The following is a 72089-nucleotide window of genomic DNA, read 5'->3' on the forward strand; positions in this document are numbered from 1 at the left end:
GCGTAACTCTAATGCTTTGTTTCTGTAACTCTTAGCTCTTTCTGTATAACTTTTATTGTTCAATCTGAAAATTCTATAACAAATAGCTTACATTAAACCCTGTCTAAGTGATTTACATTTGATCAACTTCTATAACTTTTATTGTTCATTCTGAAACTTCTATTTCAACCCTATCTAAATGATTTACATTTGATCAATTTAATGAAGCTTATATTACATGTCTTAAACACACATAACCACTTGAGTACTGTTTCATCTTTTGTAACTTCAACTATGAAATGTATAACTTTACCAACTAAAGTTATACATATCCTTAATGGAGTTACACATTCTTGACTTGCAGTTATATGTTTGCTCACTGAAGTTTAGCAGTCATTTCAATAGCAATTACATATACATTTAGTAAAAGTTATATTCTGATTGATTAAGACCTGCTGTCTGAAACACGGTGAACCACTGGTATACTATGCTCGTCATGCAAGGATTAATAGGATGCAAATGCTGTCCATGCTACCTGAGACGCCAATGGATGATTCAGTGATTGAGTGTTGGTCCATGTTGCTTAACCGTTTGGAGGCAGAGGAGAGCGAGTTTTCAAGGATATCTTTTTTCGGTATCCGGCATATGATATGAGTGTAATCAGTCCTTTACCTTGGCTTAATAACTATGCATGTGTATCTTCAATAGGTATGATATGTATAACTTTAATAGTGGAATATAAAACTAAAGTTATACATATCCTTTATGGAGTTACACATTCATTGATTAGAAGTTACACATTCTCAGCATGAAGTTAGTCATCCTTCAATATAACTTCACTGCTTTTCTGTGCAACTCCATTTCACAACCACTGTAACTTCTAGGACTTGATGTGCACCTGCGTAGTTCACTTACACCAATTACTGTGTAACTTCAACTTACCTTATTTGTTCAGTTAAGTCGAGATTTAACCACTCATACATGTACTTCTATATGAACAGGAAATAATCTTGGACACTGTACGACATTATGCTTGTGCATGTATCAACTTTAATTCACGTACGATTGATCTTCTTGACCATAAGTACTACCCTAATGCGGAGAGGTCGGACATATGCAAAGCGTGTCATATAATTGTAAGTGGAGGTGAAATGTTATTACGTTCAACTTAACAGTTTTGTTTGTGCTTTACAATTTCTCTGATAACTTTTTTTTTTTGTGTCCAGGCGAGCCACATGACCGACTATTTGGAATCTAGAGACGAGGACAGAGAGAAATTCATACCTGAGTTCCAATTTTGTCAGGTTCAGTTTGTTTGGTAGAAGCAATCGATCAACGACACTGATTCCGGCTTGTTCAAAATGATGCACATGTTAATGTACGAGGGTGATACTTTTCGTCATGTGGATCTTGAGAGGAAGGTGAACCATCGGTATTTGGTAATCCAGCTGGCAGCGACCCTTGTCTTAGCTGACATGAACGTACCGTCATAGGAAAAGGAATTTTGAACAGGGTCACCAATTTTTTAGCTGATAAAGATGAGATCCTGAAGCAAGTATAAGCCAGACGAAAACTTAAGAGGATATTGGCCAAAAAACATGTCAAAAAATAGAACGTGTTTCTGTTCATTTTGTAGTATCTCTTTTCATTTTGTAGTAAACATATGGCATATTTTGTAATTCTAGCCTGTTGTCAAAAAACTTCTTAACAACCTAGGCATCTTTTTGTGAATAGATTGTTATTATTTCTTCTTAGTCTGTTTTAACTAAAATAAAAGTTATACAAAATCGCGTAAAAGTTACACATAATTTTAGTTGAAGTTATACAGAATGGCCAAAGAGTAACAGTATATGAAATATTTGGAAAAATTATGACTGAAGTTAGGTGAAGTTATACAAAAAAGGATACGAGTTATACATAACATAAGTTGAAGTTACACAGAAATGTCTAAGAGTTACACATAATTAGTAGTTTTACAATCAATTAATGGAGTTATACATGCTGTTAGCTGAAGTTATAAAAAAAGGGATAAGAGTTATGCATAATACGATAAGGTGTAATAGTCATATAATAGGCATAGGAGTTTTGCAAGATATCCTAATCATACAAATAGGCATTCTAACATTAACTTGAAGTTGCACATAATATGACTGAAGTCATACAATCTGTAAGTTGAAGTTACCAAATTAATACATCTCAATTAACTAATTCCAGTTAGTTCAACTTCCATCAAAAATAGACAAAAGCTAGCCACTTAATACCCCCTCCATCTCACCAGATTCTTTACCTTTTAAGGAAAAAGAGTGTAAATAATTTGTTGAGACGGAGGTATTTCTCTATTGCCAACTACTACACTTCTTCTTCTTCTTCTTCTTCTTCTTCTTCTTCTTCTTCTTCTTCTTCTTCTTCTTCTTCTTCTTCTTCTTCTTCTTCTTCTTCTTTAGATGCTGGTAATGATGGTGGATGCTCTGAAAATGGGTTAGGGCAGTTTCGTTTATCGTGGTGTGCCATTTGTTTGCAGTTATTACACATGCGCTTTGGTTTACTAGCTAAGGCAATGGCTTTAGTCTTAGCTGACACCATTCTTTTACCGTTGCCCTTATTTTTGGATTGTTTTAGTGGAAGTATTGTTAACCCCTCACTGGCGGGGCAACCAAGAATTTGCTCTAATTCCCGTTGCTTTGTCAAAGCTTTCTTGCACAGTAAAAGTTTCTCCTTGAATTCTCTAATTAAGGAGCTTAGGCTCACCACTTCAGTCACCCTCATACCACGAAGTAAACCAATGGTCACATGAATTTCTGACCACAACTTCACCATCTCAATTTCTTTTCCATCAATGCTACTATTTGCATCCGTTAGTTCACCAGCACAGGCTGATAATCTGAATTGAAGTGCATCATTTGTCCATCTTGCAGCAACGTAATCCTCTGGTATTGTCTTCTTGCCGTTTGCCGAAAAAATCCATACTATATGTCGGCATATAATTCCCTTCCTTTCAAACATTTTACAGCTGCACCGTGCCGCAAGTGTCCCTGAAATAAAATTAAATTTACAAGTTTCTGACAACTAAATAACTTCTTTTTCCACACAGTATAACTCTAGAACTATATCATACAACTTCAGTCATCTACTACATATTTCATTAGATGACAAATGTATAACTTCTTTGTTCAGACAGTGTAACTCAAGAACGATATCAAGTAACTTCGGTCATCTACTACATAGATAAAGATTAAGCCAAATGTATAACTTCTTTGTTCCAACAATGCAACCCTAGAACTATATCTTGCAACTTCAGTCATCCACTACTACATTTATAAAGTTTCAGACAAATGTATAACTTCTTTGTTCAGACAGTGTAACTCTAGCAATATATCGTGTAACTTTAGTTATCTGCTGCATACTTCATAACTTCTATCAAAAGCTTTATTATTACCTGGGTTGTACTCTACGTCGAAACTCCTCTCTCTGCATGAATCCTTAACGTCAGTCACCTCAAGTCCCTCTACTTCAGCATAACCCCCGGTCCTACATGTATCGACCGAGTAAATGAACTCGTGTTAAAATTCGTTGAAAACCTCACGGGTATACACTTTTGACACGTATTCCTCTATGGCTATATGCGTTGCAACTTTTGGTGTTGAGTGTCGGTTACCATTGTCTAGCCTCTTCTGCGTATGCCGTTGATGGTCCATAGCGATGTCAAAACGCATCCAAAACTCAACTAACGTACCAGACTTCTGCTCAAACTTCTTAAAAAAACTATTAATGCTCTTTGATCTCTGGGTCGTCCTCATTACACCGCACATGCTCAAGTCCCTGCAATGCGCCATCACCGACTGGCTCCTTTTATCGTATGCTTCTGTAAACCACTAATCGTTCACAAGACCATGCGCTTCCATTATTTCCATCCACCTAACGTCAAAGTTAACTGCTTCTAGGGTGTCGTCCTATATAATGTCGTTCATTTTCTGAAGAAAGTATTTATAATCCTCTCTTGTCACCCCGAACTTTGCTGCCATTCAAAAAACCTGCTGAAAACAGACAAGGCTGTCGCAACCTATCAAAAATAACCAACTAGGTCTCTAACTAATATAGTCAAGGAAGTCGGGATCATATCCACAGGGAGGCTAATTGCGATCTATTTGCTAATTCAAGTCTGTCTAAGTAACCGGGTTTGTTTGATATTGTTCTAAACTAAAGCAATAAAATAAAAGGTTTAAAGAAAGAAACTGAGTCGAGAAAAATATAAGAGAAAGGAGCTAGGACATCGGTTTAACATGGATTATTACAGGTCATAGGTCAGTCTCAATCCATGTCTCCCCTAATTCCTAGCTAAAGGAGATTTAGTTACTCATATTGAAACTTGCGATAACAATTGAATAAGACGATAGAGGGAAGGAATACATAACTAAATTAATTGAGAAATTAAATAACATAAAATAAAACTAACAATAATAAGAAGAGAAAATATAACAATTAAACAAGATGAACGAAAAGGAGAAAAGAGAATTAAAATTACCGATTGGAAATTGAGTATGAGCAATAGAGAAGGAGAAGAAATTCTAGATCTAAAGTTTTAGAGAAGAGAGTACGTAATAATGTTTCTAACTGTCTGCTTGCATAAAGTAAAGTGTGAAAAGTGTAAACCTAATAGAAAAATACAAGAGCTTTTATACTAAAGCCCAAAACATTAAACAAACTAAACACAAAACTCGACTATCCGTGTACTCGACAATGGGGCTTGGTCGATCGACAGTGTGTATAAGGTCGATCAACAATGGGGACTTGGTCGATCGACAAGAGCAAAACTCTCCAACAGTGTTCCTCCTGTGTCGAATGAACAATGTCTATCGACATATAGAGCAAGTGGTCGATCGACATTAAAGGCTTGTCGATCGACATTGAGCAAATCCTTCAATATAGAGTGAATCTGTGTCTAATGAAGGTGTTTATCGACATAGTGCAACAAGTCTATTGACAATGTGTTGGGTGGTCGATCGACACTCAGCTGAATGTCGATAGACAGCATATAAGTTTCAATAGACAACATGTATGTTGTCAATAGACAAAGAGTAAAAACTTTAATATTTGATGGAGTCTGCGTCTATTGGCAATGTATAACGACATATAACCCCCGTCTATCGATAATAGCAGCAAGTCAAAAGAATGTATAAAACTTCATTCCTTGCTCTCCTAAGCTCGTCTAAACTCTTCCAAGCTTCTCTCTTGTTCCTTTACCGAACGAATTTGGATTCTAAATGCATAAGTGAGTCTTAAACCTACAAGAGACATGAAACACACCCAAAGTAGCAAATACGGGAGGAAATGGAATGAAATAATCAAATAAGTATATAGAAATGCATGCCAAATATGTGAATGAACGCATACAAAAGGCACGCACCAAACCTCCCCAAACCAAACCTTTGCTTGTCCCCCAGCAAGCAACAAATAAGATGAGAAGGAAGACTAATGAAGTGGCATATAACTCAAAGCTAGCTATACAAAAGACTCATTAAATCAATTTAATGCAAAGTAACACCTTTGCTAAGGAATGAACTCCGAAGCTATAAAGCACAAAAATTCAAACGCAAACGAGTTAATTTAATGACCAAAACTACCAAACCGTCGACCTTGCAAGACCATCTATGTCAGACTCTCACAAGTCACTCATCTCTCATTCAAGTACAAGGTGAGTACAATTTTTGTAAGAGAGAAGGAAAATAGTCACTCACATAACTACGACCTACAAAAGCATGCATGCAATGTAACATGATAGATATCTCTAATAACTGTACACATACACTCCAACCAAACGAGGTCCAAAACACATGTCGAGGACTTATGTATGAATGTGAGGTGAGGTAAATGGGTAAGAAGGGGCAAAATGATTTGAATATTTGGAGGTAAAAGCCAAGCTAGCACCGAACACAACCAAAAGTAAGGATATTCCACTTCTAATCCAACATCTAAAATTAGGCACAATGCCAAATGTAGCATAAACTCACTCACAATATCAACAATACTCCTCAAATAATGAATATAATCAACATAGGAGTAAAAAGAAGGTCACTCTTTTTTTTTTCCTTTTTCAACTTCATTTCTTTTCTTTTTTTCATTTTCTTTTTTTTTTCTTTGTCATATCTTTTTTTCCATCACTTTTTTACATTCCCTTTTTTTCACCTTCCTTCCAACATCTATCACAATAGCAATAAAATCGACCACAATAAAACTTCCAAACTTACAAACAAGGCTAGCTTGACAAGGGTAGGCTATATAGGAATGTAGTTGAATAAACGGGTCAAAATAAGGCAAATTTGGCTAATGTGAAGCTAATAGGGGTAAAGTATAAAGGAAGGGTCGCCTCTCCTCATGTGTCACCGCCACAAACTCGAGTGTATGTAGGCAATAAGAGACAAATTTCATGCTTATGATTGATATTACATGCTATGTAAGGAGTACTACTCACATCCTAAATGAAACTGGTCATGAATGTCATCGGTTTATAAGCTCTAAACCTTAGAATGTATAAGTAGTTTGGCAACATAATAGATCAAGTCTATTTGTTTGGTAGAATTTATCAAAAACTCGTAAATTATGCAAATGAACTTCTCAAAAATAAGGTGTCAAAAATGCAAGGCTTGAATGAGTTAGCAAGAGTATAAAAGCAATGTCATCATCATTATATAACCACTCCGACTCGGCCTAAGACTTTAGCTAAATGCAAACATAAATACAAACATGTTTTTGTATTTTTTGAATTTTTTTGGTTTTTTTTTTTTATATAAATGCATGCAAAAATGAAAGAAATATGCATATGGATACCAAACAGACATATGTATACCCTCCCCAAACCAAATCACACAATGCCCTCATTGTGTTCGGCAAACAATCAGCAGCATCAACAAATAGGGGAAAGGATATACGAACAAGATGAATACAAGTGAATAAAAATTAGGAAAAGAGAACTCACAATTGTTGCAAAATTGATCTCCCCAAACCAGCATCAATCATAGGGAGGTTGTGGCCAGCTACCACCAATCAACACCTGTAAAGTTCGGGTCTTCAGCATCAAACTCTATCACGCATATAAGGACCTGCGTGAAAATTTTAATGAAAATTAAGTCTCTTCCCAAAATTATATTCATTAAAACCACACTAACATGATAATTAAAAACTGAAATAAAGCACACTTGTACAAAACTTTTACAATCCGGGTTGCCTCCCGGTCAGCGCTAATTTATATGGTCCCGCTCAACCTCTGTTACCTCATTTACCAAAACAACTGAGTAGCCGAACATGGCTGCTGACTGAATGAGGTACCCTCAGCATTCTTGATTTTGGCCTTAGGCCACCACTTTACCCTTTCTGCAGAAATAGAAGGGCATACCGTCGCGCATGCTAACTCACAACACTTAGCCCTCGGGTGCTCCTGCGTTGCACGCGGCATAGAATCTCTTTGCATTCCGCCATAATCCAACTGTAAAATTTGGATCCAATACACCAAGCCCACCTCCTGAATCGTCATAGGAGCTCAACCTGTCATATCCTGCAGAAAGAGAAACAACAGAATGGTCTGTGGGGTAATATCCGTATAAAACCCTCTCTTTATAGGATTATAACGCAAATTTTATACATGATTTATAGTCATAAACGAAAAACAATAATGAAACGATAAAGATTAGGATTAACCTTCGGTCCTAGTGCAAATTGGCAATGAGAGATCAAAGTAGATCTCCTCCTAAACGATGCACCCAAGATTGTCCGAGAAATGCCCTTGTGCTAGAATGAATCCCCTAATTGCCTTGCAATATTGAGAGGATTGTTTTGTGAGTTTGTGTTGGATGAGAGATCCGAATTTCGAGAGGCACTTTTCCCAAAACCCTAATTTTTGTTTTGCAAATGAATGATTAGGTTAAACAAGAGGAGGAGCTCTCCTTTTGTTCTCCTAATCTCGGTTTGGCCGAGTGGATCAAAGAGGAAATGGGCTTCCATTTTCTCCTTATGTTTAACTCGTGGTCCGAGGCTAAAATGTATACGACGCGGTGTTTATTATAAACTGTCATCGGTTATCGGATATTAAAACATCAACTAATAACACGGATTAGTTGAATTATTAATACATGTCCGACAAAGACAATATTGTATAATTATATTCAATATACATTTAATTAAATATAAAACGTTTATATTCAATTTTACGAATTAACCGCTTAATTCGTCTTAGCCATTATTATTTAATCCGTATTAAATAAAATATCTCAACATCATATTTTGACTAAATATTAGTCAAATAACTCGACTAACTTGGTTAGTCAAATTTGGCATCTACATATTTGTATTTTCATACCGTCACATCTCTCAAACGTATCCTATAGGTGTGACTTTTAGGGACCAGTTGATCACCGCCATCGGTATGACAATAACGTCAAACTTATCTAGCAAGCCAACCGTTATTGATAAACGTGGACCAACCGATTATAATACAAAAGTATACCCTTTGATCCTTTTAGAGATTTATAAGTCCTTGCACTAACTGTTAAGGACACCAGCCCCAACAAGCTCCCACTTGTCCGTACAAGTGTATGTGCAATGACGTTATCCGCACTAACTGGAGGACACAACTCCAACAAACTCCCACTTGTCCGTACAAGTGTATGTGCGATAACCGATTCTCATATTCATTTAAAATTTCTCCCACTCAATGTAAAACAATTTGCAGATCCGGATCCGCAAAGGTCGTATTTTACAATCGATCTGTATCTAGAGTGGTTTCCCGACTAGAGAGTAACTTAACCGATAAAACGAATCCGTATCCGAGCATGGCCATGCATTTCGATTCTGACTCCTCGAGTGGCCCCGAGAAATATCGAGTACATGATAAAGGCTGAATATTTCCTTCAACTCGAACTCCTTCCGATCTAAGCACAGCATGAAATGACCTAGAAACAATCTACTTGGCCCCCTGTTACGGATGACCGTGAGAGAGAAACCAAAGTCACCCAAAATCTGCCTTAGTCTCAAGAGACAGTCGATAGTCAAAAGAATCGACTCTTAGGATCACCATGGAAGTCCTATCCACGACCGGGCACCGAATGTTATAAAACATTTAGGACTCCATGTCGATGTCACAATTGTGTCCTACCAAATATCCGTATAAATCGCCTCTGTGATTGGTCAGTCAACCGGTTGACTTATGGCTCGTTGAACCCACCATCAACCAACGTCACAAAATAATTGCCAGAGTTATCAGCTCATGTGGGCAATTAAGGACTGAAAAATATAATGTTCGTTCAGTTCACTTTGTGGTGTTCAAAATTTGTCGTACAAATCCACATGAAAAACAATATATATATAAGAATATCAAAACGATGATGTCGTATAGAGTATAAAAGGGAATGAATCTAATCCATAAAAGAGTACTACAACTTAGGAACACGTTTAATTCCCATGGAATTAACATGCCCTTCATGCTTATCTTGTCGTAATGCTTTAGTGAGAGGATCTGCTATGTTATTATCTGTAGCAATCTTTTCTATCACTACTTCCTTTTGCTCCACGTAATCTCGGATTAGATGAGCTTTCCGTTGTACATGTCTAGACTTGTTGCTAGACTTTGGCTCCTTAGCTTGGAAGATGGCACCACTATTGTCGCAATAGATGGTGATCGGGTCATTCGAACTGGGCACTACAGATAGCCCATGTAAGAATTGACGCATCCATATTGCTTCCTTTGTAGCTTCAGACGCGGCATAGTACTCGGACTCGTCGTAGAATCTCTTTGTAACATTTGTTTCGAACTCTTCCGGTGACTGCAGCGCCATTAAGAGTAAAAACGAATCCGGTCGAGATTTGAGTCATCTCGATCCGTTTGGAAGCTAGCATCTGCGAAACCGGTTGCGCATAGCTTTTGTTCGCCTCCATAAGTCAATGCCCAATCTTTAGTCCTCCGTAGGTACTTAAGAATGTTCTTGACAGCCAGCCAATGTGGTTCACCTGGATCTTTGTTGGAATCGAATTGTCATACTCAATGCATATGCCACGTCCGGACGTGTGCATATCATGGCATACATGATAGATCCTATTGCCGAGGCATAAGGTATCCGTGCCATGCGCTCTTTCTCTTCCGGTGTCTCTCGGTGCACGAGACTTGCTCAAATGCACCCCCTGGAGACATAGGAAGGAACCCCTTCTTGGAGTTAGTCATCTTTGAATCTCTCTAGGACTTTGTCTATGTAAGACTCTGATCGAGAGATAGCATCCGTCGTGATCTATCTCGATAGATACGGATGCCTAGAATTCTTTGTGCCTCTCCCAGATCTTTCATCTGGAAATGGTTTTTCAACCATACTTTCACCGAAGTTAAGAGAGGTATGTCATTCCCAATCAGGAGTATGTCATCGACATACAATATTAGGAAAACAATATTGCTCCCACTCGACTTGATATAAAGACATGGTTCCTCGACCGATCGAATAAATCCATTTTCTTTAATCACTTGGTCGAAGCGATGATTCCAACTCCGAGATGCTTGCTTAAGTCCATAAATGGAACGCTTAAGCTTGCACACTTTCTTAGGATGTTGTGGATCGATGAAACCTTCGGGTTGTACCATGTACAACTCTTCCTCCAAAAAACCGTTTAAGAAGGCGGTTTTCACATCCATTTGCCAAATTTCATAGTCATGAAAAGCGGCGATCGCTAAGATAATCCGAATGGAACGCAGCATGACTACGGGTGCAAAAATTTCATCGTAGTGCAAACCTGGCACTTGGGTGAAACCTTTAGCAACTAGTCGTGCTTTGTAGATATCTTGTTGACCTTCCACAGAATGCTTTATCTTGTAAAGCCATTTGCATTGAAGGGGACGAACCTTAGCAGGTAAGTCAACAAGATCCCATACGTTGTTCTCATACATAGAGTCCATCTCAGATTGCATGGCCTCAAGCCATAACTTTGAGTCAGAACTAGTCATGGCACCTTTATAGGTTGCGGGTTCACTACTTGTTAAGAGTAGAACGTCATCTATGTCATGTTCCTCGACCATACCAATGTATCTGTCTGGAGGAATAGAGGCTCTTCCCGACCTCCTAAGTTCCTCAGGAATGTTAACCGTAGCCGGGATTGAAGGAATACATTCCTCCAATGGTTGCTCGGTATTTGGTTCTGGAATCTCCGACAGGTCGAAGGTTCTATCACTCTTTGCATTCTTGAGAAATTCCTTCTCTAAGAATGTCGCACTAGCCGCAACAAAAACACGTTGTTCGGTTGGCGAATAGAAGTAATGACCAAGTGTTCCTTTAGGATAACCTATAAAGTATGTCTTGACCGATCGCGGGCCGAGCTTATCTTCGTGTCTCCACTTGACATAAGCCTCGCAGCCCCAAACCCGTATAAAGGACAAGTTAGGGACCGTTCCCTTCCATAGTTCATATGGAGTCTTGTTAACATGACTTTAGACGGACTTCGGTTAAGTATTAGAGCGGTGAGAAGAGCATAACCCCATAATGAGTCGGGCAACACGGTGTGACTCATCATGGATCGAACCATATCAAGTAGTGTTCGATTTCTCCGTTCGGACACACCATTCAATTGAGGTGTTCCAGGTGGAGTTAAGCGTAGGGCAATCCCCGAGTCTTTAAGGTGTTGATCAAACTCGTGAGAAAGATACTCGCCACCACGATCTGAACGCAGTGTTTTAATCTTTCTACCCAATAGGTTCTGTACCCTATTTTGGTATTCCTTGAATTTCTCAAAGGATTCACTTTTGTGCTTCATTAAGTAGACATAGCCATATCTACTTAAATCATCCGTGAAAGTGATGAAATACCTATAGCCTTCTCGTGCGGTGATTGACATAGGACCACATACATCCGTGTGTATGAGCCCTAATAGGTCAGCAGCGCGCATTCCAACACCTTTGAAGGAAATCCGAGTCATCTTACTGATGAGACATGATTCACACGTGCCAAATGATTGGAAATCAAAGGCCGAGATAGCTCCATTTTTAATGAGCTGTTTTACGCGTTTCTCATTAATGTGTCCCATACGGCAGTGCCATAGATACGTTTGATCTTTGTCACCAACCTTTAACTTTTTATTCATTACGTGTAATATTTCGGTCGTCTGATCTAAAACATAAATTCCATTCATGGAGACTGCCTTGCCATAAATCATATCGTGTAATGAGAAAATGCAAGTATTATTCTCTATTACAAATGAAAAACCAAGTTTGTCAAGTGCAGAAACAGAAATAATATTTTTGGAAAGACTGGGTACATAATAGCAGTCATATAATGACAACTCAAATCCGCTAGGAAGCTGGATCACATATGTCCCCTTTGAGACGGCAACCACTCTTGCTCCATTCCCAACACGCAGGTCAACCTCACCCTTTACGAGAGGCTCGAGATTTCGGAGGCCCTGCACATGATTACGAGATGAGAACCACAACCAGTATCTAGTACCCAAGTTCCGTAACTTGCATGGTTAATCTCAATCATATGAATAAAAGTAGAAGAAGAAGACATACCAACGAGGTTTAACGCGACCGCTTTTATGTCCTCATGATAAACAGGACATGTCCGCCTCCAATGCCAGATCTTGTGGCGGTGATGGCATTCCATGTTTTCGGTTTTGCTCTTTGTCGCGCCTGATGAGGTGCTCGACTCACCAGGCCCACTCTTACCTGGACCCGACTTCTTGAACTTCGGTTTACCTACTGCTAGGTTTGCCTGAGCTTTGCCCTTACCTTTCCCCTTGTTTTTCACAACGAGAACATCCTGTTTCAAGCTCCCACTGAACTTCATGTCCTTCTCGGTCTGTACGAGAAGGGAGTGCAGTTCATGGGGACTTTTCTTCAAATCATTCATATAGTAATTCGCTCTAAATTGCGAATAACCATCGTGGAGTGAGTGAAGCATGCGGTCGATCACAATGTTCTCGCTGATCTTACAATCAAAGGTCTCCAGCTTCTCGACATTCTCAATCATGCTGAGAATGTGTGGGCTAACTGGTTGGCCCTTCTGGAGTCTCGCATCAAAGAAGCGAGTGGTATGCTCATAGGTCACGATTCTCGGTGCTTTCGAGAATTCCTTGGTGAGCGTGGTGAAAATCTTGTTCGCACCATGGGCTATGAAGCGTTTCTGCAAATTGGGTTCCATTGCAAAAATGAGTACGTTTTTAATCGCACCCGCTTCCATACAGAAATCATTAAACTTGGTGATTTCAGCAGCTCTAGCCGTGGGACCTGGGTTTGCAGGGATGGGCTCTAATAGATATTTGAGCTTCCGTCGGCAGCGGCGGCATTCCGTAATGCCGCCTCCCGGTCGCGAAGTTTGATCCATCATTCTTGATCGAGTAGACCGATTCATCGATTCATGAAGATCCGAAGCCGGGACTCACGGTCCAATGTGGCACTTGGCATTGGGTTATCGGTAGAACTGACCATTTGATATTAGCGAGTTTAAAAGTTCGTGATCTACTTTGAAAAAGAAAGAAAAACAAAAACGAAATAAGCAACTCATCGAGGTGATTTAAGTCTATTTAAAAAATTCATTTTAACGTGTAGACTCTCGCACTTGCATAATTGATCTCCCTCAAGAATGATACAAGTGATCCCAAGACTCAATTTCTGTAAATTGATAAGCCAACTGTTTAGCTAATTCTTCCGTAAGAACTCTTGGTCGATAGATTTCCGTAAATCCTATCTATAGTCCACCATAGTCACAGGATCGTACGAGTGACCATAGTGTTGAGATAAAATAGGTCAATCGGTTCCAACTTACCCGACGTAGAAGGGGTCATATTATGCCTACCGACGAAGAAGGGACTCATTGGAGTTTGACCTATAAAGACCGTTCTCAATTTTTGTTTATACGAGGAAGATCCCATCAACTAAATTATAATTCATATTAAGTGAACGAATAACTAGCGTCTGCGTGATTGAATTAATTTGGGTGATGGCTTAAAAAAACGTGTGACATGAGAATGTCAAAGAAAACTAACTCGTGACCTCTATATGTGTCAGTTTTCATGCAATGATTAGGTGGTTTGGTTTTTTAGGCGGAAAATGATGCATACTATCGTTACGATAAAATAAATAAATGAATGCAATACGTAAATAAAAATTCCTAGTGTGACCTATCCTAGTAAAATAAAACATAAAACAACTTTGGAATCCACCGTTGGACCCGAGAAGCTTGTCTTGATGTTCCATCTTGATCCATGTAGCGGGAGTGAGCATCCGGTCTCCATCTTTGGTCTTCTCAAAGATTACAATTTAAAATTTACAAATATAAACCTATTTACATTCTAAATAAAAACTGTAATTAAAAGAAATAAAAATGGAGATACGAGATCTCAAAATACAACCAAGACCGTGTTCCATCATTACGGTAACACGTTCTACTAAGGCCACACTAAGTTACAACCGTTTGCAAAAATAAATAAATACGTAATTAAAAGCATTTAAATTAAACAAGAACGATAAATAAAATGCATCAACTAAATTAAATTTGTTCGTGACATAATTCCGTAACTATGTTAAATTTATCCAAACCACCAAAGATAATTAAAATTATATGACAAAACCGCTTTAGTCAAGTTAATTTTAATTCGTGATAATCCGTTACTTTAAATCGTTTTAAAGTAATTTGATTGTTCGTGGGTGAACCGTTTCACTTTCAAGCGAGAGCATAAATCCGTTTTATGCATAAATGGCCGAAAAAAAACAAAAAAAATTTTTTTTTTCTTTCTGTACTGCTGTACGTGAACAGTACCAGAAACTTTAAATTTTTTTTTTTTTTTTTTTTTTTTTTATTAAAGGCTGAAAAGCCGAGAGCCTAAAAAGGCCAAAAAAAAAAAAACAATCGGCTAAAACGAGAGCAACAAGAGTTCAAAACAAAACGGTTTGATAAAACACAATTGCAATTTTAATCTAATCCGTATAGAAATCAAATTACAATTGTTACATCTTCAACATATTGCAATAATTATCGGTTAAAATTACAACATGTGAAGAACGATTGAAAACAAGAGATCGAATGATCTAACAAAAATTGTGTGGCACGCATAACGATGCAAAAACAGAAAAACAGGCCGTGACTTGAGGCCACACGGTTTTCAAGAATTTTCGAGACAAAAAATTTGTGCCACACTAAATATTATGCAATCATTTTGATAGATCTTTAACATATTGCGATGAATATCGATTACAAAACAATATGCAAAGATCAAAATGAAAACAAAACAAAACCAACCATCACCGTGTATACAAGACACGGATCCCAAGGCACAAAAACAACAAAAAAAACGCAGCAACAAAAATAAATTGCCGAGCCAAAAAAAAATTGTGCCGTGATGATGTAAAGCAAAAATTACCGATTCAAAATCCGTTTGATGAAAATCACATAGAAAAATTTACGTAACCTGGCTCTGATACCACTTGTGGGGTAATATCCGTATAAAACCCTCTCTTTATAGGATTATAACGCAAATTTTATACATGATTTATAGTCATAAACGAAAAACAATAATGAAACGATAAAGATTAGGATTAACCTTCGGTCCTAGTGCAAATTGGCAATGAGAGATCAAAGTAGATCTCCTCCTAAACGATGCACCCAAGATTGTCCGAGAAATGCCCTTGTGCTAGAATGAATCCCCTAATTGCCTTGCAATATTGAGAGGATTGTTTTGTGAGTTTGTGTTGGATGAGAGATCCGAATTTCGAGAGGCACTTTTCCCAAAACCCTAATTTTTGTTTTGCAAATGAATGATTAGGTTAAACAAGAGGAGGAGCTCTCCTTTTGTTCTCCTAATCTCGGTTTGGCCGAGTGGATCAAAGAGGAAATGGGCTTCCATTTTCTCCTTATGTTTAACTCGTGGTCCGAGGCTAAAATGTATACGACGCGGTGTTTATTATAAACTGTCATCGGTTATCGGATATTAAAACATCAACTAATAACACGGATTAGTTGAATTATTAATACATGTCCGACAAAGACAATATTGTATAATTATATTCAATATACATTTAATTAAATATAAAACGCTTATATTCAATTTTACGAATTAACCGCTTAATTCGTCTTAGCCATTATTATTTAATCCGTATTAAATAAAATATCTCAACATCATATTTTGACTAAATATTAGTCAAATAACTCAGACTAACTGGTTAGTCAAATTTGGCATCTACATGACTGTATTTTCATACCGTCACATCTCTCAAACGTATCCTATAGGTGTGACTTTTAGGGACCAGTTGATCACCGCCATCTGTATGACAATAACGTCAAACTTATCTAGCAAGCCAACCGTTATTGATAAACGTGGACCAACTGATTATGATACAAAAGTATACCCTTTGATCCTTTTAGAGATTTATAAGTCCTTGCACTAACTGTTAAGGACACCAGCCCCAACATGGTCCTCCATCTCGCTCCCAATATGAGGCGGAGGTGTCACAGTAATAGCAAAACATGACTCAACTATAGGAATATCTGCTACCCTATCAGAATCTACAGGGGAAACAGCATGGCAAGGTACAACTTGCATAGGTGCCCTACGAACACTAGATTGGGTGTATGTTAATTTCTCACCCCACACCATAAATGTCAATGTCTTTGCTCCTACGTCAATAATTGCACCAGCAGTGTGCAAAAATGGTCTCCCTAAAATAATAGGGGTATGGGTATCCTCAAGAATGTCCAACACAATAAAATCAATGGGTATAAAGATTTCCCAACCTGCACAGGAACATCTTCCAGGATCCCCAAAGGACGTGACAAGGAACGGTCTGCTATCTGGACAGTCATATTGATGCATTTAAACTCAGTCAAACCTATCTTTTTAGCTAAAGACAAAGGTAAGACACAAACACTGGCACCCAAATCACATAAAGCATTATTTATAGTATGGGTGCCTATGGAGCAGGGGATAGAAAAAGTACCTGGGTCAGCTAACTTAGGTGGAGATTTGTTTTGTAGGAGTGCACTACACTCCTCAGTAAAAGCAATAGTCTCCACCTCATCAAAACTTCTCTTACGAGTCAAAATTTCTTTCATAAATTTAGCATAAGAAGGTACCTGACACTACTACATTTAGATTCTATAGCAACACTTTGCTATTGTTGCATAATGTCATATAAATGTTGCAATAGAGTTTATGCAACACTTAATCAAGTGCTACATCAGGTCTTGTTGCATTAGGTCATTGCAACGCTTAATGCAACACTTTTTAATCTGAAGCAACACTTTTGAAAAGTGTTGCATTGGTCATGTTTATGCAACGCTTTTTCAATTGCAAAGGCAACATTTTTTATCTTCTAATGCAACATTTCTTATGTAAAAAAAGCAACACTTCCTCAACTAATGCAATACTTTTCATGTTGATAAGCAACACTTATATCAAATTAATGCAACATTTTTATTTTGGAAACACAACACTCGTTACGTCCTAAAACAACACTTATAATAAACAAATGCAACACTAATTTATTCAAAAACAACACTTAATAAAGTGCAACGACATAAGGACTTGTAAGGCACACAATAATTGTAATTCTCTCTAATTGTGCATTCAATTGATTCAGTCTCAAAAATATATGTCAATTACATTTCAAAAAAGGATCAAAAGTAGAACTTCGATCGCAAATGTTCAATTATTTAACTAAAACAAATATAACAAATGTTTAAATAGATCAAATAATAATTCTTAACGACTATTTGAAAGCTACTAATTATAAGTCTTCATTCTTGTATTGTGAGCATATATATGTTGCCAGCCGGACAAAAAATCAACCCGTCATCATTGTTAATACCTCAAATGCAACCTGTAACATAAAAAACAGAACATTAAAATAGAACATTATTAGATTTGAGGATTCAAAGGCTCAATAGGCATAGATGATACGTCACACTTAATTATCACGAAATAATAAATAATGCATTAAAGAACAACTAATTAACAAGGATGTGCAGAAAATAGAGTACGTGATTCTACACAAGGTGTAGCCTATGTGAAACGTTTGAGTTTGATCTGCAAAGGTAGGCCTGTCCAGCCATAATAATCACACCAGACTCATAGACCCTCTGTTCTCGATAGCCAGGCCATTTTTCTACCTTCACAGGATAAGCATACTAACCTGCCTTACTCTAACAATTCTGCATCATAAGTTCCAATCATAGCAGCCCTATTGACTACTCTATCTACCTACAGAATTTACTCTAACTACCTACTCTGCCTCATGCTACTAATAAGGTTTATCAATGGTCTGAATGGTTCAGAGGTACACAAGCATGCACCAGCATAGGTTTGATTGCAACTAAATCAATAAACCAACAACTCAAACTCAAAGATAAAAAAAAATTGCAATTGAAATAATAAACAAAATTAGGGTACAAACCTAATAAGAAAAGTCGCGAACGATGGTTGCTTCGTTCCCAATATGCCTTCGCTTTTTCTGGGTGAATCAAACTTGAGATTGAATGATTAAGAGACAGTGGATTGAATGCATGAAAGAGAAACGAAGAAGATACACGAACAGCTATAATATGAACAGATTAACGACAAAACCATGCATAACAGTTGCAACAACATGAAGCCAACACTAAAGTTCACATTAACCATTCAAAGACGTGACATGTTATAAGATTAAAGAAGAGTATACCTGAGCAACAGGGTTTTCTTTGAGTAGCATAAAAGCTTAGAGTGCTCCTTTTGAAACAGAAGACTCGTGAGTGATGCAAGCTTTGATTTCATGGACTGAAGAAAGTGATCCCACACTTTCAGAAGATTTTAATGAAGAGAGGTATACCCTGCGTACACCAAATCACAACTTGGTGAATATCTAATTAACTGCACAAAGTAACGTGTAGCTAAAGTTGACGACACCTCAGTTCAATTCCAGAAACAAAATCTATCAACATTCAGAATATTTATGAACGTATCAGTTTAAATAAACATAATTCTCAGATTTCCCAAGATCACCAGCCAACTCTATTGGCACTACCATCTGAATAGCATCAAGGTCAAGTACTTTGACACTTTCACTTTAGCTACTACAGCCTGTCCAACTCCCAAACCATATGACTCAACATGATACTCCAGCAGTACATTTTAGTACGAAAACATGAAACTTTTTTCACAAAAATAGCTATGTCCAACATTGATACCGTCGTGTAAGACACTTGTAGCTAAGTCAAAATGGTGCAAACAATCACACAAGGTCGACGTTATAAATTTCAGATACTACTCGGAAATTAGAGTCTTAAGACACATCGCCTTCAACAGCCACCATTACAACAACAATTAGGAAAAAAGATTCTCTTTCATATGTAATCCTGTCCCAAAGTGAATTTGGATTGGCTAGCTCATAAAGTAGATTGATTGAATCAAGTTTTGGTATATATTCACGGAATCCAGAAGGCCTTTCAACCCCGATGATTCAATTAACAAGTAAATTTAAATGAATAACAAAGTGACAAACTCAATTAATTAGCTAAAAAATAAGTACAATAAGTTCAAGACTAAAGCATGAAGTTCAAGTAATCCGATCAAAGCATAAAGTTCAAAACATCAGACCACAAAAACCAAAGTTGCCCATTAAAAATAAAACATCTCTCAATTCACCATGACAATTAGGCAATTTGCTAATGTTAACACTCAAGAAGACCTAAAATTTACAACTAGACCACAAAACTTACATTATGATCAATTCATCAAAAGAATAATAATCTCCACTAAACTATATAGGAGCACAATATATACCAAATCACATAGCAAGTTGCCTAAGAAATCCCAAAAGTTTTGCCTTTATTACTACCATGTGATAGTATAACTATTTAACATACAAGATTAGTCGATAAATGACAGTATGTTCAACCTAAACCCTACAAAACAAAGAAAAACCAAGATAAATTGATTAGAAATCAGAAGGAAGTGGAATTACCCTTGTTGCACGGAAATCGTAACAAATCGCACCAATTAGCTCACAGATCTCTATTCCAATTTCCTCTCTGCTCAAAGATTTGCTAATAAAATCGTCAGAGATCGCACAATGAAGATAAAAGAATAGATAACCTAAATGACTAATATCTAAGCCCGTTAATAGCACATTGGAACTCAAAAGAGTAAACCTAAATGTTCTATTTGAATACGCCTTTACAACAATTTGAAAAAGTATAACAAATGCTACCCGGTATAGTACCATCCAACTGCATCAAATAAAGTAGAAAGGGCTTACATAATTCTTTTATTGCTTTTCTCGAATTCGGACCGAGCACTCGGTCGTTGTCCAACTCCAAGTCTTGGATAAACGATTCATAAATGCTCCAATAAATTCTTCGTCATCAGCACAAGTATCACGCAACAATTCCTTCACAAAATAAGCAGTGATCACAACAGAGAGCTAGATTTTAACATTAATGATGACAATGACGATGATTGCCATTGTTTTAACTTGTTCTTAATCGGAATACAGCTGAAGATGACAATGATTTGCCATGTTTGAGGTGCCAAAATTGTCCAAAACCAAAACCATTGTACAACCTACAAGACAAGTGTGGTTCAAAAACATAAGCTCAACCTTGAAATCTAATGCTTTTTAGGCATCATAAACAAAACTTAAGAGTGGGGAGTAGTGTTATAAGGAGAATGTAAAGGAATGAAGATGAATGGAAATTTAAGTTCATTCACTCCATTTTGCACAACCAACCACATGGCCAATTCCATAACCAGCCAGAAGTCTTTGGAGCATAGCATAGATGAAACCGTACTTTTTACATATATAACTTGGCTATAAGTTCCCGGAAAAAAAAAAGAAATTGCAATGGAACTAAACATCACAAAACAGGAACCAAAACCAAGAAACAAAACAAAAATCATAACACAATGTTGAGCGACAAGTTGTTTAGTCCTTAATCCAACAGTTGCCAAAGCAAGCAACCACCTTTAGTCAACGTGGAGAAGCATAACAGTCTTGTCTCCTGTCTCAACCTCCTAATTTGACACCGAATAATTACAGTTTTTGCATAACTTCTGCCTTCAAGCAATCTGTCACAAATTTACTCCTATTGAGTATAACAATCTAACATACAAGATTAGCCATAAATGACCATACATTCAACATAAATCCTAAAAAACAAACAAAATCGACCTAAATTAATTAGAAATGAGAATAAAGAGGAATTACCTTCGTTTCTCAGAAGTCGTAAGAAATCGCAACAATTGGCCCATAATCTCCATTCCAATTTCCTTCCCTAATCGAAGATTTTGTTAATAAAATCGTCAGAAATCGCAAAATTGAAGAGAAAAGAAGAGAAAGATGTTGATTGAGTACCTGGCGGCACCAAAGGTGGTTAATTATCATAAAACCCCAGAAAAATGAGAGGAATTTGGGGGAAGTCGGAGATAGGAAAGTAAGAGGGTTGGAAGGTAGATCGAAGATGAAGGGCGATAAGCATAAAAAAGGAAGATCGAAAATGAAGGAACACATTTGTATGAGCTGAGAATGGAGATGATATGCAAAATTCAATTTAGGGAAATGGGTATACACATACAGGTGATACAGACATAGAGGACCGATTTATTATTAAATTATTATACAAACATTAGGCATCGGTCTTAAAATTAGCCGTAGCCTTTTCTTTTTTTAGGCCTCGGTCTTCTAATGGAACCGTAGCCTTTTGCTTGGTCCCACATTTACGGCTTCGGTTGTTTTTCAATAACCGTAGCCTTTTACAATAGGCTATGGTTATTTTTAGCGACCGTAGCCTATTCTAGGCGCCTAATGTCATTTTTCTACTAGTGAAAGGAGAAGCAAAGAGACGGTGGAAGTGTCGAATGAGAAAGGACGAAGAATATCGAAGAGTTTTTGTTACTGTATCAAATAAATGAATTGAATGACGCGTGATGGAAGGAATTGAAAGATTGAATAATAATATTGATTATTGATGGGAGATTCCAAAAAATAAAAAGTGGCGCACAAACAAAATTTTCAGTAAAATGTTTTGAGCGGCTGAACAAAAAAATGAAATTTTTATAAAGGGTTTATAACTTATGTGATATAAGTGTTGCACAAGTGTTGCGACAAAATGCAACATTTGTATAAAAACGTTGCACTTCGAGTAATACATTGCAACACTTATATTAAAGTGTTGCCCTATGTAAGTAAAAGCAACATTTATAAATTAAGCGTTGCTTAATTAACTGAAAATTGCAACACAAACCGTAAGTGTTGCACACAAAATGTTGCATTAGGTCTATTTTTGTAGTAGTGTGAGTAATGAGTTATGTGAATGGAACGGATACCTGGAGATTCTTGACTAGCTTGGTGAACTTCCCAAATTGTTGCTTAATCTTGGTATTCAGCTGTCGGTTCGGAAATGGGAGCTTGATCACAATTGGTGGCTCAACAGCTTTCTTCTCTTTATCAGCATTTGACTTCTTAGCAGCACTAGAAGTCGAATCATCAGAAATAGGCAATGTATTAACAATCTTGTCATTGACATTCGATTCTTCAATAACCAAGTTAGCATCATCTCTAGGCATCTCCGGTCCATCATAAGTAAAACCACTCCTTAGGTTGATAACATTAACCGTTTTATGTGGTTTATCTGGCTGAGAAAGCAAGGCACCCGGCTGCCTACTTGAATTTTGGCTTGATAATTTAGCAACTTGATTGTCCAAAATTTTATTGTGAGCCAACAATTGAGTAATTAGAGCCTCCTGATTCTGTGAAGCCGCCATTTGCTATTGTAACATGTCTTTAATTTCCGACATATCATTGTTTGAAGCTTGAGAAGGAGGTTGCATCTGTTGAAACTGCTGTTGAGGCGGCCAATTAAAGTTCCCTTGTGGTTGATTACCACGATTCTGAGGAATGACATACGCATTGGTCGGCGGCGGGGTAAGATTTTGCACATTGTAGAAATTTGAGTACAGGCTACCTTGCTTGAAAGACTGATAGGCATGAACTTGTTCTATAGTACTCATACATCCAGCTCCAACATGACCATTAGTACCACATCTCTCACAAGGGACCTCTTGTTGAACCAAAGCATGGACTGTCTGCTGTTTACCCAAAGATTGGATAGTCTTTAGCTTTGCAATTTGTGCAGTCAATGCCTCTAACTGAACTGCAACAACGCCATCTAAACTACCCCCTCTTGTACTACCTCTGGGGTTACCATACTCAGCAGTGTGAGTAGCTATCTCATCGATCAATTTCCAAGCATTGACATCAGTAGTGTTGCTTTAAAACCTCCCATTGGCAGAATAATCAAGTAAGGCTATATGATAGTCATACAACCCATTATAAAACCGATTGCATAAAACCAGATCTGGAAGCCATGATGGGGAACAGACCGAATTAGTCTCTTGAAGCGAACCCACGCCTCACTCAGGTCTTTAGTGGGGCCTTGTTCGAAACTTGAAATTTGGCTTCTAAGAGCATTGGTCTTTTGTGGTGGAAAATACCTCTTGTAGAATGCAAGAGGTAGTGTATTCCAATCAGTAATACCATGTGCCTCCATGTCCAAATCGCGTAACCACTCCGCAGCACCATCTCGTAGAGAGAAGGGGAAGAGAACCTGTTTTACTTGGTCTTGGGTTACCCCAGCAGTCAAAGGGATGGAGCAGCAGTATGTAACGAACTTCTCCATATGTTTGGCAGGATCTTCAGTAGCTGCTCCTCCAAATATGTTTCCCTCTACTAGGTTAATATAGGACGGACGGATATCGAAGGTGCCATTATCGGTGGTGGGTAGCTTGAATCCCTTAGGAATGGATGCAAGGGTGGGCTCTGAATGGCTTGCTAATGTAGCCATGATCATATTACAGAAGTAGATGTGTCTTCCTCTAAAGAGTGATTTTCTGCAATAAAAGCGGCGTAGGCTGAATCAAGCGTACTCAAGTCTTCTGCTTGATATACCTCCTTCCAAAAGTTTCATCTAGCATGAAGAGTCCTCTCTGGTTCTGGATCAAACGGTATGAGTTCAGACCTAAAAGACTTGGGCATAAACAAACTAGCACTGAAAGGTGAGAAACGGCCTCTAGGAACACATGTTCCTTGAGACAAGAGACAAACTAAAATAAAACAAACAGAAAAATGCGTCGCCTCTCCGGCAACGATGCCAAAATTTGACAAGGCTGTCGCAACCTTTCAAAAATAACCAACTAGGTCTCTAACTAATATACTCAGGGAAGTCGGGATCGTATCCATAGAGATGCTAATTGCGATCTATTTGCTAATTCAAGTCTGTCTAAGTAACGGGGTTTGTTTGATTTTTGTTCTAAACTAAAGCAATAAAATAAAAGGTTTAAAGAAAGAAATTGAGTCGAGAAAAATATAAGAGAAAGCAGCTAGGACATCGGTTCAACATGGATTATTACGGGTCATAGGTAGGGTCATAGGTTAGTCTCAATCTATGTCTCCCCTAAATCCTAGCAAAAGGAGATTTAGTTACTCTTATTGAAACTTGCGATAACAATTGAATAAGACGATAGAGGGAAGGAATACATAATTAAATTAATTGAGAAATTAAATAACATAAAATAAGACTAATAATAATAAGAAGAGAAAATATAAAAATTAAACAAGATGAACGAAAAGGAGAAAAGGGAATTAAAATTACCGATTGGAAATTGAGTATGAGCAATAGAGAAGGAGAAGAAATTCTAGATCTAAAGTTTTAGAGAAGAGAGTACGTAATAATGTTTCTAACTGTCTCCTTGCATAAAGTAAAGTGTGAAAAGTGTAAACCTAATAGAAAAATACAAGAGCTTTTATACTAAAGCCCAAAACATTAAACCAACTAAACACAAAACTTGACTATCCGTGTACTATGTCGATCGACAATGGGGCTTGGTCGATCGACAGTGTGTATAAGGTCGATCAACAATGGGAACTTGGTCGATCGACAAGAGCAAAACTCACCAACAGTGTTCCTCTTGTGTCGAATGAACAATGTCTATCGACATATAGAGCAAGTGGTCGATCGGCATTAAATGCTTGTCGATCGACATTGAGCAAAGCCTTGAATATAGCGTGAATCTGTGTCTAATGAAGGTGTCTATCGACATAGTGTAGCAAGTCTATCGACAATGTGTAGGGTGGTCGATCGACACTCAGCTGAATGTCGATAGACATCATATAAGTTTCAATAGACAACATGTATGTTGTCAATAGACAAAGAGTAAAAACTTCAATCTTTGATGGAGTCTGTGCCTATTGGCAATGTCTAACGACATATAACCCCCCGTCTAAAGATAATAGCAACAAGTCAAAAGAATGTATAAAATTCCATTCCTTGCTCTTCTAAGCTCATCTAAACTCTTCCAAGCTTCTCTCTTGTTCCTTTACCGAATGGATTTGGCTTCTAAATGCATAAGTGAGTCGCAAACCTACAAGAGACATGAAACACACCCATAGTAGTAAATACGGGAGGAAATGGAATGAAATAATCAAATAAGCATATATAAATGCGTGCCAAGTATGTGAATGAATGCATACAAAAGGTACGCATCAAAAACCCACTGGAATGATTCATGATCTTCCTGGGCAATCAATGCCCCACAAAATGTTAAGGACCGCTTATGGTGATCTACACCGGTGAATGGTGTGAAAATCATATCATAATTGTTGGTCGAGTATGTTGGGTCGTACGATACTGCATCTCCAAATAACGAGTAGTTCCTTCCAGCAGTTTTGTCAGTCCGGATTGCCCTACGAAGGCTATTATCCTCATCAACTTCATAATCAAAATAAAACCCCTACCTATTTTCTGCCATATTCTTGAACCGATCTATGAACAATTGCACGTCCCGTTAATGGATGAAGCATTTCACATCTCTGTGGAAGTTCTTAAAATCAGTTAACGTAGCACCAATGTTCTCGAACCCATTTACGTGTTCCTTACATATGTTGTACGTCCTTGTTGCTCCTATCCTCAACTGCAATGAAAAATATATCCTGATTAGTGCTGACTATTAATCAAAACTTCAATGATCACTCGACAAAAAGTTCTTACCTATCTCTTAGACCTTTTTGTATAACTTCAAAAAACAGTATGCATAACTCCATTAATGGATTGTGAAACTTCTAATTATTTATAACTCTTAAATCTTGATGTATAACTTCACCTGAGATTATGTATAACTCTTAGAACTTTCTGAATAACTCTTAGACCCTTTTGTATAACTTCTACTAATATTATGTATAACTCTTAGACCTTTCTGTCTAACTCAAGACATCAGTATGTATAACTCTAGTAATGGATTGTGAAACTTCTAATTATTTATAACTCTTACTGTAACACCCCCATACTCCAAGTGCCTTACCAGGACCACTCAGGTATGAAGACATCACCATCTCGGTCGCCCGAGGTATGATAATCAAATAGACAAAACAGAAACAACGTTTATTATAAATAGTTTAATGAATAAATACAATCCTCAAACCAAACCAAAGTACGATACATTATTCCAAACTATCTGTTATCAACTGAAATGTAAATAAATGCTAAACTACAGCGGAAGACTCTATCGTCATGTCGTGGCCATCCCAGCTATCCCAGTACTCATCTCTATACATGTTCAATATCTGCTCACCATCCCCGAATGGATCACCGCAGGTTTACAAAACAACACCGGGGTCAGTACTAATCACACAATTAATATAGACAACAACAATAAGGCAAACAGACAGCTGAACTGTCACACACACACACAACACCACCAACTCCCATCATCTCAATACTGACTGTCCACTGGACCAGCCCTGCCAGTGGGGGACCGCAGCCGTTCCCACCTAAGCCCCGCTCATCGTACGAGCGATAACCCTGTCCCCTTAATGTGCACATCCCCTTCCGTGGCGGGTTCCACGAAGGGCGAAACTAGGGCGTGAAGTCACTCCCGCAAGTGACCCCACTCAGCCGAGAACGCATCTCGAGAGCCATAGACAACCAATCACAATCACAATCACAATCACAATCACAATCATCATATCAAACAACTAACTACAGACATCACCAATATCCCATTATGGGACTAATACCGAGTAGGAAATCCTACCTGGAAAGCACAACACGCAGACGGTATCTACAATTTGTATCAAAACGGCTCCTCTACGAATTCTCCTCCTATCATACAGCACATAAAGACTACACATCACAAACTACACACCAAAACCCCCAATTCCTAAATTAGGGTTTCACCAATCTTAACAAAACATTATAGAAATTATATTAAAAGCTTACCCTCGACGCAAGGAATCCAACGACACGAACTACGATACGAACCGACCGTCGTCGAACTCGGAATTGTCAAGAACGCGATTAGGAAGAAGAACTAGTTGCTTTCTCTCTTAAACAGGTTTTAGGTTTTGTAAAAAGTGATTTAAAACAATGACGAATATGTTTAAATACCTTAATTGCGTAATTAACAAAACCCGAGAAAACTCCCCCGTAAAACGGACACTCGATCGAGTACCCAAGGTACTCGATCGAGTACCCCTTACTCGATCGAGTACCCCAGCTACTCGATCGAGTACCCAACAGTCGAAACTATTTTACTTCGCAACTAGCCCATACTCGACGGAGTAAGGGCTACTCGATAGAGTACCCCCAAGACATATAAATACGGAGTATTACAGTCTTCCCTCCTTAAAAGGAACTTCGTCCCCGAAGTTCAAACCACTACTAAACAAAGGTACTCCCATAAGCCTCCCGACTCGAAGGTCAAACAAAACACAACGTAAAGCATGATACTAACCCAACTTATCCCGACAAACATACCGACACAACATATAAAAGGTGTATAAAACTCTTAAAAACTCTCGCGATCATCTCCTACCCCCCTAAAAGAAACAAGGTTACGTCCCCGTAACCATACATACCTGATCAAAAAGGAAAGGGTAACGCTCTTTCATGATATCCTCTGCCTCCCATGTAGCTTCCTCAGTCTCGTGGTTAGACCAAAGGATCTTAAGCAAAACTGTCTCACCACTCCTAGTCTTTCTAACCTTTCGGTCTAGGATCTGCTTAGGCACCTCAAGGTATGATAAAGACTCATCAAGCTCTAAGTTCTCTGCCTCCAACACATGTGACGGGTCACTCACATACTTCCGCAGCTGCGATACATGAAACACATTATGCACTCTCTCCAACGCAGCTGGTAAAGCCAAACGATAAGCAACTTCCCCAACTCGCTCTAAGATCTCATAAGGCCCTATAAACTTCTGACTTAGCTTGCCTTTCTTCCCAAATCTCATAACCCCACGCATCGGAGACACTTTCAGAAGAACCTTGTCCCCAACTTGAAACTCTATGTCCCGACGATGTAGATCTCGCATAACTTTTCTCGTCGATCCGGGTTGCTCTCATCCGTTCCCCGATCATCTTAACTGTTCCACCATCTCATGCACCATCTCTGGTCCTAAAACCACGCCTCGGCACTATCGTCCCAACAGATTGGACTCCGCATCTCCTCCCATACAAAGCCTCAAACGGTACCATACCAATACTGGTGTGATAGCTGTTGTTGTAAGAAAACTCTATCAAGTCCAACCTCTCGCTCCCAGCCTACCACCAAAATCCATCACACAAGCTCGCAACATATCCTCAAGAGTCTTGATTGTTCTCTCGCCGCCCATCTGTCGCAGGATGAAATGTCGTACTCATCTTCAAAGTCGTTCCCAACGATTCCCGCAACTCCTTCCAAAACCTCGATATAAATCTCGCATCACCATCGGACACTATGTCCTTAGGGACTCCATGCAACTTCAGCACGTTCTTTCGATAGGCCATAGCCAATTGTGCCTTAGTCCATGTATCTTTCATTGGAACAAAGTGAGCTGACTTGGTCAGACGATCCACTATCACCCAAATCATGTTGTTACCTTGTTGACTCTTAGGCGGACCACAATGAAATCCATGGAAATGGATTCCCACTTCCACTCAGGCACCTCTAAAGACCGAATCTTACCTTGTGGTCGTCATTGTTCCCCTTTAACTCTCTGGCATGTCAAACAACGGGACACAAACTCATCTGTCTCTTTCTTCATCCCAGGCCACCAAAACGTTTTCTTCAAATCTTTGTATAGCTTGTCTCCACCTGGATGAATTGAATATGGTGTGCAATGCGCCTCTGTCATGATTGTCTTTTTCAACTCCTCATCATTCGGAACACACCACCTACCATCAAACCTCAAGCTACCATCTGTATGAATGGAAAACCGGGACACTTCCCTTTCTCTACTCGACTCTCCACTCCACTATCTTAGGATCCAAAGCCTCGCTTATCCCGAATGTCATCATAAAACTCCATATGTCTTGTCATATCACCCATAGCATCTCCTTTCGCATCATATGAATCCCAAAGCTCGCTACCACATCCTCACCTCATCAAAGATAGAGTCGTACACAAGGAATGTACACTCTTTCTACTCAAAGCATCAGCAACAACATTGGCCTTCCTTTCATGGTAGATGATTTCCATGTCGTAATCGCCAATCAGCTCCATCCACCTCCTCTGTCTCATGTTCAACTCCTTCGCGTGAAGATGTATTTGAGACTCTTGTGATCGAAAATACTTTAAAGATTGCTCCATAAAGGTAATGTCTCCAAATCTTGAGAGCAAACACCACCGCACCCAACTCCAGATCATGAGTAGGGTAGTTCTCCTCATAAGGCACCGGTGCCTAGAAGCATAGGCGATCACTTTACCATTCTCGCATCAACACACATCCCAACCCATTCTTCGAGGCATCCGTATAAACCTCGAAATTCTCGCTCCCCTTCAGCAATGCTAGGACAGAGCGTGGTCAAACGCTCCTTTAAGGTTTGGAACGCCGTCTCACAACTCTCATCCCAACGAAACCTGTTCTCTTTCCTCATCAACGCCGTCATCGGTCTAGCTATCTTGGAGAAATCTTTCACGAACCGTCTGTAGTATCCAGCTAAACCCAAGAAACTTCTAACCTCAAAGAACATTCTTCGGTGCTTCCCACTTTGTCACAGCCTCAATCTTTGCCGGATCCACAACTACCCCATCTTTAGAGATTACATGCCCCAGAAAAGCAACTTTCTCTAACCGGAACTCACACTTGGACAAACCTTAGCATACAACTCGTGATCCCTCAAAGTCTCGCAACACGATCCTCGATGCTCCTCATGCTCCTCCTTAGTCTTAGAGTAGACCAAGATATCATCGATAAACACCACTACAAATGGTCCAAGAATCGCTCAAGATCCTATTCTCAAATCCATAAACACTCCCGGCGCATTAGACAACCCAAACGGCATCACCACATACTCATAATGGCCATACCTTGACGTGAAAGTTGTCTTTGGTATGTCCACCTCTCTAATCTTCACCGATGATACCCGACATCCAAATCAATCTTAGAAAAGACGTTGCACCGCTCAACCGATCAAACAGGTCATCTATCCTTGGCAAAGGATACTTGTTCTTTATCGTCACACGGTTCAGCTCCCTGTAATCTATGCATAGCCTCAAGCTCCCATCTTTCTTCTTCACGAACAGAACTGGTGCTCCCCAAGGCGATACACTTGGTCTAATGTATCCCTTCTCTATCAAATCATCCAACTGCTTCCTAAGCTCCTCCATCTCCTTAGGACCCATACGGTACGGTGCCTTAGAGATTGGCCTCGTCCCCGGTTTCAACTCAACGGTGAAATCTATCTCCCTCTTCGGTGGCAACCCCGGAATCTCCTCCGGAAAACATCTCGCAAACTCTCCCACCACTTTGGTATCTCATCAATCTTTGGACTTTCTATCCGGTCATCTCTCACATGGCATAAGATCAAAGGACATCCCTTCCTCGATACGACTTCAAAGTAACAAATTTTGCAATCAACTTAACTTTGGGTTTGACTAGAAACCCACGATAAGACACACTTACACCCTTTGGACCCCTTAAGGACACCTTCTTTTGATGACAGTCTATCTTAGCTTTATACTTTCCTAACCAATCCATCCCAACTATCATCTCAAAACCATTAAAAGGAAACTCTAGCAAGTCTACAGGGAAATCGACTTGCCCAACTATCAAAGATACATCTCTAAACAACCTTCCACACGATACAGACTCACCCGAAGGTATGAAAACTCGCTCACTAACAGACTCATATACTCTCAAACCCAACTGTTTTACATGACTCAAGACACAAACGACCGAGAAGCCCCAATCAAACAAAACAAACGTAGGAATACCATTAACAAGGAATGTACCGGTGATAACATGCGCATCTTCCTCATTTGCCTTCTTGTCCATCATGAACAACTTGCCATGGTCTTCTCGCCCACCTCCCTGGACAAGATCTTGGCGATGCGGTCGGTTTAGCACCCGACCCTTGATTGTTGTTGTTGTTGTTCATCGGTGTCTTCTGATAAGAATTACCGCCGTTGCGGTTGCCTCCACTCGGTAGCTCGACCTCCCGGTTTGGCCATGATCCACCTGGTCATTGCTCGCAAAGCTCGCGTGCGGGTCTCTGAACAGATCCTGGTGCACTCGTGCACTCATGTCTCTTGTGGCCTACACCACCACAACCAAAGCAGGTCACTCCCCAACTATTACTCACACTCCCTCGGCCTCGCCCAAAGGAAGTCCCAGCACTAAACCCAGACCCAGAAGAAAATCCCTTAGATTGATTGTGGTTGCCTTTCTTGAAATTAGATTGGCCACCACCCTCGCTCTCAGACTTCCTCTTCTCTCCACCTGACCTCTCCTGAGCCATCTCCACTAGTCTCTCGGCTCTCCCGACCCTCTCATACGCTTTCTTTACATCGGTAAGGACTCCACGGGTAACTTATCCATAATTTTCGTGGTTAGCCCTCTCTCAAACCTCAAAGCGATTCTCCTCACACAAACCCATATCCTCGGCATATCTAGATTTCTCATTGAACGCCTATAGTACTCAGCCCACAGACATCTCGGCGAGTCATCTTAAACTTGTCGAACTCCTCTCTCAACTTACTCCTCACATGTTTTGGTACGAACTCCTTCCTCATGACCCTACGAAACTCCTCCCAAGGTATAGCGGGTAACCCTTGGTTGGTATATATCTCCTTGGCACTCACTTTCACTGAATCCCACCACTTGCCACCGCCTCCCTCGGATAGAATGCGGTCGATCCACTCTCATCTCATCGGACGGTGAACTAAATCTAGTATGTTCTCCATCTCCCTCAGCCAACTATCAAGAAGGTTAGGCTCCTCAACTCCCTTGTACTCCTTCGGGTTAAACCTCGCAATATAGAGGCTGACTTTAGCATGGTCAACCTCCTTCTCCTTATCCTTATTCTTGTCCTCATTCACTTTCTTTAAGGTCTCAGTAAGAGCATCTTGGTGTTCTAACATCTTTACGATGTCATCCATGGTCATAAGCTCTGCTCTCGCGTACAAAGCATTTCTCTTTGGCGGCATCTTGAAACTATACATATATAAGAAAGGGTAGATATGAACATACGTACTAAACTTCAAAACACGAAAACACGCTGCCCAGAACCTACTCGATCGAGTATCCAAACCCACTCGATCGAGTGACGGGCTACTCGATCGAGTGCCCCCATGTACTCGATCGAGTGCCCAAACTCCAGAACCAAACAGACTTTCTGATCTCTAACCCACTCGATCGAGTATCTAGGCTACTCGATCGAGTGTTTTACTCGATCGAGTACCCCTAGTTACTCGATCGAGTGCTAAAACGCGATTCGGAATCAAAATCGCAAAAAACCCACCGTCGAGTCGGTCCACTCGATCGAGTATCACTAGTACGTAAGAGCTACCCGCATATTACGTCATATGCTAACATGCTAACCTTATAAAATCACATGATATCATGATAAATATGCTACGCATCTATTCTACTATCAACAAGATCAATTCATCATGCTATTAAAGCCACATTGTAAACATCCAACATGCTATTCCAACATCAAGTCCACACATTTATTACTTTTCTTTCACATTCTCAACTTCCTACTTCAACACCAACCAATCAACACACTTCATCACTTTGTTGCACAAGTTAATCAAACACACAGATGACTCGACAAACACTTTCCCCATGTGACCGGTTCAAAGTTGTAGGGCGACCCCCGCGACTTTAGGACGTCTCCCAAGCCTTTGCACTAGCTCCTACAACTTTTACCCCGGGTTCATTTTAATTGACTCCCTATGTTCATTAAGTTCATTGGTTACAGGTTTCAGGATCGTCGCTCTGATACCATTTGTAACACCCCCATACTCCAAGTGCCTTACCAGGACCACTCAGGTATGAAGACATCGCCATCTCGGTCGCCCGAGGTATGATAATCAAATAGACAAAACAGAAACAACGTTTATTATAAATAGTTTAATGAATAAATACAACCCTCAAACCAAACCAAAGTACGATACATTATTCCAAACTATCTGTTATCAACTGAAATGTAAATAAATGCTAAACTACAGCGGAAGACTCTATCGTCATGTCGTGGCCATCCCGGCCTATCCCAGTACTCATCTCTATACCTGTTCAATATCTACTCACCATCCCCGAATGGATCACCGCAGGTTTACAAAACAACACCGGGGTCAGTACTAATCACACAATTAATATAGACAACAACAATAAGGCAAGACAGACAATTTGAATCATACACACACACACACACAACACCACCAACTCCCATCATCTCAATCGATCGGTCCTTTGGACGGACCACTCGCCCGATGGGGGACCGCGGCCGTTCCCACCTAAGCCCCGCTCATCGTACGAGCGATAACCCTGTCCCATTAATGTGCACATCCCCTTCCGTGGCGGGTTCCACGAAGGGCGAAACTAGGGCGTGAAGTCACTCCCGCAAGTGACCCCACTCAGCCGAGAACGCATCTCGAGAGCCATAGACAACCAATCACAATCACAATCACAATCACAATCACAATCATCATATCAAACAACTAACTACAGCACATCACCAATATCCCATTATGGGACTAATACTGAGTAGGAAATCCTACCTGGAAAGCACAACACGCAGACGGTATCTACAAATTTGTATCAAAACGGCTCCTCTACGAATTCTCCTCCTATCATACAGCACAATAAAGACTACACATCACAAACTACACACCAAAACCCCAATTCCTAAATTAGGGTTTCACCAATCTTAACAAAACATTATAGAAATTATATTAAAAGCTTACCCTCGACGCAAGGAATCCAACGACACGAACTACGATACGAACCGACCGTCGAACTCGGAATTGTCAAGAACGCGATTAGGAAGAAGAACTAGTTGCTTTCTCTCTTAAACAGGTTTTAGGTTTTGTAAAAAGTGATTTAAAACAATGACGAATATGTTTAAATACCTTAATCGCGTAATTAACAAAACTTGAGAAAACTCCTCCGTAAAACCGGACACTCGATCGAGTACCCAAGGCACTCGATCGAGTACCCCCTTACTCGATCGAGTACCCCAGCTACTCGATCGAGTACCCAACAGGTCAGAAACTATTTTACTTCGCAACTAGCCCATACTCGACAGAGTAAGGGCTACTCGATAGAGTACCCCAAGACATATAAATACGGAGTATTACACTTACACCTTTATGTATAACTTATACTTGTATTATGTATAACTCCTAGACTTTAATGTATAACTTCAGCCAACAATATGTAAAACTCCACTAACGGTTTGTGAAACTTCTAATTACTTATAACTCTAAAATCTTGATGTATAACTTCATCTGAGATTATTTATAACTCTTAGAACTTTCTGTATAACTCTAGATAACAGTATGTATAACTCCAGTAATGGAACGTAAAACTTCTAATTATGTGCAACTCCTAGACCTTTCTGTACAACTTCTACTAATGTTATGTATAACTCTTAGACCTTTCTGTACAACTTCTACTAATATTATGTTTTACTCTTAGACCTTTCTGTATAACTCTAGATAACAGTATGCATAACTTCAGTAATGGATTGTGAAACTTCTAATTATTTATAACTCTTAGACGTTTATGTATAACTTAAACTTGTATTATGAATAACTCCTAGACTTTTATGTATAACTTCAGCTAACAGTATGTATAACTCCAGTAATGGATTGTGAAATTTATAATTATTTATAACTCTAAGATCTTGATATATAACTCCAACGTAGATTATGTATAACTCTTAGACATTTATGTATAACATCAACTAATCCTGTTTGTCATTCAATTACTGGAGTTTTGATTAATAGTTGACTAACCCTTGAGTTGTAGATTATCAGGTACTTGTGAAAATCTTCTATGTTCTGCGACGTCTTTTGAAACTGTCGATCGTGAATAGATATAAGCTCGTGATTATACCCCATGTGGAATCGGTCAATTACCAAGACGTCATTCTTCATAAATAGCCCGATTCACGCTTTTCACCCTACCCTCTTGATTGTATATTTCCTTTGCTTCGCACGTGTTAATCCCCAATGCGTTTCTTGTTCCCTTGTTTCGGCCTCATTATTTTTTTTATTACCTCGCCTTTTGGGACATATGTGAATCCCTCTCTGTTGCAAACTAATAACTTTGACTTGATTTCCCCGTCACGCCATTTTTTCGTTGTATACTTTCGAACATCAAACGCACAGGCCAGTGCATAAATTTTATAAAATGTCACTGCCTCGCCGATTTCAAAAAATTGTTGTCCTACACAAGGAGTAAACTCCCTTGCTAAATGCTTGCAATACTCAGCCTCCGCTTCTTTTTCCCATCCCTTACGACCCACTCATTCTGAACAGAACCGCACATCCATGAAATTGTAAGTTGAAAATATATATTGCATTATATGTAGTTAATTAACACGACATGAGATGATGAACGTCAAGTACCATTATATTTAACTCTAATAAAGATATATGCAACTTCAACTCACTGCACGTCTAACTTCTATCAGGATATATTTAACTTCAAAGCAATGTAGGTGTAACTTCAATTGAGGAATGTATAACTTCAATCAGAACATGAATAACTCTAAGCATAAAATGTATAACTCCAACTCCAATACAATATAGCTTCAACCTCGATTTGTATAACTGTAACTCTACAAACTGTGTAATTTTAACCTTACTAGTTATATGAAGCTCTATGAGTTACATAAAAGAAAACCTGACGTTAAAAGCCACCTCTTTGAAGCTACATTTATCCTGACTGAAGTTATACATTACATATAACTTTAATCAGGATATATGTAACTTCAAAGCAATGTAGGTATAACTTCAATTAAGGAATGTATAACTTCAATCAGAACATGAATAACTCTATCTATTCAATTCCTAGCTTGAGTATTATAACTTGAATTCTGTAACTGTGTAACGTCTACCTTGATTTGTATAACTTCAGTGAGGATGTGTTTAACTTTAGCCCCCGCAGTAAAACAAATTTAAACCTATTTAATCAAATTACGTTGTTTAATAATATCTTAAATTTTAAATAAAGCTTAAGAATTACAAGAGTTATATAGTCTGTTAATTGAAGTTATACAAAAAGGATTATTTAATGAGTATATTCCATACTATTGGTGGTCTTCTTAAAATGCTCTAAACTTCAATTTAACCCACAATATACCATACAATTGACCTCCCTTTCTCATAATACACTCAATAACTGGCTACCTCTTTAGCAAGTCACTCCCACCTTCTCCAACCTTTGTCCACCAGATCATCATCCTTTACAACCACCAATAACCACAATCACCATTGCTCTATCTAAATTACTTAGCACCCACACATCAATCATACACAAAAAACTTCATAAATCTGCTTCATAAATTCATATTCACAAATAGTTAATGTTCAACTCTTTTTTTTGTTTTCATCCCTCCTTTTTTCATTCACAAATTTTTAAAAATCGAACAAAGTTTCCACATTTTATGTAAACAACAACTCCCATCACCATCATATTCCTTAGATCTAATAAAAATCAAGTGTAAAGATGCAAACTTTAGGTTTAAAACTTTGCCCAGATTCTAACATAACAAAAAAAAAAATACAAAATTGTTACTTGTTCTTCTCAAAGGAGTTGGGTTTTTCTCAAAGCAATAAAGAATCAAATTGATTCAGCACTAGAAGTGGCAGTATTCTTGCATGATGATGTCGATTTTTGTCAATTGTAACATAAAAAAGCTGCAAGATTGGTGATTGTTCTTCTTAAGATTGTTGCAAGATCCAAAGTTTCTCCATATTTTCGTAGATGTGGGCTTTTGTGCTTAATTCTTTGATTTTGTTGTTTCTTAATTCATTTTCGTACATCTCGAGTTTTTATATGAAGCAAAGCCTTTATTTTTTGTTGGGTTGTTCAAGTTTGTATAGTTATTTGTGGAACTAAATGAATTTAGTCTGGGGATGAAGAATTGTGGTATTTTGACGGTGAATGGTAGTTTAGGGGAAGAAGATGGAAGGTGAGTAGCGTTTTAGAAAGTCAGGGGTGCATTTAGGAAAAAAAAAGCATGATGGCTTGATGAAAAAGATGAAGAATGTGGACAAACACTTGTTTTTACCTGTTTTTACAGGTTATTTAAGGGGCAGTTCTATTAAAAGATAAAGGGTGGATTAGTTGGGTATAATGGTAGTTAAAATACAGTTTGGAGTATTTTGAGAAGAACCCCCATAGTATGGAGTATTCTCATTATATAATCTATACAAAAATGTGTAAGAGTTATAAAAAAACCCACTGAAGTTATAATACGTTATTTTATTAATATTTTCATTTTACAACAAAATGTTCAATCTGCATGATGTTCCTTATACATTATGTATAATTACAGAAGTTGTACAGTCTGTAATTGAAGTTATACATATAGGATTTAGAGTTTTACATAAACCCACTGAAGTTATAATACGTTCTTTATTAATATTTTAAATTTCCATAAAATTTGCCATCTACATGAATATATTATTATCACAAACTTAATAACAAATATTAGCAACGCCATGGTTTTATTTTTTCAAACCACTATGAAATGAACACTATGAAACCAAAAAAAAAAAAAAAGTCACAACAACCTAAATGATATTCATGAACAATAAGAAGTTCTTTGATATAGAATTGTTCATGTCCTACACAATAAGAAGTGCTTGATGAACTAAATAATTCATGTTAATTACTTAAAAATAAAGTACTCGTTGATTACAGCAAACGATACAAAAAAATAACCAAGAATACATTGATGAAGAAAACAAATAGATAACCAAGTTTTCCAACTCACCATTGACGGCAACTTCAATCTGCATATCATCCATTTGATGAATACTGACTGTCATTTTGATCATGTTTTTTTAATGAACAATGACAATTTTTTTTTTACCCACAACTAAATATTCTGCGGAATGATGTTGATAAACGTACAATTAATTTGTTGGTTTTCGTATTCAAAGGTGAGAAAGAAATTTATCTTCTTTTTTTAATAAATTTTAATGGGTTTGAAGAATTATTAGGGTTTTTTTGATGATTTTAATGGGTTTTTGTTGTTGAGAGGTTTTGAATGGTGAAAAGAAGAGGGAAGCATGCAAAATGAATTAGTTGGCTTTGTTTATTGATTTTGACCGATGGATACTACTGACACAAGTACACTCACATTGTCCTTTGCCTACCCTCTCTCATACTATCCCCATTTTCCTTTTTTTTTCCGCCAAAAACAACCCCCTTCTCTCTTCATCCCATCCATTGGATTCACTCATCCAAGGGCTCTTATAAAGACTTAGGGACTTATATGATATGAAGGACTTATGAGAACCCCCCTCTCTCTCTCTCTCTCTCTCTCTCTCTCTCTCTCTCTCTATATATATATATATATATATATATATATATATATATATATATATATATATATATATATATATATATATATATATATGATTTGTGTAAATCGATTTTATACTAGAATTATAATTCTATAATTTTTTAACTATTATTTTTTAAAAAAATAATATGGAAATAAGGCTATTAACTTGAGAAACAAGGGCTCATAGCCTGATAATAAGGAATATGTCACCTTTAAGACGGTCTTATGACTCTTATCTTAAGACCATAAAATATCATTTTTTAATTGAAAGTAATCATTCAATGATAAAATGTTATAACTAAAATTATTAGCCTTTAACAAAAAAAAAACAGATGATAATATTTTATTAGGAAATATTTACATTTTATCATAAAATGGTGACATTTGATCCGTCTTAATTTTTGATGAAAATAATCCATTTGAAATAAGAATTTGTGGATAATAATCCATCTGAAACAAGAATTTGTGGATAATAATAAACAGTTAGTCTACCTTGTAACGGGTATTGTTAAAGATAATATCCTTTCCAATAGTTAACTGTTCATATCTTTTGTATTCTTTGTATATCTTTTACACATCTTTTGTATAATTTAGTTTCCTTATTGTAGAATTGTCTATCTTGCTCTCCAAGGCTTTGTATTGTATATATACATAATGTAATTGCTCATTATAATTCATCTCAATAATAATACAAAGGGAAAATGCACATGGTGCCCTTAAGGTTCGCCATTTTGCACGATATACCCAAAATTTTGATCCGGAAAACTTTAAGAGGTCATAACTCGTGTTTAAGAGATCAGAATGTGACGGTTTTTTTCAAAGCGAACGTCTTTTCGAGAACTACGATTTGGAAATAAAAATTGTCGTATTTCGATCCCGTGGCTAGGAGTTTTTGTATGTCAAAGGTTTTTTGACCGAACAAACTTTGATTAACCATATCTCTTGGTAACGAATTCCAAAGTCGATTTTTTTTCCAAATCGTAGTTCTCGAAAAGACAATCGAATTGAAAAAAAAACGTCATATTCCGATCTCTTAAACACGCGTTATGACTTATTAAAGTTTTCCGGTTCAAAATTTTGGGTATGTTGTGCAAAATGGCAAACCTCAAGTGCACCATGTGCATTTTCCCTAATACAAATTCTACATGGTATCGAGCCTTGTTCTCTAAAAATCCTTCCAATTTTTTTTTTCCGTCTCCCTTAAATGGCAAATTCCGGCATTTCTTTTCCTAACCCTAATGATCCGACTAACCCTGTAACATTCCGTTTGATGTTATGAGTGTCTTAATATCGCATTTTCTAGTGGATAATGTGTTACGGAGCTAGCAGCGTTTGTGGATAGTAGTTGGTAGTGTTTGGAGTTGGTGTCGAGAGAGACTATGATGTAGTTGATACGATATCGTGAGCCGTGTTGTGGAGGTAGGCATAGTTGGTGTTAAGAGTTCATGTTTGATAGGTTGGGGTTTTGTTTTGAGACTTTAGTTGCGTTGTTGTGTCTTAATCGAGTTAGTATGTTTGTTTTGGGTATGGGTTGAACTTCGGGGATGAAGTTCCTTTTAAGGAGGGAAGACTGTAATACTACGGTTTTCTATGTCTTTGGGTACTCTATCAAGTGGGGCTTACTTTGTCGAGTAAGTATGTTTTTATACGAAACAGTGTTCTGTCTGATGGGTACTCCATCGAGTAAGTGTGGCACTCAATCGAGTAAGTGTCACTCGATCAAGTAAGTGTAGATACCCAGTATCTGTTGAGACTCCAACAAACATCCGATGATTATCGGACTACAACATGCTTTGGAATCGCGGCGTTTGATCGACAGTTTGTGTACAACTTTACGTCGGAAAACTTAAAACGATTTCGAAAATAAAATATTTCAAAACATTTCAAAAATACCTGGAGTGTTTAATGCACGACGACGGGGTCGCAATGACACTAACTAGAGTCAAAACCGACACCGGACCAAAAACCGACTCAAAAATTCAAATCCCGACTCCAACAACGAGTCAAACCGAGTCAACCACCAAAAACAAACATTTCAAACCTTCTACCTTAAGTTTTCCGGATTCATGTTGGTCAAGTACCAAACATGTGACTACACAACCTCGATAGAACAAATCATGATTGCGTTTGTTGTGAAAGTGACAACACAACTCGAAGAACCGCGATGTGGCTCGCGCCTCTTTGAGCAGCCCAAGTGGCCACGTCGCTCAAAACTAACACAACCACTCATTCTCCTATAAATACCCCTCAAATGCCACCCATTTGAGAGTTACGCGAGTGTCCGCCCCCTCTTTTCTCCCTTAAAATTCTCGACTCGACTTCTTAAGTCACAACTCGACGCGTGTTTACGACCTACCGATCGTAAACACGAGCCTTACACATTGTTTGGTACCGTCATCGTGCATTAAACCACTTGACCGACCATTTCGACCACTACACCATCACTAAGCTTAAAACACTCTTTTTACTTACCAAAACAGTTTTAAACCGAGTTTTTTCCGATCAAACGAGTTATTACACTTACGTCGGTCACTCGCCATAACTAAACATGTAAGTATGAGGGTGTAAAAATCCTCTTTTATTATGTTTTCATTCGTTTCATGACTATAACATGCTAAAACATGCATAACATGAACCAAAACATGGAATAAACGAGCCAAAACTGATTTTTGGTCTGAGGCAGAAGCCCCTTAGGTCGCCAACTAGCCCGCGCCTAAATGGGGTATTCAGACCAGAGATCAACCGTGTTTGTTCTCGTCATTTCCCTTAATCCATTTTTCATATTTGTAATCGGTTTTCACCATTTCAAGTATTTTCGAACCATTGTTATTTTATTTCACATGTTTTAACCATAAAGCATTTTCACCCTTGGTTCCTCATACCATGACGGTTAAATCCGTGTTTCGGTGATAATATTTGGTTAATGACATTTAAAAGGTATTTTAAAGCCTTTATTTCATTTCTTTACATTTTCAAACAAATATGATAGTCACCAACACAAAGTCATCCTTGGTTCTACATACCATGCCGGATTTTAACCCGGGTACGATGACGAGTATCGACTAATAACATTCAAATGGACTTAAAACAATTAGTCCATATTCATTTTCAAAAATATTCATGTCAAGTTTGTCAAATCGAACCCGACACCGAATATTATCAAAATAATGATGATTATTCGAGTCTAGTTCTTCAAATCAACAAGTGCGGTCTAAACGACCCCTTCAAATCAAACCGGGTTCAAGTACCCATTTTCAACACGTTTTATAACGTTTTCTAAAAGGTCAGAACACGGCACATAAACCGTGGGCTAACCCGCGCCTAAACAGCTCTCCATTTCTCATTTTCAAAACCGAGGGAGGCCCCTTACACCGCCGGGTGGCTCGCGCCTCATATAGCCGTCTGCTGTGGCCTATTTCCTTCAAAGATTAGTTTAGGACGATCTCGACTCCGGTTAACCCGGATACAGGACGGATCAGATGACTATTTGATTATCCAAAACCATATTTGCAAAATGTCTTACTAAGACAAATGGATCATGTTATGCACCCTAAACCTAATACGGTAAATGGATGTTTAATTTCCGTCTTGCATGCAAATCAACCATTAATCCAACTCGACATCTTATACTTGATACTTGGATTAAATCAACCGACTTACAAAGCTCTCACATGTTAGGTTTAAATTATTGGATGCGCATTCATGCATTTAAACCGTTTTATCAACTTTTGCATTCAACCAACCAAGATCGATCGAGAGGCCGCTAACGCGGCGGGATTGGGTGTCCGATTAAAGGGCTTCCCAATACGTACCTTCACCTCTTACTCGGAAACTTTGGATAGTGGACGACCTTATCCGGTATGCACGAGAGTCATTCTAGAGATAGGATGCTAAAGAGGGACGATTCCTTATCTTTAGTACCTATGTCAAACGCTGCTTTGTGCTTCGATTTGACCGAGGTATAAAGTGGATTTCGAACGGGTTCCAGGCATCCTACAAATGCTTGGTGGCGACTCCGAACATCTCTAATCGTTTCGAGACCCTAACCGAGACAAAACCGACCGATCTAAAACGATCCGGTCGAAAGTATCTTTACGCCGCCGAGCGTGGCTTTCAAAAAGACCGCTGTGTGTCCATAGATCGAAGTGGGCTCGCAGGTGGCCCGTGACCGCAGATCGGTAGGTGGCCCAAATCCACAGAACGAGACGTGGCCCATGTCCACAGATTGGCGACTCCGCTGGGGAGAACTAGGACACTTACGTCTTTGTGATCCCTAGATGGTGAGACTCGAACGAGGTCTTGGTTGGAATACATTAATTGATATTACGGTCACGGTCGGGTTCCTTGTCCGGGCCCACAACCTAACCCTTTTTTACCAATTGGCTCGTTTCGTCGGCGTGAGTTTTCTCATCCCCGCGTTTTGAATCCTGATTGAGTCAAGCATACCATTGACGTTACACATTTCTGTTTCGTCAAAGAGCTTTCATCACTTTCGAGCACGAGGCTAGGGCACTCTCCTTACACATTTTGTTTGGATTGGTATCCCTCTCGCAAATCGGGGTTTGATTGCTTGGTGTGTAACCCACCCTTTTAAGCCAAAACCCGTGTCAACATAATGCATAATATAATGAACTGCAAGTGCTTATGTGCTAATTGATCATAAGTCCTTCCGTGTCATTTTCAAAATCACCTTTTCGCGCCGTTATAATGGCCATTTCAAACCTCGGTCTTTCGCCGACCGTTACACGCCTTTCTAGGCCGTTGTAATGACGATTTTCAAACCCGGTTTTGTATAACCATTTCAACACGCCTTTCTAGGCCGTCGTAATGACGATTTTCAAACCCGGTTTTGTATAACCATTTCAACACGCCTTTCTAGGCCATCGTAATGACGATTTTCAAACTCGGTTTTTATAACCATTTCAACACGCCTTTCTAGGCCGTCGTAATGACGATTTTCAAACTCGGTTTGTATAAACCATTTTAACACGCCTTTCTAGGCCGTCGTAATGATGATTTTCAAACCTGGTTTTTTATAACCATTTCAACACGCCTTTCTAGGCCGTCGTAATGACGATTTTCAAACCCGGTTTTGTATAACCATTTCAAATCACCTTTTTACGCCGTTACAATCGTTGCATCTAGACACAGATTTTAACCCGTTTCGCGTCGACAATGGCTCTTTCAAAACCCGAGAAAAGCACACGCCCTTTTCTCGAGACACTTTCGGGATCCCGAGGACCATACACCGTCCCCGAGACCTCTTCAAACATTTCAAACTCGATTTTCAAAACATACAATTTTGAATTTCAAAAACCGTCTTGGGAAACAATGCACTGTTTCCCGAGCCGACTCAAACTCAAACCGTCTTTTGCAAATAAACATAAGACAACCCTTTCAACGGATCGACTTGCGGAGATCCCTATTCTTCGGAAGCCGCCCATTAAAGCGACAAACGAATCTTTTTGAAAATTTCTATTTTCGAAAACTTCAGTCCACCATTCCAATTCCGCCTCGTGTCTATCGAGTCAAAGCAAACGTACTTATGGGTCTTTACTTATGAGTCATCTTACCACGGGACCCGTCAATGGCGTCACGCCGTCATATTGGACTCGTGTCAAAGGTTCGGTCAACACCGTCACATCATAAATCGAGTCAGCACCGAGGGACCACACACGGTCACCCCGTCTTGTTGGGTCTGATCTTTGTCTCGTCCTTTGTGTTGTCTGCGTTCAGTCTTGGAACCTTGTCGGATTGAGTTGTAATGTGAGCCGTTTTTCTGCCTCAGAGCCATGGCCCCGCTCTTAAGGTCACCCTGGATCGCGTCGAGACCCGTATCAACGCCCTGGAGAACAAGGAAACTGGGGAACATAATACCCCACCTCTGACTGAAACTGAGAAGAGGCTGAAACTCTTGGAAGAACAGCTCCTAGCCGGGGGTAATAATATCCATCTTGAGAACAACCGAAGGTTCGAACCCGTTGGGGACCAGTTACCTGACAACTTCACCCTGACTGATGTGCCTGAGTTCAAGGGAGTGGAGGACCCACTCAACCATATCCGTGCTTTCAAGGACTACATGGCCATTAAAGGGGTCAAACAGGAACTTTTTACCTGGATCTTCCCATCCTCTTTGGAGCCGATTCCTCGCCAATGGTACTACTCCTTGGATCCGAAAAACCTTACTACTTGGGATGAGATCGCGGTCGAGTTTGCCAAACAGTATGCCGACAATGTCGAGATCCAGGCCAACACTCGTACTCTCGAAGTGCTAACCCAAAACGACAAGGAAGGGTTCACTGAGTTTCTAACCCGTTGGAGGAGGGTGAGTACTCAATTGGTCAGTAAGCCGAGTGAATCAACTCTGGTGGAAAAGTTTGTCAACAATCTCCGCCCGGTGTATGCCAACCTACTGAGGTATCAGAATATCAAGACTTTTCAAGATCTGCAGATTCTGGGGACGCGTATTGAGGACGACCTCCGAAAGGGTGTCTTAGCCAAGACCACTGGCAGAGGTTACCAGGGCTCCACCTCAACCGGATCTCGCCCTTACGGTCAGACAAACAAGATTGATGAGGTTAACCTCGTCGAACCATCCGCTAAGAAAACTGAGCGCCCTCAGAGAGTGTTCACCAACATAGGGTCGACTTATGCAAGTGCCCTGAAAAGGCTCATGGACCAAGGGAAGCTACAACCGATTGGACCCACCCCGGATCCGACCGACGCCAAGAAGTCTCGATTTTGGAACCCCAATGCCTACTGTCAGTATAATCGAGGGAAAGGGCATGATACCGAAAATTGCTTCAAACTCAAGCACCTCATTCAAGACATGATTGAGAAGGGAGATTTGCCTCTACCCCCACCAACTAAACCGAACAACAAGACGAATCCTTTTGGAATTCACGCCATTTCTGATGATGAGTCGACCCTAGATTCCTCTCACCTCATCCTGCCGATTGACGACGAGGTGAATGATTTGGAAAAAGATCCTTCAGACGGAGTGTTTGTGTTTAGTGCTGCCACTATGCTCACTATGTTTCAACAAGTTGAAGAGGCCATAGCCAGCCTCTCTGAAAGAATCACCCGACTCGACGACACCTACCGTCGACTCATCTTCAATCCACCGCCACCGCGCCCAAGGGAGAATTCCCCAAGCATTCAAAACTACCCACCCCAGGATGGATTGTTCCCGCGACCATTCTGGCATAGACCTCACGAAAATCACCCTCAAAATAACTACCCTCAAAATAACTACCCCCATAAAAATCGCACTCACAAAAATATTCCCCACAAGAACTACCCACCGAGGAATACCCCTCCAAGGTATCCTCGAGACTCCGAAATTAACGGCATATTGAGAGATGATGTTGAGGATGTCTATATCCTCCCAGGGAAGGAGAAGCGGACGAAAGAAATCGGACATCTCACCCGGTCTGGGCGTCCCTATCAGAATCCGAACAATCCAACGGTCGTCCCAACAACGAATGACCAAATCGTCCCAGAGGTGGACACTCAACCAAAGGCCCCCAAGAACTCAATCCTGAAACAGCTCCAGAAAGCAAAAGCCGAAATCTCAATTTCGCAACTGATCGCAACGTCTTTTGAGCATCGACAGGCCTTGCTGCAGGCCTTGGGAAAATTAATCGTGCACTTCACCTCTTCCCCAGAAGAAATAGTGGCGCACATGACGAGGGACACCCCTGATCTGAATAACCCGGTCGTCTTCTCCGACGAGGACATCCCTCCGTTCGGAGCCAATCATAACCTGGCCCAGTATATCACCGTACAATGCCTCCAGAAAAATATACCCATGGTCCTCGTGGATGACGGTTCCGCCGTGAATGTCATTCCTCTCAAAACTGCCCACAGGCTAGGTATCATGGAATCTGATTTGATCCCACCAAATCAAGGAGTACGCGCCTACGACGGCACTCGTCGCAAGGTCGCTGGGCTTGTCACTTTGACCGTCGCAACCGGAGCACTGGAAAGACAAACCAGTTTTCAAGTGGTCGACATCGACGCGTCCTTCAACATGCTCCTGGGGCGTCCCTGGATTCACGCCGTCAAGGCGGTCACATCAAATCTCCACTAGAAGATCAGGGTCCCCTTCAACGGGAAAACGATCACGATTCCCGCTTCCCCAATCAAAGCAGTTATGAGAAAGGGGATAGCCTCCCAAGCCATTGAGGAGGACGACAATGAAATATGGGGTTTCCAAGCCGTGAACGCCATAACTGATGAATCGAAGCCCTCTGATTGTGACCCGTTCACCAACCTCACGGTCAACCGTATCATGATGCGTCAGGGTTACTTCCCGGGTTTGCCGCTCAATCCACTAAAGGACCCGTTGCCTCCCTTGAAGCAGGCTAAGGTCCCCAACATTCCCTCTGGACTGGGATACGAACCTACTGACGAAGATATCCAGGAGATGAACCTCCTAGTCCGAAAACACAAGAAGCACGGGGTTATCCTCCATCCCAATCATCTGACTCTCAACGGATACTTTGTCCCCGAGGGAGAGTCCGAGCTCTACCACGGCTTTCCGGAACCAATCTATGACTCTGTGGCGAAGGCTAGGTACCCGGGAGTGGAAGTCTTCCAGGACTGCTACTTTATCCACGACAACATCAAAGCTGCATCAACTGAGTCCAAGCCGTCACCATGCCTTGACGGACAAGCTGTCACACTCCTCTTTGGGGAAGATAATGTCAAACACCTCGACTATGAGGACATCATCAACATCGCCCTGAAAGACAATCAATTTGATCCAACCACCTTGATCTCCAATACTGACCCGGAGAAAGCCACCCGGGGCTGGAGGAAGACCGTCAAGTGGACCGATCCCCAGGGCCGCATTCTCAAGATAACAACTGGAGAAGGCCCTATGTTCAAGGAGGGAAGTGATGAAGGAACTGAGTCTGAGTCTGAGTCTGAGTTAGAGTCAGAGTCTGTCATAGCTCCTAACGCTCCCGATGTCCCAGTCAAGGTCCCCTGCCCACTATTTTATCACAAAGTCGTGGCTGATTCAGAGGCTGAGTCTACTAGGGTCACCCCCACTCCCATGAAAGGTGACAACCTGGAGCCTGTTCCAGGGGCCACTTCCTCTGTTGTGTTGCCTCTGACTGACCACGAGATGTCTGTCCTTTCCGAGCTTTTCGCTCGTGTCAACTTAATGAACGCTAAGTTTGCTTATGACTCGTCTCAATTTAACTGCAATGCAATTCTGAATGACTATGAGGAATTTAACTTGAGTGACTACCCACCTCACTTAGCCAAAGAACTTGAGAAACAGGAAACCAGAACCCCCATCATTGAGGAAACTGAGCCTATTAACGTAGGAACTGACAATACACCTCAAGAACTTAGGATAGGGACAACCCTGGACCCCTCGGAAAGACAACAGTTCGTTGACCTCCTCCACAAATACAAGGACGTGTTTGTCTGGTCTTACAGAGACATGCCTGGGATTGACCGGGAAATTCCAGAGCACCGGATACCCATTAAACCCGGGGCTAAACCTGTGAAACCAGAAGCTACGCCGGATGCGTCCTGAGTGGGCCCTAAAAATCAAGGAAGAAGTGGACAAACAGTTCAAAGCTGGGTTCATCAAAGTGTCTGAATACTCGGATTGGGTGGCCAACATTGTGCCGGTACAAAAGAAAGACGAAAGAATTCGGGTTTGCGTCGACTTCCGGGATCTGAACAAGGCGAGTCCAAATGACGATTTCCCCTTGCCACATGTTGACATTCTGGTGGACAACACTGCGGAACATGCTCTCTTATCATTCATGGACGGGTATGCTGGGTACAACCAGATTAAAATGGCTGAGGAAGACATGCACAAGACTGCATTCACTACGCAGTGGGGTACATATTGCTACATGGTCATGCCTTTTGGCCTCATCAACGCCGGAGCAACCTATCAGAGAACCGCTACCACTCTCCTATATGATATGATGCACATGGAGGTAGAGGTATATGTCGATGACATGATTGTCAAATCAAAAGAACGGGACGGCCACATCAGCGCCCTCCGGAAATTCTTCGCTCGTCTGCGGAAATACAACATGAGACTAAATCCTCAGAAGTGTAAATTCGGGGTCACCTCCGGAAAACTCTTGGGACATGTCGTCAGTAAGAGAGACATTGAGATTGATCCAACCAAAATCAAAGCCCTTCAACAAATGCCTCGGCCTAGGAACGAGAAGGAGATTCGGGGATATTTCGGTCAGGTCCGATATATCAGCCGGTTCATTGCCAAGGTCACTATGATTTGTGAACCAATATTCAAGAAGCTTCGTGCCTCCGATCACACCGATTGGGACGACGACCGTCAGAAAGCCTTCGACAGGATAACGGAAATCCTATCCAAACCTCCTGTCCTCATGCCACCTCAACCGGGGATTCCTCTATCTCTAAACCTGACTGTTACCAACACAGCCATGGGAGCAATGCTAGCACAAACAGTTGGTAACGAAGAGCGGGCCATCTATTACATCAGCAAAAAGTTCATTGGGTACGAGACGAGGTATACCCAACTGGAAAAGACATGCCTTGCCCTAGTATGGTCAACAAAAAAGCTGCGGCACTACATGCTCAGCTACACGGTCCACATCTACTCCAAGATGGATCCGGTCAAATACATCTTCGAAAAACCCGTACTAAACGGAAGGCTGTCTAGATGGACACTGATGCTGTCCGAATTTGATCTCAAGTTCGTACCCCTCAAGGTTATCAAGGGAAGAGCAGTTTCCGATTTCCTAGCAGAGAATCCCGCCAACGAGGATCCAACGACCGACACATGGTCACTTCCTGACGAGGACATCCTTTGTGCCGACTTCGATGCATGGGACCTATACTTCGATGGTGCATCTAATCTGAGAGGCTTCGGGGTAGGAATCCTTCTAATTTCACCAGAGGGAGAACATGTTCCGATCTCGCTCAAGCTAGACTTCGCCGTCACCAATAACGCCGCTGAATATGAAGTATGCCTCATCGGCCTACAAGCAGCCATCACACTTGGCATCAAGAGGCTGAGGGTCCACGGCGATTCCTCACTCATCATTAATCAGGTGTCCGGATCATGGAAAATCCGATCTGACAACTTAGCTCCCTACCGAGCAAAGATCAATCAAGAGGCCGAGTTCTTCGACCAAGTCGACTACTTCCACTTGCCACGAGAGGAAAATAAATTTGCTGATGCCCTGGCAAAACTTGCCGCGCTCGTCAACATACCTGACGACATGACATCAATACCCCTATGTGTCGAGAGGAGGAGCGAGCCAGCCCACATTTGTGCTGTTATAACCGACGAGGAAAGCCATGATGAACCTTGGTACCAAGCCATCCTCAATTACAAAACTAAAAACGAATTACCTCCCAACTCTGGTCAAAGAGGACAAAGAGCCATCCGTTTACTTGCATCACAATTCGTGATAAACCAGAATCAACTCTACAAAAGAACACCCCAAGGAATTTTCCTCCTTTGCATTGACCATCACAAAGCCAAAAAAGTCATGGGAGAGGTTCACGACGGAGAATGTGGCCCTCACATGAGTACAATGATGCTTACATGGAAAATCATGCGGCTAGGTTACTACTGGACCACCATGGAAGCCGATTGCCGTAACTATGTCAAACATTGCCACAATTGCCAAATCTTCGCCAACATACAACACATACCACTATCCCTTTTGTACACCATGACGTCACCCTGGGGCATCGACATCGTCGGGAAATTCAACCCGATAGGCACCAAGGGGCATTGCTTCGTCCTCGTCGCCATCGACTATTTTACCAAATGGGTAGAAGCACACTCATATGCAGTCATGACCGCCAAACAAGTGGTCAAGTTTATTCAAAACAACATCATCTGCCGATATGGGGTACCCCATGAAATCATCAGCGATCAAGGCTCTCACTTCCTGGCGGAAACTCAAGCTTTGCTGGACAAATACAAGATCAAGCGACATCGATCGTCCCCCTACCGTCCCCAAACTAACGGAGCGGTGGAGGCAGCGAACAAAACTCTTGTCACCATTATCAATAAGATGCAAGACGACTACCGCGATTGGCCGAGCAAACTCCCATTCGCACTCTGGGGATACCGAACCTCCATTCGAACACCGACAGGCGCCACACCCTTCTACCTAGCATACGGTATGGAGGCGGTTCAACCGGTAGAGTTAGAGGTCCCATCTCTACGCATCCTACTGGAGAGTCAAGTCTCTGAGGCGGAATGGACCCGTCGAAGTTACGAACAACTCACTCTTCTAGACGATAGACGAACGGCGACTCAACGCCTTGTACAACGTCCAGTTATACCAACAATGTATAGAACGGGCATTCAACAAGAAAGTTAAACCCAGAAACATCCAGGAGGGCGACTTGGTTCTCAAGTCAGTTCGAGCACCATTACCCGTCGATCCGAGGGGAAAATTCAAACCCAACTGGGCCGGGCCATACCTGGTCAAGAAAATACTTTCGGGGTGCGCAGTGAGAGTGAGTGACCTAGATGGGGAGGACTTTACAAACCCGACCAACCTAGACCAACTCAAGAAATACTACACTTGAACCCTAGCAACCAACGACCTAACCTAGTTTTACAACTAGCAACGACCTCAACCCTTTTCAAGTCAAGTTACTCAACGTGTTCTAATTTGAAATTGCATGTTTTATCGAGTCTAAGCTGCGGCACCTTGCCCGTTTCGAATGTCCTTTGATCTGTCAAAGGCAACGTCCATTTGCACTAAAACCAACCCCCTGAACTACGATCATGGTTTGATTTCACCTCTTCGGGTGAATACATAGGCAGTCCTTTCTTACACAAGAAGGATACAACCATCCCCATAAAAAAAATCCCCACATACAAAAAAACATCCCTATTAAAAAAAGAGAAAAGGAAAAACCATTCCCTTTCCCACCAAAATACAAAATAAGCCTTTCTCCCTTTCCACAAAATACCACTTTCCCAAGTGCAAATGTTTAGGACGATTCAAATCGAATTACCTTTACAAAATGGATGGAAGAAACAAGCGTTCACAATTTTCGACACAGGCAATCTTCTTATTTAATTAATAATGAGAGGGATTACAATTTCAACAACAAATAAAGCTCGACGAGTCTACAACTTGTCAAAGCTAAGGTGTCAACTAACACACCTCACATAATAAAACTAGCACAAAACACACAACAACTAGCTAGTACAACATAATAAAAACTCACAACAATAATACAACATAATAATAAAGTGGGTAATGGAGGTCTTCACTCTTCCATTCTACCCTTGCCTTTTCCTTCGAGGTACATCTTCCCCTTGCTCTTCTTGTGGCCCGCCTAGCATGGATTTCCTCCTCAGAACGGATCCTCAACGGATCTAAGACGGCGATGGCCTCCGGTCTAGCACAAGACCCCATATTCGACCCAAGACGAGCCAATGCACGCCCCACCATATTCTTGGGGCCGGAAATCCTCCTCTTCGGTGGTCTCATCACATCGGAAGTAACTCCATCAACATACTCCTTAAAGAAGGCACGGTTGGCCTTGCCAACCTCTCGATACTTTAAGTCAACAACCTCGTCCTTACGAAATTTGGATCTCTCTTCCAAGGACGGAGCACGTGACCATTTGACATAAGCGGGAGTCACCCATGTCGTGGCAACGGGGTTTGGTACCTCCCAAAGTGGCCGAGTGGCCCACCATCTTTTGAAGAACTCCACAAGCTCGGATTTCCGGAAAACATTCTCTTGGACAAGAGTATCTTGAGCGGGCACCTTTTGTTGACGCCCCATTTGCCTCATGAGCCTTTCGGGATAAATGAAGGAAACAACCTTCAAGCCCACCACCATCAAAGAACGAGGACTAGCACCCGAAGCGGGCAACCCCGTGAAGGACCTCAAGTGCCACCACGGCACCACCCAACGGATATGAGGACCACCCTCCTCTGCCAATCTTGCGGCCCAATAGGCCTCGGTGGAAGAAAAACTATCCGGGTACAACTTCTTCCTTATAGTAAGGTGACGGAAGGAGTAAGAAGAAGGATTAACCGGAGGCTCTACATACCTTAGCCTCTCCAATAGCCACACTTGGAGGATCCTTGGGGATCCAAAAGAGGGAGCTTCTCCACAAGAGCCTTCCTTGTCCAAAGCTTGGATAATCTCTCCAAGCACCAACCATGATGGATCTCTACCGTGCTCCATTTGCTCAATCACATGGATAAGAGTCATGCTACCATGGCATCTTGGACCCTCCTTCTTCAAGACAATAACAAAGAGGTACACATGGACGAGGCAAAAGGCAAGAGCCCTTCTCCTAGTCACCTCCGAGACATTAGCATCTAATCGGTTTGAAAAGATGTTGATAAGAGCCAACATGTCCACACCATGTGGGGCAAGAAGAAAGTTGACTTGGCTTGTTGACAAGCCCAACATGGAACAGAATTTCTCCTTGTAGCACAACCGAGTCGGAGGAAGCACCGGAACACAACCCGACCACGCACCAATGGCTCCAACTTCTTCAGCAAGAGGACAAAGCTCACCCTTCGGGAAAACGAAAACATGATGTTTCGAATCCCAAAACCGAGAACATGCTTCAAGAAATGAAGGTTGCACCTTGACTTGACGAAGCACCAACAATTGACCAACTCCCATGCAAGCGAGTTGATACTTTTCGGGAGGCGACAAATCTCGGCACGATTGTCGCAATGCGTTCTCAAAAGCATCCATGAAATATTTTTGTGGAAGAAGAAGAGGTTTTGTAGAGATGTTTTTGTGTTTCGGATGATGAAACAATGAAGCACAAACGTCCCTATTTATACAAAATGATCAGCGCATTTTTCAGAAAAAAGGGAGAGCTGGCTTCCATCGCCAGGCTGCTCGTGCCTCTTTGAGGCTTCCCCAAGATTCCCGCTGTTGACTTGTCTCTTTCAACATGTGTTTTCTCCTGACACCTCAAACCTCCCGCCGGGAAGCTCGCGCCTCTTCGGGATGATTCAGGATATTTTGTGTTTCCTCACACTCAATTTTCCTTGTTTTCGCGTTTTACGAAATCCGACACGGTTTCCATGACGCAGCTTTAAACATACGGATCTTTCTTTCTTTTTTTTTAAGGGGGGAAGGGCTAGTCGCCCCGATCCGCGATGGATAGTTTCCACGTCAGCCGAAATACCGAAATTTTTTCGCTTTTTCGCAATTTTCCATTAAAAATCAAGATCGAAGATTGATAACACGACATCAATTTTCCTCAAAAACTCAAGCACTCACAAATTCGAGTCTTGACCTCAAAAATCAAAAATCAAATATACTCGCAAAAATCCTTTTCAAAAATTATTTCCTGACGGTTTGAGTTTGAATTTTTCGAGTCAATTTCAATGATTTCGACGCAATTTAATTCACGACACGAGTTAATTGCTCAAATTTTCAAGTCAACTCCTTTTGAATTCCGAACGTGACGATTTGTCACGAAATTTTCAAAATTCATTTCAAAATTTCAATTTTAACTTCAAGTCATCTTGGTTAATTTGGTTTTCAATCAAATGTTTTTACGTGTTTACATTTATGCGTATGTGCTATCCGTTGCTTGTTTTCTACACTAACGATGCAGGAACTAGTGCGAAGCAAAAGGATAATCAACAGCCGACAGCGCTCCTCCGAAAGACAAAAAAGCCAAAAATCACAAAATAAACCACAATCCAAAAACACATATATACAAACCGCCTCACGCAAAATACATCGGCACGCGTTTGATACGGGCAACTGACCGTACAAAACAGGTTGATCTGAACATCTATCATACAGACACTGACCTAAAACAAACGTCTATCATACAGACACTGGCCTAAGACAACGAACTGGGGGCTATCCGCCACCTACCGAACTAAGCACTCCCTACCCTTCCGATCAGAAAATAAAGGGAGCAACATAGGGAACAAAAGAGCAACAACGGAAGCAAAGGTGATTACCATTATGGTAATACCCCGTTCCTGCTCCACGACAAAAAAGAAGACAGTGCCTTGCAGACTTTGGATGATGAGGAGGCCAAGAACCATGATGCGATGCACCACCCCGGTGCTGAACCTCACTCATCAACCACCCTATCTATGAGCCACAACGAAAAGGACAAGCCGGCCGCATCAGCCGCCTCTCCTCCTCTACGGAAGTATCTTCCACCATCGCCTCGAATACGACAGTCTCCTCGGCCGCTACATCCCCTCCAGGATCGACTTCCTCCTCAAAGCCTCAACGACGGACCCCATAGGTCCCAGATGATACCCTGCGATAAAAAAAAAACAACAACAAACAAAAAAAACGTCAGCCGGAATTTCGGCATTACGACGGCATGAAAAGGATAAATCCAAAAAAAAAACAAAAACAGCCTGCAATGCAAAACAAGGGCAATCCCGCCCAAAATACCAACCAAACCATTCACAAAAAAAACAAACACAAAAACGACTCGTCCCTCTTTTCAAGCAAAAGACGAGTCAAAATCACAAAAACGGCATTTCAAGACCCATACAAGGTCCGCCTACAAACCAAAATACATTCCCGACACAATGGGGTATTTTTCTACGGCTCAAAAAGGCAATTCATACGCTAATTTGAGCCCAAACCGGTCAAAATTCAAAAACGACCGCAAAAAGGCAAACGTGATTTTATCACGCCTCAAAACGACCTAAATTACCAATAAGGTCCATTTCAAGGCAAACTGACTCAATTCAAGCCCAAACAGGCGCTTATTTTGTCAGACGTAAGACCGTCACAAAAGGCAAAAATCCAATTTTGCCCACAAATATCCAACGAAGGTCCATAAATGGCGAATACTGGTTTTCCCAACTACAATGCAACCTAGTGGGACCCACTACCCAAGCAAATAAACTTGGCATTGCAAAACGAGACGGTTTCTCACCTCACTCACGTTTTTCGAGCATAGGGAGCAAGAACGGGGACCAAAATGCAAACTAAAAGCACCCCTATACTCCTAAACAGGTTTCTAACCTAATGCAAGCATCAATTTCACTCGAAATGGGCTCAATCAAAAACGCCCAATTCGATTTTTTTTAGGGTAAAATCCACCCTAATTCAATCAAGCTAAAGATCAACAAATTTGAATGGATTCAAGAGGAAATACTTACCTTGAGATGACATTGTTGATAATGGCACGAGTAGAAGCAAGCAAAGGTCTTTCAAATGGCGATTTTTGCGGGTTTTTGTGTCGAAAGGAAGAAGATGAAGTGAGGTTGATATGCGGACCAACCTCGCGTCTTTTACAGAAAAATAGGGAAGCCCCTTTGGTTCGCCAGGTGGCTCGTGCCTAAACCAGGCCTCCCCTTTGCTCTTTCAGCGGATTTTGGGCTTTAGCCCAATTTCCCGTGATAAACTTCAAGTTTTCATTCGACGATATTAAAGGTCGTCATTTTCTCAAAAACAAATAGTGAAAACTCAAATTCACTATTTCGAAGGCTTTAAACGACGGCACATAAACCGTCCCTCCAATCGAATAGTGAAAAATTTAAATTCGCTATTTTCGAAAATTTTCAAGCAAACGGCGATCAAAACCGCCAATTTCAAAAATAATGGTGAAATCAAAATTCACCATTTCCCTTCAAAATTTCAAAAAAAATAGCGAAAATTCAAAAACCGCTATTTCTCCAAATTTTAAGCGACGGTCATAAAAACCGTCATTTTCAAGATAATAGTTGGGAATTGAATTCCGCTATTTCCATCAAATGTCAACGGCGGCACATAAACCGTCACTTCAATTAATAGTGAAGATTCCAAATTCACTATTTCCATCAAATGTCAACGGCGGCACATAAACCGTCACTTCAATTAATAGTGAAGATTCCAAATTCACTATTTCTTACAAAAGTCAACGGCGGCATATAAACCGTCACTTCAAAACGCAATAGCAAACTCAAAATTGCTATTTTCCTTCAAAATTAAAACAAACGGCGATCAAAACCGCCACTTCAAGTTCAAAGAGGAACGACGAATGGTGAAGATGCCAAATTCACTATTCTTTCAAATACCAGCAGGGGGCTTCCTCGCGGAACCCGCTCATTCCAAAAACAGTGATAGTGAAAATCCATACTCACTATTCCCACAGCGGCCTCACGAGTTTGCTACTTTCAAAACAAGCCCATTTGACGCGGCTATTCCCATTGTCCATTAACTGACCGTACCATGGCTGGCGAGCCTTTGTCCGCAACCTTCCAAGGACACATCCCGAAGATGCCTCAGGTACATTTCCTTACTATGGCTAGCGAGCCTTTGTCCGCAACCTTTCAAGGACACATCGCGAAGATGCCTCGGGTACATTTCCTTACGATGGCTGGCGAGCCTTTGTCCGCAGCCTTTCAAGGACACATCCCGAAGATGCCTTGGGTACATTTCCTTACCATGGCTAGCGAGCCTTTGTCCGCAACCTTTCAAGGACACATCCCGAAGATGCCTCGGGTACTTTTCCTTATCATGGCTGGCGAGCCTTTGTCCGCAACCTTTCAAGGACACGTCCCGAAGATGCCTCGGGTACATTTCCTTGTCATGGCTGGCGAGCCTTTTTCCGCAACCTTTCAAGGACACATCCCGAAGATGCCTTGGGTACATTTCCTTACCATGGCTAGCGAGCCTTTGTCCGCAACCTTTCAAGGACACATCCCGAAGATGCCTCGGGTACATTTCCTTACCATGGCTGGCGAGCCTTTGTCCGCAACATTCAAGGACACTTCCCGAAGATGCCTCTGGTACATTTCCTTACCATTGGCTGGCGAGCCTTTGTCCGCAACCTTTCAAGGACAGATCCCGAAGATGCCTCGGGTACATTTCCTTATCATGGCTGGCGAGCCTTTATCCGCAATCTTTCAAGGACAAATCCCGAAGATGCCTCGGGCACATTTCCTTACCGCAGCTGGCGAGCCTTTGTCCGCAAACGCGCAAGGACATATCCGTAGATGCCTCATGTATGACTCCTTCTTATGGCTGGCGAGCCTTTGTACGTAGTATAACGGACTTTAAACGACCCGCACGGATAGTCGACAGACTCTAAACTGTTCCCGACGATAGGTCCTTGACTCGTACCCTCGAGTCGCATTGGCGTCGCCCATCCCGACGGCAGGTCCTTGGCCCGAATCCTTTCGAGCCGCCTCGACGTCGCTTGGGTCTCCAGGTTGTAATCTTCGATTGACCTGGGGGCTCTACTTTGACTTTTGCCCTGTCCAAGCCTCAGTCAAAATGGGGGCTCTGTAGATACCCAGTATCTGCTGAGACTCCAACAAACACCCGATGATTATCGGACTACAACATGCGTTGGAATCGCGGCGTTTGATCGAAAGTTTGTGTACAACTTTACGTCGGAAAACTTAAATTGATTTCGAAAATAAAACATTTCAAAACATTTCAAAAATACCTGGAGTGTTTAATGCACGACGACGGGGTCGCAATGACACTAACTAGAGTCAAAACCGACACCGGACCAAAAACCGACTCAAAAATTCAAATCCCGACTCCAACAACGAGTCAAACCGAGTCAACCACCAAAAACAAAACTTTCCAAACCTTCTACCTTAAGTTTTCCCGGATTCATGTTGGTCAAGTACCAAACATGTGACTACAAAACCTAGGATAGAACAAATCATGATTGCGTTTGTTGTGAAAGTAACAACACAACTCGATGAACCGTGACGTGGCTCGCGCCTCTTTGAGCAGCCCAAGTGGCCACGTCGCTCAAAACTCACACAACCACTCATTCTTCTATAAATACCCCTCAAATCCCACCCATTTAAGAGTTACGCGAGTGTCCGCCCCCTCTTTTCTCCCTTAAAATTCTCGACTCGACTTCTTAAGTCACAACCCGACGTGTGTTTACGACCTACCGATCGTAAACACGAGCCTTACACATTGTTTGGTACCGTCATCGAGCATTAAACCACTTGACCGACCATTGCGACCACTACACCATCACTAAGCTTAAAACACTCTTTTTACTTACCAAAACGGTTTTAAACCGAGTTTTTTCCGATCAAACGAGTTATTACACTTACGTCGGTCACTCACTCACCATAACTAAACATGTAATTATAAGGGTGTAAAAATCCTCTTTTATTATGTTTTCATTCGTTTCATGAATATAACATGCTAAAACATGCATAACATGAACCAAAACATGGAATAAACGAGCCAAAACTGATTTTTGGTCTGAGGCAGAAGTCCCTTAGGTCGCCAACTAGCCCACGCCTAAATGGGGTATTCAGACCAGAGATCAACCGTGTTTGTTCTCGTCATTTCCCTTAATCCATTTTTTATATTTGTAATCGGTTTTCACCATTTCAAGTATTTTCGAACCATTGTTATTTTATTTCACATGTTTTAACCATAAAGCATTTTTCACCCTTGGTTCCTCATACCATGACGGTTAAATCCGTGTTTCGGTGATAATATTTGGTTAATGACATTTAAAAGGTATTTTAAAGCCTTTTATTTCATTTCTTTACATTTTCAAACAAATATGTTAGTCACCAACACAAAGTCATCCTTGGTTCTACATACCATGCCGGATTTTAACCCGGGTACGATGACGAGTGTCGACTAATAACATTCAAATGGACTTAAAACAATTAGTCCGTAATCATTTTCAAAACTATTCATGTCAAGTTTGTCAAATCGAACCCAACACCGAATATTATCAAAATAATGATGATTATTCGAGTCTAGTTCTTCAAATCAACAAATGCGGTCTAAACGACCCCTCCAAATCAAACCGGGTTCAAATACCCATTTTCAACACGTTTTATAACGTTTTCTAAAAGGTCAGAACATGGCACATAAACCGTGGGCTAACCCGCGCCTAAACAGGCTCTCCATTTCTCATTTTCAAAACCAGAGGGAGGCTCTTACACCGCCGGCTGGCTCGCGCCTCATATAGCCGTCTAGTACAGGGCATGTTCCCTTCCAGCATTAGTTTAGGACGATACCGACTCTGGTTAACCCGGATACAGGACGGATCAGATGACTATTTGATTATCCAAAACCATATTTGCAAAATACCTTACTAAGACAAATGGATCATGTTATGCACCCTAAACCTAATACGGTAAATGGATGTTTAATTTCCGTCTTTCATGCAAATCAACCATTAATCCAACTCGACATCTTATACGTGATACTTGGATTAAATCAACCGACTTAGAAAGCTCTCACATGTTAGGTTTAAATTATTGGATGCGCATTCATGCATTTAAACCGTTTTATCAACTTTTGCATTCAACCAACCAAGATCGATCAGTAGAGGCCGGTAACGCGGGCGAGATTGGGTGTCTGATTAAAGGGCTTCCCAATACGTACCTTCACCTCTTACTCAGAAACTTTGGATAGTGGACGACCTTATCCAGGGCGTACGAGAGTCATTCTAGAGATAGGATGCTAAAGAGGGACGATTTCCTTATCTTTAGTACCTATGTCAAACGCTGCTTTGTGCTTCGATTTGACCGAGGTATAAAGTGTATTGCGAACGGGTTCCAGGCATCCGACAAATGCTTGGTGGAGACTCCGAACATCTCTAATCGTTTCGAGATCCTAACCGAGCCGAAACCGACCGATCTAAAACGATCCGGTCGAAAGCATCTTTACGCCGCCGAGCGTGGCTTTCAAAAAGACCGATGTGTGTCCACAGATCGAAGTGGGCTCGCAGGTGGCCCGTGACCGCAGATCGGTAGGTGGCCCAAATCCACAGACCGAGACGTGGCCCATGTCCACAGTAAGTGACTTACTCGATCGAGTAAGTGTGTTTTACGGGTGATTTTGACGGGTTTTGTTAATAATGCGGGATTAGTATATAAAGCCTCTGTCATCTTTCTTAATCTCTTTTATCATTCTAAAAACCCCTTTTGAGAAGGAAAGAAGTTATGTAAGTGTGTTCCTCGCATTGTTAACAAATCCCCAAGGCTAGGAGTGTCGGATCATCTTGTTCTTTACATCGTTGTGATCCTTATGTCGCGGGTAAGCTTTTTATATAATTTTTATAACGTTTTGTTAAAGTTGGTTGAAACCCTAATTGGGTAATTTGGGGTTTTGAGGAGTATTGTTGATGTTAGATTGTGATTGTATGATTGTATGTTTGATAGGAAGTAATTTTAGTGAAGGACGATGTTGATTAGCTGATTGTGACGATCTTGGTGATTGCTGTTCCAGGTAGGGTTTCCCTACTCGGTATTAATTACATGGCATGGTTGATATTGATGTTGTTAGTATTGTTGTTGTTGAGTAATTATCGTATTGGATTCTGATTTGGTGGTTGTTGATAAAGGTATTGTGATTACTGTATAACTGTATGTGATCTTCGGAGTGCATCCCTGGCTAAGTGGAGTCACTTGTGGGAGTGGCTTCACGCCCTTGATTCGCCTTCTGTGGAATCCGCCACAGAAGGGATGTGCACGTTAATGAACATGGGTTTATCGCTCGATGGAGATGAGCGGGGCTTAGGTGGGAACAACTGCGGCCCCCCCACTGGCGGCGAGGAGTACCTGTTGCGATGGGTACTCTGGCAGGGCTACACACTTTAGCGTGTAGTCAGTTGTGTGGAGATTGGAGATGGAGACTGGGGTTCTGTTGAGCTGTTTGAACTATTTGTGTACTTGTTTCATTGTGGCATTGTTTTTGTGTAATTAGTACTGACCCCGTTTAAATGTTTTAAAAAACTGTGGTGATCCATTCGGGGGTGGTGAGCAGTTATTGAGCAGGTATGAGATGATGCGCATGGGATAGCTGGGATGAGTCGTCACGTAGCAGTTTTAGAAGTCTTCCGCTATGTCGAACTTTTTGTAGTTGTTTAGTAGTTGACAGTTTTGAGAACCTTGTATTTCCTTTTAACAGTTTGGAGTTTGGCTTGTATCACTTAAACTTTATTATCATTTAAATACGTTTCGTTATTGTCTATTTGAGTATCATTGCCTCGGGTAACCGAGATGGTGACGTTCTCATACCTTAAGTGGTCCTGGTAAGGCACTTGGAGTATGCGGGTGTCACAACCCCCTTCATTCTCATTAACTTCTCAAGTTGCACTCAACTCACCCCTGAAACCTATCTACCTTGGAAAACCCAAGTCGTTGATATTCTCTTTGGTTTCGATCTGCTGAAGTTTGGCAATGGTTTGCATACTCTCCCTTCTAAGACTCTTACTGCGGCTGACTCTAAGGTCACAACCAATCCCGCTCATACTTCGTGGAAATGTCAAGATAGCCTCATCAAAGGGGCTCTCCTTGCCACGCTCCATCCGCCAGTTACCCCTCTGGTTCTCAAAGCCACCACCTCTCGCGAGGTATGGCAAATCCTTGAAAAGACGTATGCTAACCCCTCTCGGGGTCACCTGTTACAAATCAAAAACCATCTTAAAAATCTTTCCAAATATGACCTCACCATAACCTGGTATATGCAAGCCATAAACACTTGCACCACCGAGCTTGCCCTCCTTAGAAAGATTATGGATCATTAAGATGTTGTGGAAAAGGTCCTCCGTGGCCTTAACTACAAAACCTGTCAACTTGTCATCGAGGCGGTCCATGCTCGTGATAATCCCATCTCGTTTGAGGCGCTGCACGAAAAGCTAATAAACCTTGAACTTAACCTCTAACACAATCTCCCCTCCATGCCACTGTTCTGTGGATATGGGCCACCCGCGCGTTGGTTTCGAGGCGGCGACACTTTTCCCACGGAAACTTGGTTTGCCAAAGCACGTCATGGGGAGTTACCGATTGGTGAGGCATTGAAACCGGTGAAAGGTTGAATAAGCCTGCATTTGTGGAGTCGCCACCAATTTATTGTGGAAAAAATTGGAAACCGTTCGAATACCTCGTGTCATGTCAAGACACAAAGTAATGACATAAACACTAAGAACTCGTTACCCTTAGCATTCTATGTCTAGAATGACTCTCGAAGCTGCCAATGGACACGAATGTCTAGAGATAACTGGTTAAGGGGTGAGGGTACGTATTCAGAAACTCTTTAAATCGGACACCTAATCCCGCCCGCCTCGATATAAGCCTCTACTAATGATTAGGGAAATTGTTCATATTTGATATGTCGTCGATGTAATGCATACAATGCAACAAACATAGATTAATCCTAGCATGTGAAATTAGACTATGTCGGGTAACACGTGTTTTAGCAAACAATTTGGGGTCGAAGTTGGAAGTTAGATTAAATTATATGTGAATGCCATACAATTAAATCATACATAAATAAATACTAAAGGAATATTAAAATTACAAGTATTAAAATTACAAATATTACATGTTTTATTTGATTTACGTCAAAAGCACGCTCGAAAACGGGATTTCAAAGAAGAAAAGAAAATAAAATAAAATTAAAATATAAAAATACGTCAGATTAGAGGTGATAATATGGATAATTGTTGATTCAAACTGTAGTTAGAAGCTACGTCAAAGCGAGAAAGAGTTTAGAGACAGAGACCAGCCGAGAACAGGTGCAGCATATGTTGCGTCCTCTGGAAGAGGCCCAACAATCCCTGCGTCTGTTCTAGAGCTGGGCTCTGGCAGTGAAGTCAGAACCGCAACAATGTTATCGTTCGTTCGTAGATTTAAGATCGATTATTGACATTAGACTCGAGTTGAAGTGTTTTAACCGATTATATGCATCTAGGCAAGTCATAAAATGAATTAAAAACGAGAAATTACAGCGGTTTACATGATTATGATTAACTCGTGTCGGAAATAAAAAAAGGGAAACTTGAGATTAAATTAAGACGGAATTAGACAAATAAGACACGAAAGAAAACCTATGTATCAAATTAGGATTCCAGAACCTCGACTTGAACAAGTCGATACCCCGAAGAATCGATTTGAATTAAAACGGCGAAAACCCGCAAGTATTGGATTACTCGCGATTAAGGACGATTTAAGCATTGTAATTAAAAGGGATTTGTTAAAACGTGATTTATATATTGAAACAACGAAGAAAACAAAGAAAGAGAAAAGAAAGAGAAACTTGCAGCAAGTCGAGGAAGAAGAATAAAAGTAGGAGCAACAAGCAACCTCTGGAAGAGGCGCAGCAAAGCTGCGATTCTTCGAAGAGGCGTAGCTGCTGCTGCGTTTCTTCTCGACGTCTGACCTCTACTGTTTTATAAAAATGATTTTAAAAGGTGGATTTTCGATGCTTTTGATATAGATCTACATTAAATGATACAAAATAAAAAGTACAATAATAAAATGGGATTTACACCCTCAGACTTACATGTTTGATTAAACGAGATTGACTAAAGTTATTGTTTTAGTGATTGCTCGACTCGAATATGCGTGGAAAGTGCCCTCGTTAGAGGATTTAGTAAATTGATTAGGTTGATTAAATGTGAAGTTGGTCAACTTGGTCGGTGTATACAACGTGACTGGGACTTAGAATGATCTGAGCTTACGTGGTTGATTGATCAAGCACGTAGGCATCGAAAGCAATAGTGTAGTCTAGAATGCAAAGAGAGAAGAGAAGAGGCGGAACATTTGCGTGCCAAATTTGGAGGCCGAAGGCCTCTATTTATACTAAACATATGGAAGAGTTTAGGAATGACACGGATTTGGAAACAAATCTCGGAAATATTCTGAAAAACGTGAAAAGAGAGCTGGAGAAGAGGCGCATCAGCCACTGCGACCCTTGGAAGAGGCACAACACCTGGTGTGTCATTTCCCCAGAGATTTCCTCCTCAGCAAGAAAGATTTTCGCTTTTTATTATGGAATTTCGGAAGATATACACTTCCATATTCCATAAAACACAAAATACGGAAGATATTTACTTAAAATATATATTTTAATTTAGTAATAAACATCCAGAGAATTCTAGAACATTCCGGAATATTCCGACTCGGTATTTAAACGGTTTTTAGAAAGTGAAGCGGTTTTTGACCCGGACTCCAAATGAACTCTAATTACTGTCAAAACGATCGTATCGGTGCGTAGATGACGACCAAGGGGTTGACCCGAGTGTTTGAGCTATCACTTGTCAATGAACTTACGCACTATCATAAAATCATTCCGCGTATCAAACATGCGGCCCAAACATCACTGGGTGGTTGGCGGGAGGTGTAGAAATGAGGTATCTATAGAGCCCCCACTTTGACTGAGGCTTGGACAAGGCAAAATTCAAAGTATAGCCATCAGGTCAATCGAAGATTACAACCTGACGACTATAGCTACGCGAGGCGGCTCAAGGGGTCTGAACCAAGGACCGTCGTCGGGAACATTTTAGAGTCTGTCGACTATCGGGGAGGGTCGTTTAAAGTCCATTAGACTATGTAGGGAAGCTCACCAGCCATAAGAAAAAACCATACCGGAGACACCCTTGACACCCTTGAGTGAAGGATTCGAAGGTACTCATTCTCTCCGGAGAATTTTATCTTAAACTCCGTGGGGAAAAAATCATATGTTGCGTCAACAATGGCGCGCCCTTGGCACTGCCGAGGAGAAAATAATAGATCGACAATGACGCGCCCTTGGCATCGCTGAGGAAAATAAAGGTGTTTGATCGATAACGGCGCGTCCTTAGCGCTGCTGAGGAGAAAAAATAATAGATCGAAAACGACACGCCCTTGGCATCGCAGAGGAAATAAACGTGTTGATCGGCAACAACGCGTCCTTGGCACTGCTGAGGAGAAAATCCGCTCGGGCCGTCGTAAGTAAAATTCCGATAAAGGGGAGAAACCCATGAACTGTCCTTAGTGATCATGAATTCTCGCGGGGAACAAGATGTTGTGGTTGTCTGTAGTCTGCTGAAGAGAAAATATCGATTCGAACGAAGAGAACGCCGAAAAAGAGAGCCATATGCTGGGGAAGAGGGGCATGAAGCCCGGGCCGACAAATAACGAACTTATAACGAATTTTAACAAAATTCTAAGGAAAATCGCAGGGGACAAGGCGCAGCAAAAGCTGCAACCTTTGGAAGAGGTGCATCAAGTGCTGCGTCTTCTCCCGAGCTCACCCCTGTCTGGGTAAAAACCCGACTTAAGCCGTGTTTTGTTTCAACTTCAAAACACAAACCATTTCATTTCTTCACAAAAACTCATCCAAATTCCGTCAAAACTTGATCAAATCTTGCCATAGACGATGACTAATCGCGACATGTGTCTTGTACTTGCTTTATTTTGCATTTGAACTTTGATTTTGGGTCGAAAATTAGGGTTTACACACCCATTTATTTCGAAAATTTGGGGCTTTCGTCACAAATGGATTTGTCTTATGAAATTGACATTAGAAATGAGTAATTGATCATGTTAGGAACACAACCATGTATTTCTTTCGAATTCTCGTCAAGTATTAAGGATATGAGCGCGAAATGTGACGGTTTCCTGCTAAACCGTAAAACCCTTCCAAAATAGCCCTATACTAGCCCATTTTTTATGAAACTTGGTGTTTTGTAACCCTTGAGTAATGGCTAAACTTGCTATCATGCTGAATTCTCAATTTGTGACAGCTCCTCCGGGACACTTTTGTGTGGCATAATTGTTATTGTAGCGAAATGCGGTCGAATATTCTACTCAAACTGACAACTAGGCTTGAACTTAGACTCATCTTGACTTATCCTACAACATGTGTGGCTGGGTTTGGAAAATATGGGCCAAATATGGCTAGAAATTCTGCTTTTAAATTCTTGAAACGCTTGAAAGTGCTTGAAAATGCTTGACATTGCTTTGTAAACTTCGATTTGCAGAGGATATTCCTTCTACGTCGGGGAGAGACCCCATAGACACTGACATTGACCCTTCTACCGCTCTGGGAGCGACCCGGGAGATGGAGGAGGATATACAGGAGGAGGCCGCGTGGAGTGCCAATGTAGGACGAGGCGGCCGTCAGCTCGCAGGAGCACCTGAGTGGGCCGAGAAATGGGATGGTAGACATCTCATTTGGGCGGCGGAGAGCCACCTGTTGTACAGGACGGCGAGGAGTATGGTAAGCCTTCAGCCTGTCATTCCTTTATTCATTTACTTCTTACACACTTACTTATGCTCAAGAAAGCTTTCTTTTCAATTGATGCAGGAGGCGGGGAACATGAGGTCCTTTTCTGGTTATACGACGATGATGGATGCCTTTGGGAAGCGGTCGGAGGAAGAGAAGGCTATCATCGAGCGGGGAGCCTTTGGTGCCTTGGTACGAGGCTGGAGGGAGATCAAGGAGAGGAAGATTCAGGCTAACCTCAGCCTGATTCGAGCCTTTCTTGATCAGTTCTGGGACACGACCTCGACTTTTCATATGGCTTTTGGAGAGATCAAGGTCACCTTGGAGGACTACGGCATGATCTCGGGTCTGCCGTGTTGAGAGGAGCCGTTGGTGTGGCTGTCTACGGCCGTGAGAGTAGACTCGGCCGAGGCAAGGAGTCTGTTTGGCCGGAACCTAGCTACGGGTGCGTTCTAGGTTCCTGGTTTGGTGCCGAGTACCTACGTCAGGGAATACTTCGGCGGCAGGGTTCCGGCGAGAGTGAGGATGGATGAACGCATGGTGCCCCCACCACCTTGTACTGCTTAGAAGAGGGCACATTTATGGTGGTTCCTGTCTTCGATTTACCTCGGAGACAAGGGGGAGAGGCTATCGACGAAGCTTCTTCCGTTCCTTTCTGACTTGAGTAGCCTTGGTCGCTAGGACTGGGTTACTCCTAGCTTTGCGGTCCTCACGCGCTAAATGAGCGCCATGGTTCGTCCGGAGCTGATGGAGAAGAGGACTTCTCCTGCCACTATCGGTCCTGGACTTCTTCTGGAGGTATGAACCTTTCTTGCAAATATGAAAGATCATTTTTGAAAATATGAAAGATCATTTTTGTAGAGAATGATTTGTAATCATTATTATTTTGCTTGAAGGCGTGGGTGTACTCTTACTTTCCTAGTTTTGCGCCCACAAGGGCGGCGGACGTACCGAGAGCATATCTCGTCGTAAGGGACTGGATAGTGTGTCGTAAGAAGAGCCAGCGGTCTTCTTGCGATGTTTGTCGTAGGGGCGTGAATGCCCTGACTTTAGACAGCGTAAGTGTCTTTGATCTTCATTTTATTTTACCTTTACTTAGAGATGATCATAGGAATGACCCCTCGTTTTCTTGCTTCAGTGGGTGCCCCGGCCTTGGGAGAGCTACTCTGGGGCTCCGTCTTTCGTGGCTGAGGTTCTCCGTCCCCAGAGTTAGAGTAGGTTGCTGTTGACGATGCTCATGGGGCTTGTGTGGTACTTGGGTGAGAGTTTGACTCAACAGTGGTCCCGTGACACTTTAGCAGTTCCCATCGACCCTCCACAGACGATGTTAGCCTTCAGAGGCTTAAAGGACAGCTGACTTGGCCGGTGCGAGTGGTGATGCTCTCTTTCTCCATGGTGAGGAGTACACTGAGTTTGTTCACCGGAGGTTAGCGTACTGGCCGATCGTGGTAAGCCTATTTACCATTATTTGTCTTTGATAAATCTGATAAATGATGGAATGATCAGCAAAATAATGAACCATTTGAGTTTTGTAGGAGATCGAGGTGGTGGACGTCGAGCCCCCAGCTTTTCCAGAGACGTTGGAGCACACTGACTCGACGGGCATGACGGTGATCTCGGAGATCAAGGATTTCAACGAGGCAGTGACCGACTCTGGCTTGGATGAGTGGCAGCATGTCGTGAGGAGGGTAAGCCCCCAGCTTTGGCTGTCCTTTGTATTTTATGCTTTATTACATTGGAATGCATTTGCTTCAACCTTCTCTGTATTTGAATGAAGATGGCACCGTCCAGGCATCTGGAGCTGTGGAGGATGGCCAACCGGCTGCGAGCTACAACCATTGAGGCTCTCATAGGTGGTTATGGGAGGCAGGTATGAACCTTTCGCACCCGTTCTTTATTTTCAATTTTGTTAAGTGAAGTAAAGTGAAGCATCACTCCATTTTTACGTGTATAGGGAGCGTGGCTTGGAGCGTGAGTTGGCGCAGTCCCTGTAGGAGACAGCCTATTTGCTGAGAGAGCTCGAGGCCAGAGATGTTGAGATTGCTGCCCTTGAGGCGACAATGGCTGAGCTGAGGGGTCGTCAGGACTAGTTTGCTGACTATTTGTACATTTGTACATTTTGGATGTCATTTTGGGCATGAGCCCATATATTGATGTATATTTTGCATTTTGGTTGTTGCATTTGGTCATATATATGACGACCTGCGTGCCTTTACTGCTGGGTGTGTACTGTATCTACAGATTAGCTTTGAAAAAAAAACAGGTGTGGCATGTGACGGTTTGCGCCGTCATGCTGTTGAAAATCACGTAGGAAAATCACAAGCAAAACATATAGTAAAAAAGAAATTAACATAGAAAATAAAATGGCCTAAATTAGCGCGAAAAAGAGAAAACAATGAAAAAAAGTGCCCGAAAATGGACAAAATAACGCGACCGGACGGTAGGGAGGGCTACCCCCTAAAAAAAAGAATTTAAAATAAATGTCTAAGTGTATCAGAAACATTGAAAAGAGGGAGTGAAATGATTCCCCGAAAAAAAAGAAAATAAGAATGAGTAAGTGTGCATATTTGGCAAAAATGTCGATTTTGCCTCGAAAAGCGAACCCGTAAAAGATTAGGAAATGTAAATTTGGCAATTGATCGAAATTACCGAATTAAGTCCATATAAGAATAGGAACTTTAACTAAAACAAATTAGGAAAGATCCACGGCCGTCAAACGAGGAAGAGAGCCTGGGGAAGAGGCGTAGCAGCTGCTGCGTCTTCTCTCCAGCTTGTCTGTTTTCGACAGAAATTAGGAAACGTCGAATAGTATAAATAGAGACCTCGGTTGAGCTTATATTCTCACAATTCTCTCTTTCTTGACTTCGTCTATTACATAAAACCTTATATATCCTCTCAAATTTTTCCAACAAAAATATGGATGCCTTTGAAAATCGCATTAAGAAGTGGACGAATGAATTTACGAATTTGGAAAAACACGGCATGGATGCTTTTAACTTAGGATCAATCATAAGTTTGAAGCTGGTGAAGGTAATTAGGCCCTTTTTGGATACTTGTCTTGAATATTGAGACCCGGATTTTCATTTATTTACCTTTCCGGGAGGCGAAATTTGTTCCTTTCCTGAAGAAATTGCTGCGGTTGGAGGATGGGATGCAGAAAGTGTTCCGGCTATACCCCCTAGCTCTCAAGGATATAAAAATAAATTTAGGGATTTACTTGGATTGACCAAGGCTAAGGTAGACCGTCTTGTGACCTCAAAAGGTGTCCGTATGTTTGAATTTGTCGATCGATTTATAAATAGGGAGGACCCTACTATCTCTTACGTGGCGAGGCGTAGAGCTTATGTATTTTGCCTTCTTCATTGCTATGTCCAGCGAGGGCATGTGGATAAGGAGATGAGGGGTGACCCTCGATTTTTAGGCATAGTGGAGCAAATGGAACTGCGTAGGAGCCCAGCATGCTTAGTTGTAGGGGAGACCATTCTAGGATTGGACAACAGGAAGGCGAACCGCGAGCATCCTTATCTTGGGAGTCCTATTATTTTACAGGTAAGAACCCGTTTTCTTGTCCTATTTGGCCGTTTTTTTATTTCCGTTTTTTTTCTTTTTGTTTTTTTTCTTTTGGCCGGTTTTGGTACTGACTCCCGTCCCCTTTTTGCAGATCTGGCTGATGGAAAGGCTGCGGTTGATCGAGCCCCCAGTTGACGTGACAAGATATCGCTCCCGGTCAATTGCGATGATAACGAGGCTATACATGGTGGACTTCACTCGAGTATGCAACTATTGGGAAAATAAATTGAAGAGTGAAGGTGGGCCCTTGATCATGTGGATAGTTCCTTGGTGGCATCTTAGATCGGTGACTGGAGTATCATCTTTGGATCCGACACGGTCGATTCGCGTTCCCGGCTTGGAATTCATGGTCCATAACTTTCCGGAGAGATTGATGAGGCAAGTGCGCCTTAGATAGAAAATCCCAAAGCTAGACACCGTCCCTCAAATTGCCTTGGCGCATACTTCGGAGTCTTGTCGAGAGTGGGCTATTCGCTGGGCCCAAAGGAATATGTGATTCATACCCATTTTGGTTGGCTCTATATGGGTATCTGACTCATATCTGCAGTGGAGGAAAGCTAGCACTCCCGAGGAGCGTGAAAAGCTAAGGAAGTACGAGCACGTAGACTATAAGATCCGCGAGGTGGCGAAGGATAACCAAAAGTACATAACTAAGGAGGAAGAAGAGGCCGGATATCGGGTCGTTCGTCCGTCGAAGAAACTAAAGAATGCTCCTGCCGAGAAGATAGCGGTGGATCAAAATGGGAATGCTAGACCGCGAGAACGACCGTTGGTGATTAGGTCGGAAATAACGCAAGAGCGTACCGCTCATGGTCGAGACAAGAAATGTGACAAAGGCGACAAAGGCAAGGGGAAAATGGAAGAGTAGTCGTAGTCATTTTATAGTATTATTTATTATTATTTGAGTTGTAATAAATGGCGGGGTTTTTAGAATCCTAGTCTAGCATTTTAATTTTAAGCATTTTAAATTTATATGTAGTTGGCGTATTACTATTATTTAAGGAATAATGAATAAAAGATTTATTAGTTAAGAAAATTTTCATAAATTTACTTTATTTATTCTTGTCGAATTTCAAATGCAACATGCAAATGTCCTTCTATTTATATCTTGAAATGACGGGTTGTATCCTGTAAGGGATTGCCTACGTATTCATTAGAAAAAATGAAATCAAACCTTGTACGTAGTTCGAAAAAAATTTAAAAGAACAAATGTTCGAAGCAAGAGCTTGTAATGAACTTAGAAAAAAGTAAGCGTGTGCTTTACTCACTCCTAAAGAAATGCAATTCAATTTGATGATATGAGGATGTCAACATGTCAAAATGCAAGAGCGAAATGTCATAAGCTTTTTAGGGGGCTAGGGGCCGTTTTTATTTCGTATCGCAAGAGCGGCACGTGCCTCACGCGAGGTGCGTTTTATCCTATTTCTAAGGGTAGTACCGTTTCAATTGGTCTAGGTTAGTCGGATTAGAAAACTCATTCCCGTCTAGGTCTATGATCTTAACCGCACCCCCTGAAAGTATGGACTTGACCAGAAATGGTCCTGCCCAATTAGGTTTAAATTGTTCCCGTAGATCGACAGGTAAGAGAGCTCTGACTGACTTGAGTACTAAATCCCCTTCCTTGATATTTTTGGGTTTGACCCGTTTATTAAAGGCTCATTTGATGCGCGCTTGATATGTCTTCACATTGTGTAATGCGCTTAGCCTCCATTCGTCCAAGAGGACGAGTTCATCATACCTATCTCTATTCCATTCAGCTTCTTGG

At 41.1% G+C, this 72089-nt stretch overlaps 2 long non-coding RNA genes across 2 annotated transcripts; both read right to left on the reverse strand.

Annotated features, from left to right (window-relative positions):
• Positions 1-18388: 18388 nt before the first annotated feature.
• LOC141621873 (uncharacterized) lies at positions 18389-20016 on the reverse strand. Its single transcript, XR_012532749.1, has 3 exons — positions 19934-20016; positions 18653-18800; positions 18389-18459 (listed from the first exon to the last, which is right to left on the reverse strand). It is a non-coding gene; the product is annotated as an uncharacterized LOC141621873 (long non-coding RNA).
• Positions 20017-20227: 211 nt separating this feature from the next.
• LOC141621872 (uncharacterized) lies at positions 20228-21476 on the reverse strand. Its single transcript, XR_012532748.1, has 4 exons — positions 21323-21476; positions 21176-21242; positions 20444-20532; positions 20228-20359 (listed from the first exon to the last, which is right to left on the reverse strand). It is a non-coding gene; the product is annotated as an uncharacterized LOC141621872 (long non-coding RNA).
• Positions 21477-72089: the final 50613 nt, after the last annotated feature.

The sequence above is a fragment of the Silene latifolia genome, chromosome X (assembly GCF_048544455.1).
Source record: "Silene latifolia isolate original U9 population chromosome X, ASM4854445v1, whole genome shotgun sequence".
Classification (NCBI taxonomy): domain Eukaryota; kingdom Viridiplantae; phylum Streptophyta; class Magnoliopsida; order Caryophyllales; family Caryophyllaceae; genus Silene; species Silene latifolia.